Source organism: Lepus europaeus, chromosome 5 (genome assembly GCF_033115175.1).
Source record: "Lepus europaeus isolate LE1 chromosome 5, mLepTim1.pri, whole genome shotgun sequence".
In the NCBI taxonomy this organism is placed as follows: Eukaryota; Metazoa; Chordata; class Mammalia; order Lagomorpha; family Leporidae; genus Lepus; species Lepus europaeus.
In genome coordinates this window covers 25,362,299-25,431,545 of record NC_084831.1, presented here as the reverse complement: position 1 = coordinate 25,431,545, position 69,247 = coordinate 25,362,299, and the positions used below count along the sequence as shown (strand labels likewise).

General features: G+C 55.6%; 2 protein-coding genes across 2 annotated transcripts in view; both read left to right on the top strand.

Moving 5' to 3' along the window:
* Positions 1-11,465: 11,465 nt before the first annotated feature.
* Positions 11,466-64,532, top strand: PHC2 (polyhomeotic homolog 2). The gene is made up of 14 exons (XM_062190916.1): positions 11,466-11,669; positions 13,519-13,677; positions 14,614-14,691; positions 15,391-15,555; positions 17,063-17,149; positions 18,261-18,579; positions 31,352-31,776; positions 32,036-32,201; positions 53,178-53,380; positions 54,807-54,936; positions 55,570-55,684; positions 56,742-56,883; positions 58,626-58,902; positions 61,931-64,532. The coding sequence occupies exons 1-14, from the start codon at positions 11,490-11,492 to the stop codon at positions 62,083-62,085; spliced, it is 2,601 nt and encodes an 866-aa protein (XP_062046900.1). The 5' UTR covers positions 11,466-11,489; the 3' UTR covers positions 62,086-64,532.
* A 3,671-nt stretch (positions 64,533-68,203) lies between these two features.
* A3GALT2 (alpha 1,3-galactosyltransferase 2) overlaps positions 68,204-69,247 on the top strand; it is an 8,921-nt gene continuing 7,877 nt past the window's right edge. The window contains exon 1 of the mRNA XM_062193238.1: positions 68,204-68,226. Within this exon, the coding sequence (XP_062049222.1) occupies positions 68,204-68,226 (23 nt within the window). The remainder of the gene's footprint in view (positions 68,227-69,247) is intronic.

Below are 69,247 nucleotides of genomic sequence, written 5' to 3'. Positions count from 1 at the left end.
AGGGCTGCCGTGACAGCTCCGCAGGTCTGTGGAAGCAGAGGGGCTGCGGGCCAGGCCCCCTCTGAAGTCTCTCCTTGCCTCCTCCTGGTTTCTGGCGGCACCAGGTATTCCTGGCTCGGGGCAGCCTCACTCCTGTCTCCTCCTCCACCTTCTCCTGGCTTTCTTCTCCCCGTGTGTGTGCCTCTCTTCATGTGGCACCCGAGAGTAAGGTCACAACTCCTCCTGGATCAGGGGCCCGTCCAAGATGCAGGCTGTGGGTCACCTGGCCTTAGCAGGTGTGGGCAACCTTTCTGCCAAGGGCCAATCTGGATATTTATGCCATCGTTTCCTGGCCATTTGAAACCACCAGGTTAAAAATGAGCCTGCGTTGGCCGGCGCCGTGGCTTAACAGGCTAATCCTCCACCTTGCGGCTCTGGCACACCGGGTTTTAGTCCCGGTTGGGGTGCTGGATTCTATCCCGGTTGCCCCTCTTCCAGGCCAGCTCTCTGCTATGGCCCATGAAGGCAGTGGAGGATGGCCCAAGTGCTTGGGCCCTGCACCCGCATGGGAGACCAGGAGAAGCACCTGGCTCCTGGCTTCGGATCAGCACAATGCGCCGGCCGCAGCGGCCATTGGAGGGTGAACCAACGGCAAAAAGGAAGACCTTTCTCTCTGTCTCTCTCTCTCTCACTATCCACTCTGCCTGTCAAAAAAAAAAAAAAAAAAAAAAAATTTTTTAAAATGAGCCTGCTGCAGATGTAGTGACTCTCAAAAGTCCTGCCGAGGTTGCCTTGGCAGGGCCACACCTGATGATCTTGAGGCCTTATAGGCCCGCGGGCCAGATGTTCCCCACCCCTGCCTTAGAGCCAGGGGGCTAAAGCTGCCTGCATCTGGACAGACTCACCCTTGGGCCTCAGGGCCCAGACCCTCAGCTCCCGCATGATATGCGGCTTGGACTGCTCATCCCTGCCAAGGGACCGGGTCCTTCTTCCTCACATGCTCCAGTGAGCCAGCGCCGGTGTGTAGTATAAATATGGGAATACTTGAGTCTGCTCTGATAACTGATAAGGAAACAGTAAGGCGTACACTGGTGGTATTTGTTGCACGGTGAAATTCTCTAGTGATGACAAGGATGACATGACCGGCTCTCACTTCTCATCCTGACTTCCGGCCTTGTTGGCCTTCGCTGAGGTACTTCAGTTTCTAGAGACATGGACTGGTGACAGGGAGGGAGAGTGGTGCGGGGTTTGAGCTGAAGTAGAAGGCATCCATGACTTCTGACTGGTGCCGGCACCATCGCCAGGCCCCTGGGTATCATCAGGACCCTTGGGCTCGGGCAGCAGCATGGAGGTAAGGCAGTCTCCCCTAAGGCACCGAGGTCTAGAGTCTGAACCCTCTGCTCTTACAGCCTTAGGCCTGGGACAGAGAGGCACCAAAGAGCCATAGCAAAGGACCCCTTCCCCCGCCTCTGCAAACTCCCTGCGCAAACCACTACAGGCGTGATCATCCCAGCAGCCCTTGTGGGGGTGCCTAGACCTCTCACTTCCCGTCAGGCTCTGATTCTATTAGAGAAAACCTCACCCCACCTCGCCCCAGGGATTCAGGCTAGGTCTGGAGAGCTCTGCTTTCAGTGTCTTTCCCCTCTGCTTCCCTGAAACCTTGGTCACAGCTGTAATCCACAGCAAATGGATTTCCCTGACCCTGGGGACAAAGGCCCAGTGTTGCCGAGACTCGGCGGCTCCTAGGAAGGCAGAGCCATCAGCGTTTCTCCAGCTGCTGGTCTCGGCCTGCGGGCAGCAGGGACCTGTAATAAGATCACCATCCACGCCAGTTACAGTCAGCACATCGCTCAAAGTGGTCCCTTGTGGCTGGGAGGGGAGGATGACTGAAGTAGGAATTGCAGCCCGGCAGAGCTTGGGCTCACACAAAACCACACAGTGCGCTGGAACCCAGCGCTGGATGTCAGCCATTAATGAGATCTGGCTGTGGTTCACAGTGGGAGTCCACAGGGCCGGGAAGCCTCGAGGAAGAAATAAGGAATGAGTTAGGAAAGAGAAGGCAGAAATAAGAGTAGGGATGAAAAGGAAATTGGGTAGAGGTGGGTCAATTGCTGGACGCCCAGACATAGTGGGAGTGTAAGGAATTCAGACTTTCCAGTGGGGAGCACAGAGGACAAGGCATAAAGAAAACCCACAGATACCCCCGGATCCCTCCAGGAACGCCTCCTCCAGGAATGCCTCCTTGACTTCCCAAGTCCAGGGCTTGGAGGCAGAAGGGTGGGAAAGGGGAGATACAAAAGAGTTGGTTCCAAGAGGAAATAGTTTGAAAGCTACTCTATTGATCCATACTTCCTGGCTGATTCTGCTTCTTTCTAACTCAAGTTCTCGCCTTTTTTTTTTAGATTTTATTTATTTATCTGAGAGGCAGGATTATAGACAGAGAGAGGGAGAGACAGAGAGAAAGGTCTCTATCCACTGGTTCACTCTCCAGATGGCTGCAACAACAGCAGGAACAGGGCCAGTTCGAAGCCAGAAACCAGGAGCCAGGAGCTTCTTCTGGGTCTCCCAAGGGTGCAAGGGCCCAAGCACTTGAGCCATCTTCCACTGCTTTTCTAGGCCATTAACAGAGAGCTGGATCAAAAGAGGAGCAGCTGGGACATGAACTGGCACCCGTTCAGGATGCTGGTGCCGCAGGCGGAGGCTTAGCCTGCTAGGCCACAGTGCCAGCCCTCAGGTTTCCTTCTACTTGGAAAACAATGAGCGTGACATATGGTAGGAGCTACCTTCTAAGGGCAGTGTAAGTCCTCACCAGCTCAAGACCACTGGGTGTTCTGGGGGTGCCTTCCCTGGTACCGGATGGGGATTTAAGGGGCCACATCACCTCCAGTAAGTCACTTAATCACTCAAAACTGGGCCTCACTTTTTGCTTAGGAAAAATAAGGGAGATTATGGTAGTAGTGTTCAGTTTCTTAACCTGGTTGATAGGTACATAGTCAGATTATTACCTTTACTTATACATTATATTGAGAGAGAATTTTGTAAGTATAAAATATTTAGGGGGCATTTGTTAATAACTGGCAGATTCAATTCAGTGATCTCAGTTCCTTCCAGTTCTGGAAGTCTAGTATGTTCTGATGTGGATTTTGCCCAGTGTCACTGAAATAGGGGCTCGAGGTGTGATTTTTCGGTGAAATTACAGAAAGGGTAGTGGGAAGAGCACTGACTTTGGAGCTGGCCCTGGTTTTGAATCCCAGTTCTAGAGTGACCTTAGATAAATTACTTAGGTAAGTTTCTCATTGGCAAGACTCAGATAATCATACCTATCCCATAAGGGCGATCGTGAGTATATGTAAAGTGCCTACTATATAGTGCTTGACAAACAGTAGGCACTAAGTAAGTAATCATTTTTACTAATATAGATACCATTGATGGGTGGTACTAGAATTAAATAATAGGTGGTTGATGTTTTATGCTAATTTGGGAAAATTCTTCAGTTGAGGTGTAATTCAGCTTTCAGATGAGGAGGGTGGAAGGTGGTGCATTCAAGGAATCCTGATTAACAGCCGCTTATGGAAGGAAGCACCAGGTACACATGGAAAAACATGACACGATCCCTGTTCTCCAAGAGCTCAGGTCCAGTGGCGAAGGCAGACAGGGCCCCAGGCACAAAGCGTCGTAGGAGCGGTCGGCCAAATGGACGACTGTAAGCCAGAATGTAGGACCTAATGTGAAGGGCATAAGAGGAAAAGAGTTAAATGAGGTACCATTCAGCACATGGTTCACAGCAGAGACTCAAGTTGTTTTGAAGATCTAAGGAGCGAGTTAAGTGAAAAATGGAAGGAAGGCATTTCAGGGGATGGGAACAGCAGGGTAAAACCATAGCTGTGAGTCACAGAGGTGGGGAGAGCAAGGTGTCCACAGATCCAGGTGGTGTGGAGCAGTGCTGATCCCAGTGAGAATATGGTGTGGTTGACATTGGGGAGGCAGAATAAAACCAAGGTGGGCTTTACATACCCCAGTGGATAGCTCAGCAGGGAGTTGTGTCAGCCCAAGAACAGAAATAATTCAACAAATGATCCAGGGTAGTAATCCAAACTGCATGGTGCTGGCATAAGAACAGACACACTGGGGCTGGCGCTGTAGTGCAGCAGGTTAATGTCCTGGCCTGCAGTGCCAGCATCCCATATGGGCGCCAGTTTGAGTCCTGGCTGCTCCACTTCTAATCTAGCTCTCTGCTATGGCCTGGGAAAGCAGTAGAAGATGGCCCAAGTCCTTGGGCCCCTGCACCTGCATGGGAGACCTGGAAGAAGCTCCTGGCTCCTGGCTTTGGATTGGTGCAGCTCCAGCCATAGCGGCCAATTGGAGATTGATGAAAGACCTTTCTCTCTCTGTCCTCTCTTTAGTTCTATTTCTCTCTGTAACTCCTCTTTCAAATAAATAATAAAATAATTCTTTAAAAAAAAATAACAGACACACTGACCAATGAAACAGGATACAGAGCCAACAAATAAACCCATGTTTATTTTGATTTTTGTGTAAGATACAAAACACACAAAGGACAAAGGTCAGTCTCTTTATTAAATGCTATTGGAAACACTGGGTATCCACAAGCAGAAAAGTGCAATTCTTTTTTACAAAATGATTTGTTTTATTTATTTGAAAGGTAGAGTTATAGAGGAAGAGAAAGGGAGAGATCTTCCATCCACTGGTTCAGTCTCCAAATGGCTGCCAAAGCTGGAGCTGGGTCAGTCCAAAGAAAGGAGCCAGGAGCTTCACTAGGTCTCTCTCATGGGTGCAGGGGCCCGAGTGCTTGGGCCATCCTCCACTGCTATCCCAGGCTCATTAACAGGGAGCTGGATTGGAAGTGGAGCAGCTGGGACTCTAACTGGCACCCATATGGGATGCCGGAGTTGGAGGTAGAAGCTTAACCTGCTATGCCACAACACCAGGCCCTGCAACTGAATTATTATCTCACACCATATATAAAAATCAACTCAAAATAGATGAAAGACTTAAGTATAAGACCCGATACTGTGAGCTACAAGAAGGAAATATTCACAAAATAACACTTCGGAGATATACAAGGGTACTTCGGGAAGTTTGTGAGAAAATTGGATTAAAAGATAAGTTCATTTGGATACAAAAAGAAATTTGAGGGGTGGGCACTGTGGTGCAGCAGGTTAAGCCACCACTTGTCACATCACAGTGCTGGTCAGGTCCCGTCTCCACTTCCCGTCCAGCTTCCACTGATGGGCGTCCTGGGAAGCAAGAGATGCTTTGGTCCCTGCCACCCCCATGGAGGACCCAGATGGAGATCCTGACTCCTGGCTTTGGCCTGGCCCAGCCCTGGCTGTTGCAAGGGAATCAACTGAGGGAAGATATCTGTCTCTCACTCTGCCTTTCAAATAAATATAATAAACTTTAAATAATAATTTTTAAAATGAAATCCATGCAGCTTTCCATAATATAGATTTTCCATAGACTTCTTAAAGTGGAATCTAAAAAGAAGAAGAAGTCGTAGAAGTCAAGAGGAGACTGACAGCTGCCCGAGGCGGGCGTGGGGGCAGCAGGGCCACAGTGAGGCTGGTCCGAGGGGCACAGTTGCAGTTAGGCAGAGGCATAGGCTCCAGGGACCTGTCCTTCAGGGGGGTGACTGTGACAAAGAGCAATGCACTATATATCAGAATTGCCGAAAGTAGAGTTTAAATGCTTTCACCACAAAATATAAGTACGTGAAGTGATGGATTCAATCAGCTTGACTTAATCATTCCACCTTGTAATGCTGTATATATCAAACACCACATTGCATACCCTAAGCACATTTAACTGTTGTTTGTCAATTAAAAATAAAATGCAAGCAAAAGCTTAATATATGTGAGATACTTTTTAAAAATGACACGACAACTGGAGTGAGTGTGCAGCCCAGCACCTCCCTGCCAGGCATTTACCCAGCATCGAGCACAGATTCAAACATGGCTGTCCATCGGAACCCACCAAAGCCGAAAGGTAGAAGCAACCCAAGTGTCCCTTGGCAGACAAACAGATAAACAGATGCAGTGTGTGTTACCATTCAGCCATAAAGGGCAAGGAAATTCTGATCCATGCCACCCTGTGGCTGAACCTTGGAAACGAAGCTGAGCGAAATCAGCCAGACCCAGAGGACAAATACTTTATGGGTTGACTCCGATGATAGATCTAGAACACGTGAGTTCACAGAGACAGGGAGATGAGAGGTCACCAGGGGCTGGGCAGGGGGCAGGATGAGCCAATGGGGAGTGCTTGCCTAAGAGTTAATAGCGTTTGTGTTTCAGATGATGACAAAGTTCTAGGACTCCATAGCAGGGATGGTTGCACAACATTGTGAGTGCGGTTAATGTTACTGGATTGCAGATTTTAAAAAGGTTAGTCCAGGAGTGGGTGTTTGCCTCCTGACTAAAGTGCCTACATCCTGTGGCAGCCTGGATTCCATTCCCAGCTCTGGCTCCTGACTCTGCTAATGCAGACCTTGGCTAAGGCAGCAGGCGGTGACTCAAGTAATTGGGTTCCCGCCACCCACACTGGGAGACCTGAATTGAGTTCCTGATTTCCGGCCTCAGCACTGGCCCAACCGCAGCTATTGCAGGCATTTGGGGAGTGAACCCAGTATGTGGGAAGCTTGCTGTCCCTCTGCCTCTCTGATGCCTCTAATCAGAGTCTGTTCCTCCTTCCCTCCCCTGTCCTTTGCATGAGAGAGCAGGCAAGAGAGTGAGGGAGCACACACTGGACAGTTGTGGCTATCAAAAGCCTGAGATGGAAGAGAGGGTGCCAGCCTGCTGGAGAGGAGAGCGAGCGGCAAGTTCATGTGCTGTCTAGGTCCAGGGAGGAGGAGCAAGCTCAAGCAGGGGAGTCCACAGCAAGTGGGAGAACTGGAGCATGTGACAAGGGAGGGAGGCGCAGACAGAGCCAGACAGCCAGGTGCAGGGAGAGGCTGGTCAAGGGCAAGCGAGTGGGGCCAGGAGCGAGCAGAGAGGTCAAGAATAGAGGGAGCTCATTAGAGAGAGCCAGAGCAGCCAGGCACGATCAATTGCAGGAGGCCAAGAGGGCAAGAGCGGAGCGGGAGTGCCGGGAGCCCACAGGGGAACAGCGCGCATGCTGAGTGTTCCGGAGGGGGAGGGCCGCCCAAGGAGCAGCCGGCAAAGACCCATGGAGACAGGGAACCCAGTGAGACCCAAAAGGCAAAGCGGGGAGGAGCAGCAGAAGCCGAGAAGGACGCAGTGGAGAGGGAAGGGCGAGGCATGCTTGTGGTAGCAGGAGGGAGGCAGGTGGGCAGAGTCCAGGCGGCATCTCCCGCCTGGGTCCCCTGGAGGCTAGGGTAGGGTTGGCCCCTGTGGGAAGCAGTGGCTGTCCCCACCCGGGCAGGGACAGTATTTGCTCTATAAAGCAATGCTGTGCCATCCTTAGACTGGGTCTTGCGTTATTTCTCAACAAGGATCCAGTTACACTGTCCACCACATCTGCATTAGACAGAAAAAGAAAGTTAAGGTTGAGGCTTGCTCACTGGGATGTGGCTTATCCTACCTCTGATTTGCTGTGGCTACTACCCTATTTTCCCATTTTATTTTTACTTTATTTTGTTTTTTTAAGATTTATTTATGTGAAAGACATAGTTACAGAGAGAGAAGAGACACACAGAGAGAGCTCTTCCATCTACTGGTTCACTCCCCAAGGAGCCACAAAAAGCCAGGACTGAGCCAGACCAAAGCCAGGAGCCAGGAACCAGGAGCTTCTTCCAGGTCTCCCACATGGGTGCAGGGACCCAGGGCCTTGGGCCATCTTCTGCTGCTTTCCCAGGCCATTAGCAGGCAGCTGAATCAGAAGTGGAACAGCCGGGACTAGAACCAGAGCCCTTGTGGGATGCCGGTGTCGGTGTCACAGGTAGTAGCTTTCCCCGCTACACCACAGTGCCAGCCCCTTCCGTTGTATTTTCTCTGTGAATACTTCCATTGGGAATTCCCATAGTGGCTCAGTGCTTTGGGAAGGGAGGAGAGGAGCTCCGGGGGGTTCCTTGTTTGAACAGAGCTGCCACTTGGTGGCTTGTTGCACGATGATCCTTAAATTTCAGTTGAGGGGGCTGGCACCGTGGCTCACTTGGTCAATCCTCCACCTGTGGTGCCAGCATCCCATATTGGCGCCAGGTTCTGGTCCTGATTGCTCCTCTTCTGGTCCAGCTCTCCGCTGTGGCCTGTGGGGGGCAGTGGAGGATGGCCCAGGTCCTTGGGCCCTGCACCCACATGGGAGACCAGGAGGAAGCACCTGGCTCCTGGCTTCAATCGGCGTAGTTCTGGCCGTGGCAGCCATTTGGGGGCATGAACCAATGGAGGGAAGACTTTTCTGTCTGTCTCTCTCTCTCTCACTGTCTGACTCTATCTGTCAAATTAAAAAAAAAAAAAATCAGTTGAGTCTCATCTACGCAACTAGTTTTTCAGTTTCTGTGAGATCAGAAATTACACGCCAGCCTTCCGTCCCTAGAACAGAACAGAAGGTGGATTTCTGCAGAGCCAAGCCGGGCTGGGCCACACTTGTTGACTTTGCCGTCTCACTGACTCCTGCATCAGCAACTTTGTGAGCAAGCTGAACAAGCCAGTGGCCGGAACTAGGCCCAGAACAGAGAGCGGTACAGGACAAAGGGAATGGGGGACCAGGGGCCTTGGACGGTGCAGGAAGAGCAGGTGTGCAGCACCCGGGGTGGGGGTTCACTGCCTGAGGCCCAGGTCACGAGCTGCCGACTCGCGCTGCTTTGGCAGCTGTAAGCAAGTCGCTGCTGGCTGCCTGGGAGCGGCTCGGCTTCCCAACGCCCAGCACTCCGGTTTGTGAGTCTTCGCCTGCACCTTTTGCAGCCCCCAGTGAAACCCACCTGGACTGAAGAAGGCAGCCTGGGAAGAGGATGACAGGACGCCGACGCCGACTTCTGTCCTTGGCTCTAGGCAGTGCTTTCGTGGATGCAGAAAACCACATTTGTTTCACTCCTGAAATTAGTATAAGCAGCAAGCACAGGGTTGACTGATGGAGTGACGAAGAAATGCTATTTTTACACCTAGGAAAGATTGGCAGAAGGAAAGGCTTCTGCGTAGAAATGAGATTGTGCAGAACAGCCGGAAACACAAGGAACTTGAGCTCAGATCTGGGTGTGCCTCTCCCACCACCCGTCCCCTCTTTCCAGCCCCTCTCTGTCCCCAGCACGGAGCCTCAAGGGGAAATGGAATTTCCAGTTCAGTTTGGAGGCCCCAGGGTGCTCCCTGAAGGAACAGGAGGCTTCCAGAGGCTCTGCCAAGTCCATCCTGGAGCGGCCCCATCTGCTAGAGCCACTCTGCGAGAGCCAGGCTGGACATGGTGCTGATAAACCACCAGGGCAGCAGCACGTGGATGCTTGACCCTCTGCTGTGCACCCTGTTACATGTTGCTCTACGCTCCCGACTGGGACAGATGAAGAGTTAGAAGGTCAGGCAGGTGCCACTTGCAAAGCTTTCCAGCTAGCAAGTTTGAGAGCCAGGTCTCAAAGCCAGGTCTTTCTGACTCCAAAACCTGAGGATTGTTTTTTTTTTTTTTTTTTTTTTTTTAAGATTGATTTCATTGGGGCCAGCACTGTGGTATAGCAGGTAAAGCCACCGCCTGCAGTGCCAGCATCCCTTATGGGTGCTGGTTTGAGTCCCGGCTGCTCCACTTCTGATCCAGCTCTCTGCTATGGCCTGGGAAAGCAGTAGAAGATGGCCTAAGTCCTTGAGCCCCTGTACCCATGTGGGAGACTCAGAAGAGGCTCCTGGCTCCTGGTTTCAGATTGGCTCAGCTCCAGCTGTTGTGGCCATGTCAAGAATGAACAAGCATATGGAAGACTTCATCTCTCTCTCTCTTTTTTTCTCTCTCTCTGCCTCTCTGTAACTCTGCCTTTCAAATAAATAAATAAATCTTTTTTTTAAAAATGGGTTACCTCTTTGTGGCTTTGTGAAAATGATTAAAAACAGATTTATTTTATTTATTTGAAAGGCAGAGTGACAAAGAGAGATCATCCACCTATCTGCTGGTTCACTCTCCAGATGGCCACAACAGCCAGGGCTGAGCCAGGCCGAAAATCCATCCTGGTCTCCCACATAGGGGGCAGGGGTCCTAGTACTTGGGCCTTCTTCCACTGCTATCCCAGGTTTGTTAGCTGGGAGCTGGGTCAGAAGTGGAGCAGCCAGGACTCTGACCAGCACTCCAATATGGGATGTGGGCAGTAGCTCCATCCACTGCACCACAACGCTGGCCCCATCAAAACCTAAGGTTTGAACCCATTGCTCCACTTAGCACCCTGCTCAGCATTCAATCACACAACACTCAGTATGGACTTTGTAAAGAAAACAGAAACTTCTAACCTAAGCGAAGCTCTTCTGGCTTTGAGAACAACCCAAAACAAACACTTCAGTTTATTTTGTTACCTCCTTATCTGCCTCTTTCTCTCCTGTTCTCACCAGATCTGTAATCCTGCCCCTTTCGCTATACATGCGGACAAGTGAGTTCTCTGGAGTTCAGTTCCTTCATCCCAAAGAGAAAGAGTTGAAGGGGCGAGAGATCCTAGCTAAGGTCACTGCCAGGGCGAACGTGATAGGAAATCTGCCCCGCTTTGCCGGTTTGACCACGTTCCTGCAGCACGAACGGATCGTGGGCTCCGGAACCGGGCAGACCTGATTCAGGCCTCACCTGATGAAGGCAGCCTGGCCCCGTCCTGGTCACCAGTGTGTCCCAGTACTTCCCGCCACAAGCCATGTGGGAAGCGGCGTACGCGTATGCAGCCACTCCTCTGTGTTCCTGAGGGGGTGCCTCCAGGACCCCTCACAGACACCAAGGTCTGTAGGTGCTCCAGCTCCTTACCTGGCACAGCCTCACAGACGTCACCTGTGCACACCTCCCCGTGCTTTACGTCATCTCTCCACATCCCCTCAAACACCTCATGCACGAATTGTTGAAATCTTCACTCTATAGAGTTGGTCTTCTGTGTATAAAGTTAACTGAAAATGAATCTGAATGGAGAATGGGACTGGGAATGGGAGAGGGAGGAGGCGGGAGGATGGTGGGTGGGATTGGGGTGGCAGGGCAGGTATGGAGGGAAGAATCACTATATTCCTAAAGTTGTACTTATGACGTTTGTACTCATTAAATTAAAAAAAAGAGTTAAAAAAAAATACCTACTGCACAGTGAATGCCAAGTACATAGTTTGTTGTATTGAGTTGTATAAGGAATGGTGTCAAGAAAAAGCCGTCTGCGTGTATCTAGCACGTATACAGATTTTCCCCCGCTTATTTTCCACTCTCAGTTGGTGGAAGCCACAGATGCCGACCACACAGATACGGAGGGCTGACAAGTGCACGTGCTGGAGGGCTGACCAGAATGCTCGTGCTAGCGCGCGTTTGCCGCACATCGCCCCTCTGCCTCTTCTTTTCTGGCAGCCGCCTGCTCTTCTGCCATCTGAGCGCCCCGACTGTGCCACCCATAGGCCATGGAGAATGAGCCACCAGCCCCGCACACCTCCGGCAGCGCCAGTGTCACCAGCAGCACCAATGGCTCCAGTAGCAGCAATGGCAGCAGCGGCAGCGGCGGCGGCAGCGGAGGAAGCGGCCGTGCCACGGGGCCCCAGATTTCTGTGTACAGTGGCATCCCTGACCGGCAGACCGTGCAGGTAAGATTCTAACCGTGATCCAGGAATTGTCATCCTTAATGATCTACAGGGCTGGCCCGGAGCGGGTCGTGGCATGGTCTGATGGATAACCTACATGAGTGGGTTGGGGGACATAGATTTGTGCGTCATTAGAATAGGAGAGTGAAGCAAGAGGGGCAAGATGACTCAGCCGTGGCCCAAGCCCACCGCGCCCATGGCCATGGCCCTGTGAAGAGCAAGCTGCAGTTTTCCAGACAGAGGACCAGAAAGAAGCAGCCAAGAAACCTCTGTTTGAAGCTTTTTACCCCCCTCCCTGAAGTCTGCCGAGCGGCATCACCAAGGCCTTCCGGGTGCTGCACGCCACTGCAAACACAGCCGTGACCGTGCCCAGCAGTGCACTTGGCGTTCTGCAGACTTGTCCTCTCCTGCGGCTGTGAGATTGGTTGTTATCAGGGACAGTTCTAGAGCTGAGCAAACAGAGGCTCGGGGAAGGCAGTAACTTGCCCGAGGTCGTTCAGATAAAGAACCTCTCTCCCACCCCAAGCTCCTGTTCTTACTCCCTGCCGTGTCTGTTAGAGGCTCCCAGGTGACGCGGGCAGGAAGGAGAGGCTGTGGCTGAGACACGCGTTCTCAGAGTGGCTTTGCCGTTGTGTCCGGATCCACTGGAAAAGTGACCTCACCCTGCCTTGGCTTGAGGCCCGGAGATAGGCAGGAAAGGGAGGAATCCACAGCAGACAGCAAGCGGGCCTGAGAAACCTGATCTAAGAAGACAACAGACACTCTAACCTGCACCCCCCGACACACACACCAGTGCCTCTCCTGCTACTTAATAAACCCGAGTTCCCTGCTCCTGCCCCCGCCCCCGCCCTGCCCACAGCCCCCTTCCGGCCCCTGGTGCATGCACAGTTCAGCTGCTGGACATCAGGATGTGCCTTTCCTATCCCAGCTCAAGACACAGGAGGGGAGTTGATATAAAAGGGGTCCCAGAGAGGCATGCGCTCTGGAAAGGACAGGAATGTGTGGTCCCGGAAGTCCTGCTGGGAGGCTGACCAGACGCTGGCCTGTCCCAGGCAGGGCCCAGCATTGGGAGTGTCCCTGTGGCTGGGAGTCAGAAGAAGCAGCCTTGGCTGGGGCCAGTACAGGACATCCCCGGAAGAGAAGGCAGGAGGGCAGCGGGGGGGGGGGGGTGGTGGTCTCTGGGGCTTGGGAGAAGACCGAGGGTCTCAGGGCTGCCAGGAAGGCCTTCGCTCTTCGTTCTCCCGGGGCCCAGGGGGGATCAGAGGAGCCTTTCCTCCCCTCCTGCAGAAGGCTGCTTGGCCACCCTGGGCAGTAAGGCCCGAGAACGGGAGACAGCGACCAGAAAGAGGGAGTGGGAGGCAGAGAGGAAGAGTTGGGGGTGCTCTGCAGAGCCCAGGAACCTCCTTCTAGGGCTTTGTGTTCAGCTGTGGCTGAGCCTAGGGACCAGCACTGTGCAAGTCTTGGAGCTGCAACCCCCACCCTCACCCCAGGGGACTGTGTCACCTGTGCAGGGAGTTCAAGTTTGGCAGCCATTGTTGAAGCTGGAATAGCACCCCCGGCCCCTGGCGTGGCACTTCTGTCCCCAGAGCTGCTTAGGGCCTGGTGCTGCTTTCCCTCATCTCCCAAGAGGCAGTGGTACAGGAGCAGAGTGCTGGGGAAGCGCTGGGGAGAGGTGCAGGGGAGGCAGGGTGGGCATTTGTAAAGCTGTGCATGTAGCCATCTGCCCCATCCCGCTGCAGAGCTGGCCTTCGTCATGGTCAGGGCACGGGTCCCGCAGGCTCCTCCTCCGAGCGGCTGCGGAGAGCCGGGCCTGCCAGGCCCCTGAGGCTCCCCGCCTCTCCCACCTTCCCAGGTGATCCAGCAGGCCCTGCACAGGCAGCCCAGCACGGCGGCTCAGTACCTGCAGCAGATGTACGCCGCCCAGCAGCAGCACCTCATGCTGCAGACCGCAGCCCTGCAGCAGCAGCACCTGAGCAGCGCCCAGCTCCAGAGCCTGGCGGCCGTGCAGCAGGTGAGAGCCACAGGTGCACCACGCGCTGCCAGGGGTCGCGGCACAGAAGCCAGGCAGGCCCTGCACGGGTGCTTCCCATGCCCGCTCTCCCTGAGGCCACACAACTGTCATCATTGCCTCTGACAGTGACGAGCTGAGCCCGAAGCCGCCCGCCAGCCAGGGAGAGCCCCTTCTCCCCACTTCCCTGCCCCCGGGAGAAGGACCGTGGATTCCACAGGGGCATCCACGGGGAAGGGCTTGTCCGTCTGATGTTCTCCTCCTACTGGCTCAGAGGAAGAGTTCATTCATTCATTCATTCACTCAGCAAAATACTTTGCACACCTACTGTATGCAAAGTCCATGTCAGACTCTGGGTACCCTGGACTCTGTCATCTTAGAGTTTATAGTGGGGATGCAGGAAAAAAAAAAACAACAACAGATTTTAGTGTCTCAGCTGTGATAGGCACTGTGAGAGGACAGAACAGCTTCTTCCCCTTGATGACAAGTCACAAAGATTTGTGACAAAGAGGGCACCTCCCTCGGTGGCAGGCGGCAGGGAAGCTCGCCAAGGGGAGGGGGCAGGCTGGGCAGTCCAAACAGAGCACACTGAGGCCTCAGCCTGGGGGACGCGGGTCGCGGGCGAGGGACCGGCCAGAGCAGGGGGCTGGAGAGAGCTGGGGATGCTCACGCTGGGAATGGCCTGCAGTCCCAGGGCTGTGCCTCGGTGCTCGGTCTCGTTCAGTGCCCTCAGCAAGCCAGCGGCAGCGTGGGACCACGGTAGCCCTGCCCTGTGGAAGAGGGAGCTAGGAAGCTGCATGAGTGCTCAGGGCCACATGGATGGGGCAGGCAGGCGGGGGGCTCCGGGGCTGCCTCTCCCACCACGGGATCCAACGCAAGAGAGACTGGGGGAGGCGTGTGTCGCTGGAGTCCAGTGACCGGAGCTGCTTCTTTGTCTAGGCGAGCCTGGTGGCCAACAGACAGGGGAGCGCTTCCGGCAGCAGTGTGTCCGCGCAGGCCCCAGCGCAGCCATCCTCGGTGAGCAGCATCGGGGAGCCACGGCAGAGGGCCCAGCTCTGGGCCAGCCCCTTCCTCCTTGCCTGAGACACTTTGGCTGTGGTGAATCCTCACCCACGCAGAATTGGGGCTGTTCTCCCGCCAGAAAAAAAGAAGGCAGCGGTGGGGGGTGGGGGGCAGACTTTGGCAGGGGTTAGGACACCACTCGGGGTTCCTGCATCCCAGGAGTGCCTGGTTTGAGTCCCAGCTCCTCCACTTCTGATCCAGCTTCCTGCTAATGCACACCCTGGGAGGCAGCAGGTGATGGCTCACGTGCTGCGTCTTTGCCATCCACATGGGAGACCCAGATGAAGTTCTGGGCTCCTGGCTTTTGCCTGGCCCAGCCCTGGCTATTGTGGGCATTTGACTCTCTCGCTCTCGTTCTCACTCTAGCTCTAGCTCTATCATCTCTCTCTCTCTCTCTCTCTCTCTCTCTCTCTCTCTATTTCTAATCTATCTCTATATCTCTCCGCTCAGGCATCTCTGTGCCTAGGCCAGAGACAGGGCAGCATGGGGGGACAGGGAGCCTGGTGAGGGGGAGCTCCAAAGCCCAATGGCCAGAAAGGGTCACAAAGGAGGCCGAACAAACCAAGGGACAGCAGAAGGGGAGAGGAAGTGGCTGAGGGATCGCCGCTCACAGCAGAACCTCCCGTTTCCCGTCGCTCCTGTCTGTCCCAGCAGATCAACCTGGCAGCGTCCCCAGCCGCAGCCCAGCTCATCAACCGGGCTCAGAGCGTGAACTCGGCGACAGCCTCAGGCATCGCGCAGCAGGCGGTGCTGCTGGGCAACACATCTGCTCCAGCCCTGACGGCCAGCCAAGCCCAGATGTACCTGAGAGCACAGATGGTGAGTCCCAGACAGCCAGGCCGGGGCCCCACGAGCCTGGGGGGACAGGGGACAGAGAGGCGGGGAGCTGGGAGCCCAGGAGGCTTATGGGGTGGGGCAAAGAGGTTGGGCCTGGGGAGAGGGTGGGGGGGAGCTGAGTGACAGCTTTGGTGCAGGCTCAAGACTCAAGCCAGGGTGGGGTTCCAGGCTGAAAGAGGGAAGTTGCCTGTGGCAGCTCCTTTCTCCTCCCCAAGCGAGGCGGAAGTGTCCCCTTCTTATCAGAAAGCACTCCTCAAAATTCACGAGGGTAGGTGATGCAGGAGTCCGTGCCCATGTGGTCCTGCCCACTCGGGCATCCACATGCCCTACAGAAGCAGGGTCTTGCACGGACTGGCTGCCTCCAGCTGCAGGGCCCTTGTCCCAGGCGGGTCAGGGGATCACCAGCACACCTGCAGTCCCCCCTTGCACCTGTCCTGAAGGTGCCCTTTAGAAGCGTAGCAGGCTCTAAAAGAAGCCTGTCCGGGGAAGACAGCAGCCTAGACCCTGGGAGGCAGGAGGAACTCTGCGTTGGGTCCGGTGTGTGTGAGGTGCGAGGCTCCCCCTCAGCCCTGGGACTCACCAGCCTGAAGACAGTGCCATCACACGCACACCCTGCTGTGCTCCTGGGGCCAGAACCTGGCACCCGGGGCTTTTCTGGGCCCACTGCCACACTTCTGTCCTTAGCCCTGAGCTCCTGGCCCGAGGCCCGTCTCCATCCCCAGGGATGTCAGACACCCAGTGTGAAATACACTTCTGTCTCTGTAGAGACCTGCACAGCCACCTGCCGCCACCACCCAAGCTTCAACCCCACATCCCACTCAACTGCCCTGGCTGGTCCCCGTCTCCCCCCAACCCCCGCCGAGCAGGGCACACGGTCACAGAATGCATCCATCCTCCCAAGGTTCCAGGGACAGCACCGCCACCCAGGCGCAAGGGGTGAGGTGTCACAGAGAATGGCACATGAGTGCACCCTTGTGGGTGACAGTCACACACCACCACAGCTCCAGGCCGTCTGCTGGTATAGCCCCGCCCCTTGCCCCACCACATCCTAAGAAAATGACCAAAAGGATGCATCGAATGTGATCCCTTCTAGGGGAGAGTCTTGTTCTGACCCAGCCCCAATGGCAGGAGTGGGTCAGAGCTAGAACGTGGTCCTCTGGCCGGTGTCCCTGCCCAAGGTCCCTGCTCGCCAGGAGGCTGAGCAGATGGCGACTTGGAGGTATTCTGGGAAGGCCCAAGCCCCTCACAGAGGGTGCGGAGGGAGCTGCAAACTTTGCCAGGCATTCAGCTGTCCCTTTGCCCTCCTGGCCTGCACTGCCGTGTCCCTAGCCTGCCCCATGCCTGTTCCCTGGCTAACCTGTTCTGTCCTGTGGCTGAGCCCACCTTGGGCAGGTAAACGGCGCCTCGTTTCCTGTGATTCCAGGCCCAGCCAGGTAACCTGGTGCAGGTAGCTAGGAGCCTAGGCGGCACTGTTCCTTTGTCCCCTCAGCTCATCTTCACGCCCACGGCCACCGTCGCTACTGTGCAGCCTGAGCTCGGCACTGGCGCCCCCGCCCGGCCCCCCACCCCCGCCCAGGTGAGGACTCCACACTACGGGAGGGCCGGGGGTGGGCAGCTGCAGACGGGGACTGAGGCCGGGGAGGGGCACCCGCCCTGGAGGAGCTCTGAGCCTTTGCTAAGGCTTGGGGGGGGGGGGGGGTTCTTCCAGGAAAGCAGGTAGGAGACCGGGCTCCCCAGGACTCCCAGACTCGGGCGGCCTTGGCCCCTCTCAACTCTGTTCTGTTCCCTCTGGCGCGGGTCAGCAGTCAGAAGGCAGCATACTGAGGCTTTCGTGCCTCCCACCCTCCCAGGGTGACTTGTTTTGTTGTCACTGCTTCCTAACTGGGACCTTCCACCCGAGTCATGCCCGCTGGCACTGCTAGGATCCAGGCAAACGGCATGGGAGAGGGTGTGAGGGCGCATCCCAGGCCCCTGCCTTCCACTGGGATGCCTGTGGACGTGAGGTTCCGTGGGTGGTGGAGAAGGGTGCTCTCCCACTAGTGTCTCCAACCCGGTCTATGAAAGGGCCTGGGCAGAGGGTTTGCAAGCAAGGTGTCCGGCACAGCCTCCATGTGTCCAGCAGAGGGCGCCAGGGACCGAGTTGAATAAGTGTGCCGGCCGCCTGGGAAAGGGCCGAGTTCACCTTAGGCTGAGGACAGGACAATCCTGTCCTCCTTTGCCTGGTGGTGGTCCTGCTCAGTTAACTTTCACCTGTGCCCAGGCCTTCTGCACTGCGGGAAGCCCCCTGCTCTGCCGTGTCTGGGAATTGTTTCTGGGCCATGTGCCTCCAATCCTGGTGATCTGGGGGAGGAGGGAGGGTGACAGAAGGGAGAGTCCTTGGCCTCCAGCCCCAGCCTGGGCAGCGGCACCCCCTCCGAATCTAGTTCCTTTTGCTGATGGATCCATTCACTAACACGACCTTGCTTGTGCTCTAACCTGTTCTCGTGTTCATCCTCTCTCTCTCCCTTTCCCTCTCCCTCTCCCTCTCCCTCTCCCTCTCCCTCTCCCTCTCCCTCTCTCTCTCATTTTCCAACCCACTGTCCTGTTGAGCCACTGCTGGGCCCACCCGAGCTCCTCCGGTCTCTCGGGCCTGTGTGGCTTTGTTTTTGCCCACATTGTCTAGACTCCCATGGACCCCTGTTTTCCAGGTGCAGAACCTGACCCTCCGAACACAGCAGACTCCAGCTGCAGCCAGCTCGGGCCCTACCCCCACTCAGCCTGTGCTGCCCAACTTGGCCCTGAAACCCTCGTCTGGGGGCAGCCAGCCCGTGCCTACCCCTTCACAGGGCAGAAACACTGCTCAGGGGTCCCCTGCAGGTGCCAAGCCTGGTGTCACGGACAGTGTGACAGAGCCGCTCAAGAAGGGAGACGGCAGCAGCAGCAGCAGCGTGCCCGGGAGCACGGAGGGCCGGGCTGGGCCGGGCCGGGCGGTGCCCGCTGTGGCCGCCCATCCCCTCATTGCACCAGGTAAGAGCTCCAGGAAGAAGGCATCCCAGAGCTTTCAGACATCCCGTGGGTGTTGGTGTGCCGCGTCCACTCTTCTCTCCCCCGGTCCGGAGGTATTCGCCAGCCCCTGACCCCACTTCATGCTTCTGCCTGGCTTTAAGGAAGGGAAGCCACATCCCTTGGCATAAGCCAGTGCTCCCTTGCTATGATTCTTGGGTGCATACTCATGGCTCTGAGCCTGGAGTGCGTGGAGGCTGGCGGTAGACCATTCTGAAATTCCTATGGCTCAGGGAAAAGGACACAGGACAGGGCCAGCCAGAAGTAGGTGAGAGCCACTCTGGGAGGTGAGGAAGGGCGACCTTCATCTTCTCATTGTACTTCAGACATTTGTCCTCTGATATGGAGATGCAGGGACCAGTGGGCAGCCCCCGGCCAGCTCAGGATGTGCAAGGACCAGTGAGCCCCGCGCCCCACCCCCCGCCCCCAGCCAGCTCTGGAGATGCAGGGACCTGTGAGCCCCACCCCCTGCCCCCAGCCAGCTCTGGAGATGCAGAGACCTGTGAGCCCCAGGCCCTGCCCCCGGCCACCTCTGGAGATGTAGAGACCAGTGAGCCCTGCCCCCGCCCCCGGCCAGCTCTGGAGATACGGGGACCAGTGATCCGTGGTCCAGGACCACCTGCTGTGAGCTAGGCCTCAGTGAGAAGGCAGCCAGCTGGTAGGGTGTGATTGGTGCCGTGCTGCGCTGCGCTCTGAGTGCTAGAGGAGCATGATGGAGCCCCTGGCCTGGGGGCCAGCAGAACGTGGGAGGCAAGTTCTGTGTCAGGACCAATCAGTGTTCCTTGGCTAGCTTCCCTTCTCTGCCTGCAGAAATCCTCCCAGCACTGCCTATTAAAGGAAATCTGTGATGGAAAAACCTGGCAAGAGCCCTAGAAGCCAGCCTTATCAGCCCGGAGAACAAGAGCAAGCTGTCAGGGCACAGAGCTAAGCATCACAGGGAGCCCGAGGCTCTGCTCCCTAGGCGGCCGCCAACCCCTGTGTCCTCAGCCAGGCCGCGTGCAGCCAGTCTAACCTGCACTCTTGCCCTTGAGAACCTGCTACATCCTTGTCCCTAGATTAAAACGAAGATGATCAAAATAGGGTTGCTTTCTCTTTTTTAGAAATTTATTGCTGCTGTGGTGCAATAGGTTAATCCTCGGCCTGCAGTGCCAGCATCCTATATGGGCGCCGGATCAAATTCCAGCTGCTCCACTTCTGATCCAGCTCTCTGCTGTCGCCTGGGAAAGCAGTGGAACATGGCCCAAGTGCTTTGGCCCCTGGACCCCCATGGGAGACCGGGAGGAAGCACCTGGCTTCAGATCGGCGCGGCTCCGGCCGTTGTGGCCATCTGGGGAGTGAACCAACGGAAGGAAGACCTTTCTCTGTCTCTCCCTCTCACTGTCTATAACTCTACCTCTCAAATAAATAAAATATTTTTTAAAAAAATATTTATTTACTTATTTGAAAGGCAGAGTGACAGAGAGGAAGAGACACAGACAGAGATCTTCTATGTGCTGGTTCACTCCCTTAATAGCTAGACCAGGTTGAAGCCAGGAGCTTGGAACCCCATCCAGGTCTCCCATGTGGGTTCAGGGGCCTAAGCACTGAGGCCATCTTCCTCTGCTTTCCTAGGCGCATTAGCAGGGAGCTAGATGGGAAGCAGAGCAGCCAGGACTCAAATTCACTCAGATAATGAGATGCCGGTGTGCAGGCAGCAGTTTAACTGTCTGTACCACCACGCTGGCCCCCGAATATTGTCTCTTTCCTAAAGGAATGCGCAGTCAGAAGGAGGGGCAGATGTATAAGCCAGTCCCACCAACACCAACGTCGGAGGAGTAAGTACAGGGTGGACACAGAGGGTCAGAGGGATGGCACGTGTGTCTCACACAGACGGCCAGAGGAAAGCACAGGGAGAGCACGTGGCACTGAGTTGGGGAAACTGAGCCGAGGCTCTCCGTTCGCCTTGTTGAGATTTCCGAAGCCATCCAGGGCTGAAGGTCAGCCGCTGCCTTCCGGTGGCCCCTGCAGAGTGGAGGAAGGCGCCTCCCTGCCAAGGCTCCCTGACCTGTGTTCTAGATATTTCCCCAGAGACAGGGCTAGGCTTTCCTCTCATGGATAAAGAAACCATTGACAGCAGCTTGGACTAGAGCTAGGGCGCAAGGCAGTGTTTCTGGAATGTTCTCATTCAGCCCACAAGCCTTGGAGCAACCTTGGGGCTTCAGGGCTTCCTGAGAGCCTTGGGCCATGCAGCCTCTCTCCAAACCTCAGGCAGACCCTGAAATCCTAACGGCGGTTCTGGAGGGAGTGCAGGCTCCTCCTGAGGCTGTGTGGTAGCACTGAGGCCCCGGGCGGGCGCCAGTGCTAACCAACTCCACCTCGTGCCAGCCGAGGTGCTGGGCGGTCCTGTGTACACCACTTCCCCCACCTTCAAAAGAACTCTGTGTGCTAGGAACATTTATCCATTTCACAGATGAGAAAACTAAGGCTCAGAGAAGTCTCCCAGGAACGTGCTCGAGGTCACCTAGTCGGAGTGGCAGAACTGGGGTCCAGCTCCATGTCTGCCCGGGTCAGGGCCAGATGGCCAGGTCAGCTCTCACAGGCACTTCCCGGGCCTCCTTGGCCTTAGGGCTCTAAGAGCCTGGGGGGCGTCCGGCTGGTTGAGGCTTGTGGAGCGGACAGAGGCTGTCTGCTCTTGCACCGGGCAAAGATAAACACCAGTGAGGTCCAGGCCGCTGTGGCCTGAGGGTATGGCTGTCTTGCAGGGCAGAGACCAGCAGCTCCCAGAACATTCTGAGGGAGCAGCTGTGCCCTGCAGGACTGCGGGACGCTCTGCCCAGAGACACAGGTCAGCCGGCTTCATTGTCCCTCCCTCCCAGGCCCTCCTGCTCTTCCCTTCTCGCCAACCCCCCTTCTTCGCCCCCACTCTCACCCCCACCCCCACAAAGGAAAGGCAGCTGGGAGAGGTTTAGGAGGGGCAGAGCCTCTCTGGGAGCAAGTTCTTACGTTCTGAGTAGCGGCAGCGGGGCGCTGGGCACCGCACCTGTCTTGGTCTGCACAGCTCCCAGAGGGGACTTCCGGCCTCCTGCCCAGCCAGCCCAGTGGGAGACCTGGGAGCTGGAGCCAGCATGCTTGAGCCTGTGCCAGCGAAAGGGAGAGAGAGAGAGAGAGAGAGAGAGAGAGAGAGAGAGAGAGTTTTGTTTGTTATTGGAGGCTTTAAAGTGGGCGGGCTGCTGCCCCCAGGGAGTTACTAGGGGGGAGCTGCTGCAGTTGGGGGTGGGGGCACAGAGCAGAGGGGAGCCTCTCCTGGGGATGTTTCCTCCGAAGCAGCAAACCCTCCAGTCCCAGCTGGGGCCGCTCCCACTGACAGCTGTTTGGGGGCAAAGCCCCTCCCCCCATGGCCAGCTCCCTGCTGTTCCTGCTCCTGTCACCTTGGCAACCAGTTTCTTTAGGCTCTGCAAATAGAAAAGGTCCCTTAAGCCCTGGAAGGGGGGAGGGGGCGGATGTAGAGGAGGGAGCAGGGCATAGGAGGTTGGGCTTTGGTGGGGAAGGGGGAAGGTCTGGCAGTGCCCTGCTCGCTTGGGGAGGACCGAATCACAGAGGGCAGCCAGGGGCCCAGGGCCTGACCTCAGGGAGGCCAAGTCCCAAGGGAGCTGCCCCCATCTTGCCCCCAGCTTTCCGCTCTAGACAGGAGGCCTGGTTCATGGAGTCCTCATTTTGGAGGATAAGATTGGGGCTGGGGTTCATGCCGGGGCCCAAAGGTGAGGAGAAAGTGACTCATCAAGTGGGCGGGGGGGCGTGGCGTGGCACTGAGAGTTCCTTGGAAATCCTGGCCCTGTCCCACCAGTTGCGCCCCCAGATGCTGGCGAGCACCCAGCCACATGGCTGCTGTGTGTCTTCCCAGAAGGGTTTGTGTCCAAGAGCGGTGGTGTCTGAGGTGGGCCAGACCCTGTGCTGCGGGCCGACTCAGGGTTTGTGGGTGCTAGATTTCCCTCTGAAAGCAGCCACAGAGCTGTGGGGTGGCCACACTTGCTGGCTTAGGAAACCCAGTAGAAACCCGAGCGGACAGGTGGGCACGTGACCCCACTGAACTCAGCGCTGATGGGCAGAGCGTGGAGCCAGCCACAAAGGCCACCTTAGCTACCCACTGTACGGGCAAGCTGAGATCACGACAGGCCCCTTAGACAGGGCTACAGTGGAGGAGCTGTGTATTTCGCTTAGCGTGTGCGTGTGTGTGTGTGTGTGCCTGAGAGAGCGTGCCAGCCAACTGTGCGTTGTGGACATTTCTTCTTTTCTGAAATCCTTCACCCCAAGCTTCTCTCTCTCTCTCTCTCTTTTTTTTTTTTTTTTTTTTTTTGACAGGCAGAGTTAGACAGTGAGAGACAGAGAGAAAGGTCTTCCTTTTTCCGTTGGTTCACCCCCCAAGTGGCCGCTATGGCAGGCGCGTTGCAACCGGCACATTGCACCAATCCAAAGCCAGGAGCCAGATGCTTCTCCTGGTCTCCCATGGGGTGCAGGGCCCAAGCACTTGGGCCATCCTCCACTGCCTTCCCGGGCCACAGCAGAGAGCTGGACTGGAAGAGAAGCAACCGGGACAAAATCCGGCACCCCAACCGGGACTAGAACCTGGGTGCCGGTGCTGCAGGCGGAGGATTAGCCTAGTGAGCCGCGGCGCCGGCCATCCAAGCTTCTCTTATACTGCTTCCCAGGCTGCTACCAGCTAATAATTAATGATAATAATAGTAATTAATAGTAAGAATTCCCAGTAAACCACATTCCCCTGATGTCCTAAAGGCTTTACCTCCACTTCTTAATCATCCTGACAGCCATGATTCCATTTCACGAATGAAGAAGATACGGGAACTGCCACCGCAGCTTTTCTCAGTCTCCTTAATTGTTCAGCTCAGTTCCCCAAACGCTCCGTTAGCATCTACTATCTAAGCACCTCGGCTGCTGCAGAGGGGAGCAAGGGTTTGCACTCTGCTGGGAGTTGTGCTTTGAAGAGTGAGTCAGTTTCGAGACTAGCACAGAAGGAGGATGGTTTCAGCAGGGACCAAGAAACACTGAGACCCGGCCAGGCCCTCTGTGTCTGCCAGTGGCACGTGTCCCGCCTCCCACTCTGTCCTCTGACCCCTGGGTTTCACTCCGAGAGGAACTGGCCTACACATTCCCGCCCCTGTCTGCAGATACCTTCCCAGTCCATTCTGGCCTTGTCCTTAGTCTTAGCCTTAGCCTTAACCCCTGTCCCACAGACGCCCAGCTGCCTGTAGGATATTCCTACCTGGACATTACCCCACTGGCCTGCACATTTTGTGTAAATAGTGAAGTCTTCCTGGGTGGAAAGAGCCCTCTGTCCACAGTATCCTCCCAGGCTCAGGGGCTTTGCTCAAGGCCAGCTGACCATATGAAGCTTAGCGTGTCTCCAAGACACGCCACTCACAGCTGCTAGAAGTGTTGTGCTCAGAGACTGCGTCACTACTTCTCTCTGGCTTAGAAGCCGTCACCAGGTCTGGACACCCTGTGTGATCACCTGCGGTGCCTGGCACGCAGCATGAGGAACTGACGCTGATCCTGGTGGGGACCTCCAGCACCCTCCCGTGGTGCCCATGGCTCATGGCTTCCTCACACGGACCCTGGGTTACAGACCAGCAAGCATGCTCTTGTCTCCTCTTCCCTGCTCCTCCCCTCTGGGACTTCCTTGTCATCCACCTGTGACCTCCCTGCCTTGTGGCATAACACGCCCTGTCCCTTGTCCATCTCTCCAAGATTACCCAGAAAGTTCTTGGCAACCGCAGCGGCTACCAGGCCTGCCGTGCTAAGTTGTGCTTGCAGGCGTGCTGTTCGCTCAGCTGTGGGCAGTCTCTGAGCGTTCGCCACGTGTGGGGCCCCATGCCTCATCTGTCACATGTCGCACATGAAGTCAGCTCTCCCTTCACCGTCTACACTGTGGGAATTGCTTTGGAAACGACTCCCGGTTCCTACTTACAAGATGGGAACGGTGCTCCATGGCTTCTCCTTGGGAGGTGAAGCTGTTTCTCTAAGGCTGCATACCTCTACGTGGCAAAACCAAAATCCAAACCCAGAGCTGTTGCATTCTCAAACCTTTGCCTTTGGCCACTGAGGCTGTGCCACCAGAGGTGCGGGCACCAGTTTCTTTGTTACTATCCCAAGCTGCGGGGCGAGGGGTCCTGCACATAGAGGGCACTGGGTGGTTTTGCCATGTGGCCAAGAGCAGGCCTAAGACATTCAGGCACGTCAAGGCCACCACAGAGTGGCCCTGCAACAACACTTCCCTTAGCTCTCCTTCCCCTCTCAAGCACCTCCTGCCCCTAACCCCCAGGGAACGCATCATGGAAAATTTGCGTGGCTGCCTTTCCAAAAAGGGCTTCCTCGTCTATCCATGTGCATGTGAGGCCCTGACCTTGCTTCCTAAAGCCCAATCACGCGACACCTTTGGAGATGAGCGGCCTCTCGATGGTGTGACCCTAATTCAGACCCCGTCTAAAGGCCGCCCCCTCCTGTGCTCGCTTCGGCAGCTCAAATACTAAAAGTGGCACAATCAAGTCGCCTTCTCTTCTGGCTCGTCACCTGCAGACACCCTGGGCCTCCTCTGCACAGGCTGCTCCGCAGGGCCCTGGCTGTACCACGGCACCTTCTGCTTCTGCCCCTCCCCGCGAGAGGCGCGTTTTGTCACCTTCCTACCTCCGAATCCTGTTAAACACCCACTTCCTCTGGGAAGCCTTCCCTGCTCTGCTTCCAAACCCGACCGCTGTTTCTTTGTTCTTGGTATCCCGTGCTGATCTCCTAGCATAACATTGACCAAATTATGCTGAGGGTGTCTGTCTACCATCTGTCTCTTTCACTAGACTGTGATCCGTTCTATGAACTGGGTTTGAGCCAGCACCACGCGTAGTACTCAGTCTAGAGTAGATGCTTAGTAAAAATTTTTAAAAGGATTTTATTTATTTATTTATTTATTTGAAAGGCAGAGTTAGAGAAAGAGAGAGAGAACCATCCACTGGTTCACTCTCCAAATGGCTGCCAGCCAGGGCTGGCCTGAGCCAAGCCAAAGCCAGGATCTTCTTCCGGGTCTCGCTGGCATTCCAGATCTCTACACCATAAACTTTCATCACTTCTTTGACCCACACAGTCTCGACTGCTTGCTGCGCCCTGTACAGTTCGTGCCCGGGCTCGTTCAGTCTGGGGTGCCACAGATCAACTCCGAGTCTCCCTTCTGGGACCCTTACAGCCGACAGGCAGAGGCTTAACCACTATTCCACCACACTGGCCCTAGGAAATGTTTGTTGAGTGCATGAATGGTGAAAAGTATGAAAGTATATCTTCACTTAACTTTCTAAATCTTAAAGTGATATGCCATTCCTCTCCCTAGGTACCCTCCTTCATACTCACAGGCCAAGTAATTCGAGTCAATTGTAGTGGACTCCTAGAAAACTAAGAGCACAAAGGTACCCTGTGACCTATGCCTGCAGCTCCCATCCACCTGGGGCAAGAGTGAGTCCTAGCACTTCTGGGATGGTGAGGTGTTTCCTACAAGCTGGAAGTCTTGAGAGCAATAGATCCGTTATTGATCAATCCTAGCAGTGGATGCAGGGCCCAGGGGCTGGGGAGGGAGTGCATCAGGGAGCCCTCACAGCCCTCCTGCAGGGGACGAAGGGCAGGGAGACCTCATCCTCTTGTTGCTAACCAACAACTGTTTTGGAAACAGCCAAGTTGCTTCTTCAGATTCTAAGGAGGTGACTCAAGGTTAGAGCACCAGCCAGGAAGCTGCCTTGCCTGGAGTCTCTCTGAAAGAGGCCTTAATCCACAGTGGCCCTGGGCCCTGCCCTTCCCTGCTGTGTAACAGAAAGGGTTGATCAGATTCTCCGGAAGCTGCCATTGAGGTCCCATGGAACCAACCCATTTCCTTCATTTCTTAGAAGCAGCTAGGGAGCCAAAATGAGTGCAGGGGATAGATGAAGCTACAGGACCTTAGGAAGAAGTGAGAAGAAAGTTCCAGAGAGGTTTCTGTGCCTTGACATTTCACAAACTGACATGCCCCATCCTGGCTCCAGTGGAAATGCCCTCCTCTACCACCCCAAGACTGAGTTCGGAGGGCCCAGGAGAGTTAGAGGCACCAACCGATCTCACTGTGGTCGGCAGCAGGTGTAGCCATGCACCTGCACACGTGGAGTGTTATTATGTAGGGCGGTGCGGAGGGTGAAACAGTACAAACTCCTGCCAGCTAAAGCGTGTCCTTTAAATGAAGAAGAATAGCAGTAAAATGCACATTTGACTCAGAAGGATCCAGCCTAGAGAGAAAGGCAGGACATAGACACACAAAAGAATAAAAGCAGCCCCATTTCACTTCGTCTAAGTCACTTCTGATTGTAAGCGGTGCTGTTATTTTACTAAATCTAAGAAAGAAGTTAAGCTGACTGTCCCCTGGCTGTAATAGCGCCCAGTTCCAAAGATGCGCCGTGTGGAGAATAACCGGTGTTCGTGACTCATGGCAGTATGTCTGTAGGAGATGCTAAGTCACCAATGAATCAAAAAGAGCACGCCACAACCCTGAGGAAAACCAGTAATGGAGGGTTAACGCACACCGGGAGAAAACAGGAACTGAACCCAGGCCAAAGGATTAAGCTAGAAATCATCGAAGCGAAAGGAGGACATTCCTGAAAGTGGAAGCCCTGAACCTGAAGCCAAAAAGGCACACAGACACATGAGGTCACGCAGAACGGCAGGGAGATCAGCAAGGCGGAGCTGACACCGGTGCGGGGAGGGGGTGGTGGTGGTGAGCAGGGCTTGGCCAGGTGTGGGGTCTTCAGCAATCCAGAATGTTAGCGAGATCATCGCAGCCTGTGGGATGATCCCCATCTCACCTGTGGGACCAATGAATCCCCCGAGGGGAGTCCCACTGCATGGTCATCCATTCGTTGAGCAACACTGGCACCTTGGAGGGAACAAATGACAAAACTTGCTTTCTAAAGAAAACAAATGATTTTCCGAAATAATGGTGAGATAGGGATCATCCCTACCCCCAACCTAAATGATGGCACAGGAGCAGAGACATCAAGTCCCTCCCCCAGGCCACACAGCCAGCAAGCGACAGTACTAGGATTCGGATTGAAGCATTGTGACCCCCGGGCTCTGCTGCTGGGAGCACTACACATCCAAGGGCAGGGCAGGGCAGGGCAGCCTGGGACAGGGACAAGTCCTGTTGGCTGTAAGGGTCCCAGAAGGGAGACTCGGAGTTAATCTGTGTGGCACCCCAGACAGAAGGAGCCCAGGCACAAACTGTACAGGGCGCAGCAAGCAGTCGAGGCTGTGTGGGTCAGAGAAGTGATGAAAGTGAAAAGGGAGTTTATGCTGTAAAGAGATCAGGAATGCCAGCGGCTGTGGGCTGCGCTAAGCGAAGGAGAGGCCCTGAGTGTTCTTGGTCAGAGGTCCGATCTGTGCACTGCGTCTGCAGGATGGATTAGAGCGAGAAGTCGGGGAGCCCAGACGGAAAGTTACCGCAGTACTCGGAGCAAGTGGATTATGTGGCCCCCAAATAATACTGCAATTCAATCATACTCCTTCCTTTTTGTTAACCTCAAATGGTTAATGGGGTACATTCCCCAACATGTCTTGAGGTTTTGATCTATGGACTTCCTTAAGCCTCTAGCTTTGTCTCTAGGCAGGGTATGTCCTAGTGGTGGCATTGCCCTAAGGCGCTGGCTTTCAGTGTCCCATGAGCAGCACAGGGCGAGGGAGAGACGGGCGAGTAGGGCAGCACAGGAACAGAGGGCCCCGGGGGCCGGCAGCTCCCCTTCCCAGACCAATGCTCACACAAGCCCTGTTGTCCCTGACCGCACTCCTGTGCTGTAACTTCAGAAGCTTTTCCCTCTCCAACCTGCTCACATTATAAATCCTGGGTCTGAACCATTCTCCTACTCCAGCAGCCCTTCAACTCATAGCATGTGTGGAGGCGTGTGTGCCCCGTGCCTCACATGTCAGTCGCAGAAGCTTTGTCTCGGGCCACCCAGCTGGTCATCCTCTCAGCTTCCCTGACCCGGCCACCTCCAGCTCTCCCCATAAGCAGGCAACCCCCAGAATGACTCTGCGTCCCATGGGCTGGACTTCATGATTTTGTATTGAGGGAGGAAGTTGGAGTTGTGCCCTCCATGTCAACACCCATCACCAGCTGACCATTTCGGTTGTCACAGCGTGGCACGTGCACTCTCAGGGCTCTATCAGCAGTTGTCTTCAAAATGCCTGGTGGCCATGTGTGCCTGGCTCTTAAGTTCTGAGCTATTTGGCATGGGATTAGGAGACAGGGCTTCTGTCAGGGTCAGGGACAACTCCAAATCACTGAATTCCTGCTGGCAGTTTCCATGGGGCTCGCCCCAGCACCTCAAACCCAACACATCTTCCCCAGAGCCACACGATGTCCTCATTGTCCAGCTCCCTCCATCACTGTTATGTGGACTACACCACATGAGCCACCCACGCACCTCCTCTCGCTGCAGCATCCAGTGGCTAAGGCCTGTTTTGCTTTGTCTTTGCAATGCCTCTTGTCTCTCTGCCTTTTCCTTCCCAGTCCTGTGGGAATTTGGCTTGGAACTCCACAGTGGGCTGTGATGCCATAGTTAGAAATTTGCATGTAAACTGATAAAATTCAAGAAGGAAGGTACTTCCCCTAATTCCACTGCTTCCTGTGCACCTATGGCAGCCCAGGGTCCCTGTAAAATGTTAGAATTCGCCTTGGCCGGCACCGTGGCTTAACAGGCTAATCCTCTGCCTTGTGGCGCCAGCACACCGGGTTCTAGTCCTGGTTGGGGCGCCGGATTCTATCCCGGTTGCCCCTCTTCCAGGCCAGCTCTCTGCTATGGCCCTGGAAGGCAACGGAGGATGGCCCAAGTGCTTGGGCCCTGCACCCGCATGGGAGACCAAGAGAAGCACCTGGCTCCTGGCTTCGGATCAGCACGATGCGCCGGCCGCAGCGGCCATTGGAGGGTGAACCAACGGCACAAAGGAAGACCTTTCTCTCTGTCTCTCTCTCTCACTATCCACTCTGCCTGTCAAATATATATATATATATATATATATATATATATATATATATAATTTGCCTTTAACCATGTTGGCTGTGAACCTTTGCTTGTAAAAACCCAGGTGTGTGTGAGCATCCAGATGTGACCTTCCGGGGCACAACCTGTTCCCCTGGCTCTGCAGCGGCCAGAGGTTCTGCAGGGGCAGCTGCAGGCAGGAAAGATTGTGCAGCGCTGGCCTCATCCTCAGCTGACCTGGATGCCGCCAGACACGGTGACCTGCCTGAGGACAAGCGATGGCTGAGCTGAACGCCCTGCATCTTACTGTATTCAAGATGTGAGCCAGAGGCTGAAGGGATGCCTAAAAATATATACGAATCCTCACCTCAGGGAGTCAGCTGGGTTAGAAATGGAAGAACAAACTAGCAGCACATGACAGCCAATAAGTTCCACATCAGGACAGTTTGCAATGAGTAAAAGCATTTGCTAGCAGGCAGTGAAGTAGGCTCTGGGAAGAGAGATCCATGGTCATTTTTGACTGTGAGGACTCATGGGCTGGAAAAGGAGACTGATAAGAAAGTATCCCCCAGTGTGATGAACACTCACAAAACAGGTGCACCCAGGAGACTTTGGGCAGCTAAGCCAAGACTGAAATAATGGTTGTAATTCTAGCTGGAAATGACTAAGCACGGTGTGCTGTGCATGGTGTATCAGTGCCTCTTGTTTCATCCTCACAGTCTGGCCTCCTTTCATCTCCACAACAGCTTTCTAGGCAGAAACTCCCTTTCTTTTCAGTGTTCCGTTTCCAGAAGCTGAGGCCCAGAGAGGTTAAATAGCAAGGACCTGGTTCCACCGTTTGTAGCAAAAAGAAACAGTCGTGCAGCTCTAGTCTGCCTGATACCGGGGACTGGGGGCTGCTGTGTCTGCTGGCTCTGCCCGCAGGAGCCCGGCCTAGCAGAGCCAGAAGGTGGACAGGGACCAGCCACACAGCACTGGTGGGGAGCATCAGATTCTGCAGGCACAGGGACAGCAGTGAAAGCTGGGGGAGTGCGGGGGGGGGGGGGGACACTCACGCGTAGAATCCAGTGTGAGGCCGGCGCCGAAGCTCACTAGGCTAATCCTCCACCTGCGGCACCAGCACTCCACGTTCTAGTCCTGGTCGGGGTGCTGATTCTGTTCCAGTTGCTCCTCTCCCAATCCAGCTCTCTGCTGTGGCCTGGGAGGGCAGTGGAGGATGGCCCAAGTGCTTGGGCCCTGCACCGCGTGGGAGACCAGGATAAGCACCTGGCTCCTGGCTTCAGATCGGCGCAGCGTGCCTGCCATAGTGGCCATTTGGGGAGTGAACCAATGGAAGGAAGACCTTTCTCTCTCTCTCTCTCTCTCTCTCTCTCTCTCTCTCTCTCTCAGTGTCTAACTCTGCCTGTCAAAAAAAAAGAAAAAAATCCATTGTGTCCCTAACAGCCAGAACGGTCAACAGTGGCTTCTGGGGAGGTGGGCTTTGAGCTGGGTTTTGAGGAGCAGCCCGGAGAGCCCAGTGTTTCGGCAGGGGTGAAAAGCAAGAAGAGAGTAGGCCCAGCTCGTGGTGCAAGAGGAAAGGGATGAGAGCCGACACAATGGGTTCAGGAGGTCGCTTTTAGTTTTTAATCCGGTTGTGGGAGGGGGACAGCTGGGGGCACAGCAGAGCAAGGGTCCAGCCGTGTTGTCTAACCCCATCTTTCTCCTTTCAGCTTATGCCCAACTCCAGCCCCACCAGATCCTCCCACAGTCATCTTCTAAGCACCTACAGCCCCAGTTTGTGACCCAGCAGCAGCCGCAGCAGCCGTCCCCGCCACAGCAGCCACAGCACAGCCAGCAAGCACGGCCTGTGCTCCAAGCCCAGGCCCAACCCCAGCTCGCCTCGGTCCCGCCAAGCTTGGCCCTGCAGCCCAGCTCTGAAGCCCATGCTGTGCCGCTAGGGCCCGTGACCCCTACCCTGCCACTCCAGTGCCCCACTGCCAACCTGCACAAGGCTGGCAGCAGTCAGCAATGCCACCCTCCCACAGCGGATGCCGGGCCTCAGAATGGACATCCTGAGGGCGTGTCGCACGCCCCTCAGCGCAGGTTCCAGCACACGTCAGCTGTCATCCTGCAACTGCAGCCCGCTTCACCAGTGGTGAGTAAGCAGGCCCAGGGGTCCAGGAACAGACGGGGAGGCCCTGGCCCAGGCAGTCCCACAGCCCCTGATGCTGGAGTGCCTGGGCAGGCCAAGTGTGGGAAGCCATCCCTGGACATTCTAAGGAAGATGAGAAGTGCTCCCCAGTTTGGGGGCGACTGAATCTCCCGGACTTCCACCCAAGCTCCCCAGAAAGAGGAGACAGACCCAAGGGCATTGAGGCAGTGTGTGGGAAGACCATCTCTCTCTGTCCCCACAGCCCCAGCAGTGCGCCCCTGATGCCTGGAAAGACGTGGCGCCTGGGGAGAAGAGTGGGCCTGAGTCGCGGCCTGACCTCTCCCCGCATCAGCAAGCCATTGTCACTGCCGTGCCTGGTGGCCCGCCTGTACCCAAGAGCCCTAACGTCCAGCAGTCCCCAGTTCACGGTAGGAAGCAGAGCGGGGCCCTGGGGAGAGGGGAGGAAGTCAGCCTTCCTTGCCAACCCCTGGCACATTTTCTTGGGGCATCTAGAATGGGAGGGTCAGCCATTGCAAGCCCAAGGAAGCCAGAAGGAAGCCTGGAAACTGATGGGAATGAGGTGAGCAGGGGTGAGCAGGGAGGACCCGAAGACACACGAGTCAAAGGGCAGAGAGGAACAGCAGAGTTGACGGCAGAGGCGGACTCGGAGGCCCACGGTCATTGGCATCAGATGGGTATCCACTGGGCACTCGGGGAGTGGAGGCGGGCGTGCGGTTGCCACGATGCCCTGCTTCACTCAGTGTCAGAGGGAGTCCTAGCCGTGGGAAATACGACAAGAGGGCTCCCAAATCTCGAGGATGAGGGAATGCCCAGGGGAAGCCAAAAGAGGATTCAGAGTGAGTTCAGCTCACAGAAGGTACCTTTGATGGGACTGTGTTCCACCCTGGGATGCTAGGTTACCTGCCTGGGAGGGCCCGGTTCCAGGTGGACCCTCTGCAGGGCCCAGGTTTCCGGAGACTCTGCTGGCTCCCTCCACCCTGCTGGGAGAGTCACGGCGGTAGCCCCGCCTTCTGCAGCCACCCATTTGCCTTCCTTCCCCTCTCTGCCAGTGTGCACAGCGGTCCTGGCCCAGATCTCGTTGACATTCTGCGCCGTGGACAGCCAGCAGCTCCGGGGGCGGGGGGGGGGGAGGAAGGGGGGAGGAAGAGCCAAGACAGAAACAGTGTGGAAACTGAAGATGGAAAAACGCATAGAAAACACTTTGGAAAATGGTAGGGCAACAAGGGTAGACAGGTCCGATAAAGAGGAGGGGGTGGGATCAAGAAAAAGGAAAGCAAACAAATATGGAGAAAAGATGCTCGAAAAATTAAAGGACGGGCTGAAGGCCATCCGTGGCCTCTCTGCATGCGGGCAGTGCCAAGCGGGCTGAGCTTGGGAAGCAGCCTTCTGTGCTGGGCACTGCTCTGATTGTCAGAAAGCTGCTCTTCGGATTCCACCGAAACCTGCTCTCCTGGAACTTGCCCCCGCTGGTCGTGATTCTGTCCTTCCAGTTGTAGCAGTGTGTGCCTCAGAGTGCTTATACACAGTTAGCAGGTCTCTTGCTCACCCATTCAGAGAGGGAGGGGAAAGGGAGAGAGAGAGAGAGAGAGAGAGGCATCAAGCTAAAGATCCTCCAGTTTTCATTTTTTACCAACATCCGTCAGGACCACCATCCTGGTCATGATTGGCTGTTCATTAATTCTCTCTAAGTGTGATCCCCAAATTAAGCAAACCGATGTCAACTATAAAAAGCCACTTGTCTTTATTGCCTATTTAAGGCATAGGCAGGACTGTTCCTGAAATCCCTCTGTTAGAGTAGGAAGGAATTAGACTTTGTTGAACACCTACTATGTACTGGGCACCATCCTGAGACTTGGACTCACTCGTAATGCCCCTGAGAGGCAAATGTTCTAGTGCCCACTCTTCTGAGGACAAAACCGCGAAGGGGCCCTGGGCCACCCCGTGTGAAAGGGCAGCACTTCCCCTCCCTTGCCCAAGTGCTGCCCCAGTGGCTCCACATCAACTCCTCTGACCCCATGGGGGTGACACTGGGTCGGGTGCTGTGTCATCTGAATTCCAGCGGCCTGGGTTCAGTTTGTTTTTGAGGTTTCCTTCTAGATGAACTCTTATGCCAAGTCTCCTCAGTCTCAGATTTATACTTAGAACCAAACTATAATTAATTATAATCTGTTAAATGTTATCTTCTGAATTTAGCCCAAAGTTCTAGCCTAGAAAATAGAATAACTAACAGTTACTGAGCCCTCTCTGCCAGGATTTACATATTTTCCCCCCCATGTTTTAAATATCTTATTTATTTGAGAGGCAGAGTTACAGAGAGAGGGAGCAACAGAGAGAGAGGTCTGCCATCCGATGGTTCACTCCCCAGATGGCCGCAATGGCCAGAGCTGTGCCAATATGAAGCCAGGAGCCAGCTCTTCTATGCGGGTGCAGGGGCCCAAGGACTTGGGCCATCTTCTACTGCTTTCCCAGGCCATAGCAGAGAGCTGGATCAGAAAAGGAGCAGCTGGGACTCAAACCGGCACCCATATAGGATGCCAGTGCCACAGGTAGAGGCTTAGCCCGCTACGCCACATTGCTGCTCTCCATACATTTTTTTCATTCTTGAGAATAATATGCATTAGTTCTGAGGACGGAACTTTTATTATCACCATTTTAAAAATTTTTTAGATTTATTCATTTGAAAGGCAGAGTTAGAGAGAGACCATCCGTTGGTTCACTCCCCAAGTGGCCACCCAGGTCTCCTACAAGCACTTGGGCCATCTCCCCTGCTTTCCCAGGAGCATTAGCAGGGAGTTGGATCAGAAGTGAAGTAGCCAGAACTCTTTTGGTGCTCATTTGGAATGCCAGCATACCACGTGATGGCTTAACCGGATGCACCAGAACCCCAGCCCCTTTTTAGCCCCATCTTAAGAAAGTGGTGAGGCAGGGATCTTCCACATCTGGATCCTGTTCTCCAGACTCCTCTGCTTAACTCTGCCCCCTCCAACGTCCCTCCTCCACCGATTTGGTGACAGACGTTTCCTCCAGGACCCAGGCGAGGACACACGTTGTGTCCACGCTGGTGGAGAGCAGCACTGGGGTTGAAGTATCTGTCACCCAACACGCCCTGAGTGGCTGCCAACTGCCCGCCTTTCTCCATCGTGTCCAGGGGCCCTCAGCCCCTCTTTCTCTGAAATCAGTTGCGCTCCCAAGGGCCCAGATCTTGGACCGGTCAGTGCCTGGCAGCAGAGGCCGCTGCAAAGGGCTCCGCGGCCCACTCTGCGCACGTGCGATCGCCCGCCGCAGACAGAGCGCCGTGGACGCCAGGCGGTTCCCCGGGAAGCGGGGTCTGTCCCCTGCCTGCCTCCGCGGGAAGCTGAGAAATGCACAGGGGCAAGTGACCACCCAAACTGAAATGTGGGGCGTCCCGGAAGGGCTCGAGGTACACGCGTCGGAGGACGAAGAGCAAGAGCCGCGGCCGACAGCTGACGTTCGTCTACTGCCTGGAGGAAGCGGTGGGCTGCGGCCGCATCCATCCCTTGGCCGGGTCTGCACCGTCTGCAGCCGAGAGTCTCTGAAACGTCTTTCCCAAGTTACAAGAACACCGTTTCGTGAGCTGTGAAAAGTAGGTGAAATTCCAGCTGTCCACAGAGTTCCATTGGGCCACGGCCACACTCGCACACGTCCACACCGCGTGCAGCGGCTCAGCTGAGCGCCTGCGTGGCGTGCAGAGGCCACAGCGCTTCCCGTCTGTCCCCATCTGGGCGACGCTGCCCGCTGCTCTTGTGAGTCTGGACCTTGAGGTGGGGGGGAGCTTTCCCAGAAGGGCTGGGGAAGGTAAGGTGGGCAGGCCGTGAAGTGGGGTGCGCAGGGCACAGGGGGATGTGGAGGACCCCATTCCCTGCTGCCTGAGTTTATGAACCAGACGTGAGCCTCAATTGCAGGCGGGGAGAGGATGTGCACATTAATGAAAAGGGGGCTTGCAAAACAGTGGAGAGGAAAGAAAGGCATGGGGAAAAGAGAGAGAAATAAGCAGTCCGTGAGTATCAAGTAGTGTGGGGCAGGCAACTGGCCTCCAGGTTAAGGGACTGGTTAGGACGCCTACATCCCGCCTAGCAGTGCCTGGGTTAGGTTCCCAGGTTAGGACGCCTGCATCCTGCCTAGCATGCCTGGGTTAGGTTCCCAGGTTAGGACACCTGCAAGTGCCCGGGTTAGGTTCCCAGGTTAGGACACCTTCAAGTGCCTGGGTTAGGGTCCCAGGTTAGGACACCTGCGAGCACCCGGGTTAGGTTCCCAGGTTAGGTCGCCTGCATCCCGCCTAGCAGCGCCCGGCTTAGGTTTCCATCCCTGGCTCTTGGCTCCACCTTCCTTTAGTGTGGCCCTTGGAAGGTGGCCCTGACAGCTAGCAGGTGCGTTCCTGCCACCCCCGTGGGCGACCCTGGATTGTCTTCCCAGCTCCTGCCTTTTTGTGCATGCATTTGTGGAGCAGTCGAGAGCTGTCTCTCAAATAAATAAATGTCAAAAACATTTTTTTAAAGTAATGTAAAGCCGGGAAACAAAAGAGGAAGAGGACGAGGCCTTGCAAAGGAAAAGGAGCGACAGAGAAGGAAGTTGGGACGGTAGAAAAGTCCAGAGAGCAGAGACGCTGGCAAAGGAGAGGTCAAGAAGGGCCAGCGAGCCCTGTGTGCCAGCCGGCCCCGCGCAGCAGGCCCTGGCGCCCACAGCCCAGCGCGCTCCCTGACGAGCCCTGAGCCCGGTGCGTTGCCGGACGAGCGCTGAGGCTTCCCGGGCTCGGGCTGCGTTTGCGGGCAGCACTTCCTCGGGTAACCTTCGCGGCGGCCGCGGGGCCGACCAGCTGTCCGGAGCTGTGGCCGGGGCCCTCAGTCCCCGGCGGGGAGAATTACGGTGAACAGCCAGGGAGGCTGCGTGCGCACCGCACAGGCCCTTCACGCCTGGTGGTCTCTATCACCATTACCCCCCACCCAGCCCCTACACACTCGACGGTCGTGGCGGGACTCGCAGGCCGCCCCGCCACTGGGGCGCTTCGCAGGCCGGTCACGGCGGCCGTGCTCGCGGCCCACCGCCGGCCTCCCTGAAACCGAAACCCCGGCGGTCGCGCCCCGGGCCGGGCAGAGCCCCGGCGACGGCGCGGGCGGGGCTCGGCGGCACAAAGGAAGCGCGCGGACCCGCGTCCACGCCGGCCCCGCCCCGCGCCCTGGCCCCGCCCCGCGCGCCGGCCCCGCCCCGCGCGCCGGCCCCGCCCCCGGCGGAGGCGGCCGCGGGAGCCGTCCCGGACGCGTCGCATTGTCTCCGCGGCGGCTGCAGCCCTCGAGCGCCCGCCGCGCGCGCGCAATCCCAGCCGCCGCCCGCGCCCCCGCCCCGGCCTCGCGTCCCCGCCGCCCTTTGTTGACGCCGGCCCGGCCGGTGCGTTCGGATGCGCCGCGGCAGCCCCTGGCCCCGGCTCGGAGGCTCCCGGCGGAGAGGAGGCGGCCCGCCCGGGCCCGGGACCCCGCGCGAGGCGGCGCCCGGCCGAGGGGCTGCGTAGGCCCCGCCCGGCCAGGCCCAGCCGGGCCCTGGACAGGTCAGTGTCGGGGCGGGGGAGGGTTCTCGGCAGGAGGGCATCGGGGCCCGCGCTCGTCGGCGCTGGGCGTCGGGCACCGCCCTCCGGTGCCACTCGCGGCCGGGCCTACTCGGCCACCAGGCCGTGCCAGCCGCGCCGCTCGCCCTCCCGGCGCCTGGGAGGTGCCCGCGCGTCGCCGGCTTCGCCTGCGGGGCCGCGCGAGGCGCCGGCTGCCCCTCGGCCCGCCAGAGCTTCCGCGTGTCCCAGGCCCGCACACCCCCGCCTCGCACGTCGCGGCCTCCGGGGAGGGCGACTTCCCGGGCCCTCCGGCCGGGAGGGCGGGCTGGGCTTCGCTGCGGGGTCCGGTGCTTCGTCTCGCCGCGTCTCCAGGGTTTTTGTTGGCTGGAGAAGGACAAGCCGTGCCTTGCCGTCCGCTCTTCCATGTTCATTTGCCGTGTGCCACTTGTCGTCGTCGGGTCTCTCCGTTAACCTCGGCGCCCACCGAGGTCAGGCTGCAGACCGGTGGGGCAGCTGCCGTGTTCCCAGGGGGCGGCCGGACGCCGGTTGGTGCCAGCGCCACCCCAGCCCAGCCCCGCTGCACTGGCGGAGCGGATTTGGCTCACTTGCTTTCACTTCTGGTCAACTTTCCTTTGCTTCGTACTTCGCACCTAGTGGGTGACAGCTCTACCCCCAGACACCGCCCAAGGTCTCATCCTTAATTCCTCTCCCCATTAGCATGCGGGCCCCAAGGATCCCCTGGTGGGAAAGCCACCGACCTACATCCACCCCGTGGCCCCAATTTTTCTAGGACAGCTCCAGTTCAGGCTGTCCCATCCCATTGTCTAACAGCCTGCGTGTCTGGATTAGTAGTTTGCAAGAGTGTCACTTTCGCTGTACCAGACCCTGATGTCCTGGCCTTTCCCAGCCATTTGGCTCTGGGGCATAACTGGGTAATCCAATTATCACTCACCTGGGAGCTTTCCTTCCCCTCCTGAGTCAACCCAAATGTTGTCACTGCCGGGATTTCGAGGTCAGCGTGAATGTTACAGGCTAATGAGGAAGTTCCACCTCCCGCCCCCTCCCCACCCCAGCCTTCCATTCTGGCACAGGTCAGGAGATTGGGGTTCAAGCTTGGGTCGGAAGGGATGTAGGGATTCCCATCGTTTTGACTCTAGAACACATCAAGAAAGGGTCTTGCTGGGTTAGGTTTTAGAACAGGAGCTCTGTCTTAACTCTTGAGATACCTTGCCAGGGAAGCAAAGTAGTTTTGGTTTCATTGTGTCGGACTGAGCAGGACTTCCTTAGGCTCCTGCCTCCTGTGCCATGCTGCCCCAGGCACTGGAGAGAACACACAGGTGACCTTAGCACACAGCCCACACCCAGCACCTGCATCTGTGCTGGGGGAGACGGGGGGGGGGGGGGGGCGGGGGGGATTCACACTTTTGAGTCAGCACCTAAGTCGCAGCCCCTGCCAGGGAACCAGAGCTTCTGGGCTTGGCGCGATCACAAGGGCGGGCTTGTTTCGCAGAGGGTCTGGCAGCTGGGGAGTGGTGCTCTTTGGGAACCTGCCCCTTCCAGGCCCTCTGGGTCACGTGAGCCCTGCCTCTCAGCCCACCCGAAGTCTGTTTCCAGGCCTCACCATGTCCCCGGGGAAGAATAGATGCCTGTTTGCTCTCCAGCCTTGGTCCTGAGAAAGTGGGTCGTTCCTTGGTTCACTTTTCTGCGTCCCGGGCTGGCTTCTCTGTTGTCCTGCCGCGTTGTCGGGAGCAGTCTCTCCGCCGGCCCCGGGCCCTGCGGGGCCTGGCCCGTGAGTGTGGGTGTTAGATCACACCCCTCCCAGCCCTGTCTGCCTCTCTTCAAGGTCTCGGCTTAATTTTTAATTTTGCTCTGTGGAGCCCAAGTAAAGAGGAAACCCCAGCCCCTCTCCTCTTCCCCAGTGACGGCTCCGGCCATTGTCTGGGCTCGCTGAGCCCTGCTGTGGAGGATTCCTCTGAGGAGGGTGGTGTTTTGCTGCTCCAGACAGAGACTCTGCCAGTCCCGGCTGATGGCCCCTGAGATCCCTCTTCCTGCCACCGGGACCCCTTCCCCCAGCTGTGACCCTGCTCCTGTTACTCGCTCTGGCTCAGCCCCAGAATCCACTCCTTTTCAGACCACATCCTTTTTCCTGCCTTACTCATTTCCTGTCTCAGATACTTTGGATCCCTTGGTTCTGATCTTCCAGAGGGGAAGGGAGTGGAGAGATGATGGTGTAAAACCAGCTGGTCTCCCCCAGGCCGTGCCCTCCCTTGGTGGTCTCATGTAAGGACGCACCCAGACAACTAGGAGTTTCTCCCCATGTGCTGGGGTCCGTCTGTACTGGGACGTGGCTGCCTGGGAGGACTGCCCTCTGGCCATGGGCCTCACTCCCGCCGCCGTTCAGCAACCATTTGCCTAATAAAGATCACCCACCTCCCGGCAGAGTCCACTTTGATCTGGTATTGGGACAGCAGCCAAAACAAAACGAAAAACTAGGCTCTAGGATGGTGGTGCTGGTGCTGGTGCTGCCGCCGCGTGTTTGATAATTACCAAGTATGAGCTGACCGTGGGTTTGTTCCCGCTTCTTGAGTCATTCTGAGTTTACGGTCCAAGTTCTCTTCAGCTGTTCCATATTTAATCTTCCGACATTTGGTCCCACCCACATAAAGATTCCCTTCTGAACAGAGACCACGTGGAGAGATGAGAGTAAGCAGTCTTCCTAAGTGGTGCTTTCTCTTTTATTTCCTTTGTTTTGTGCCATTTTGCAACTGGAAGAAGAAGAGGATGTTTTTCTGTGGTCAGGAGGAATCTCACAGAAGGGGATGTAGAGGGACTTTGTACACCCTTGGGAGACTGTCTCACAGTGAGGTCCTGTGCCCGAGCCTGCCGGCCCTGACTGCCTTATGCAACCTGCTGTGACGGGGCCTCCGTGCTGACAACAGGAAGCTCTTTCCGGGGATCGCACACCTTCCTGGGGGAGCTCAGAGCTGCATTAAAGGTTTCAACATATAGAAATCTATGCTTAAATGTCTTTATGGCATGGTTTTTTTTTTTTAAAGGTTTATTCATTAATTTGAAAGGCAGAGTTAGAGAAGGAGAGACACAGAGAGATCTTGGATCCACTGGTTCACTCTCCCACATGGCTGCAATGGCCAGGACTGAAGCCAGGAACTTCATCCAGGTCTTCCTCATGGATGGCTGGGGCCCAAACACTTGAGCCATCTTCCACTGCTTTGCTTAGGCCATTAGCAGGGAGCTGGATCAGAAGTGGAGCAGCCGGGACTCGAACTAACACCCATATGGTTTGCCAGCATCACGGTTGGCAGATTTACCTTTTATGCCACAATACTGGCACCGTATGGCATGGTTTAAACTACAGCATGACTCACTAGTTAAAAGGACTTTGAGTAAGTGTAAGATAGTTTGTTTTAAGTTTTATTTATCTATTAGTTTTAAAGATTTATTTTTTATTTATTTGAAAGGCAGAGGAACGTGGTAGGGAGAGACAGAGAGGGGGAAAGAGAAAGGGAGGTGCGCTCCCCAGATGGCCAGGCTGAAGCCAGGAGCCTGGAGCTTTTTCCAGGTTTCCCATGTGGGTACAGGGCCCAGGTACCTGGACCATCTTTCACTGCTTTCCCAGGCCATTAGCAGGGAGCTGGATGGGAAATGGAGCTGCTGCTGGGTCTCAAACAGGTGTCCATGTGGGGTACCACCATCCCAGGCAGCAGCCTGCTAAGCCACATGGAGGCCCTTTATTTATTTGAGAGCCAGATAGAGGGTGTTACCATCTACTTGTTCACTCCCCAAATGCCTGCAACAACCAGAACTGGCCTGGACCAAAACTGGGGCTGGAAACAAGCCGGATCTCCTGGGGCCGGTGCTGTGGCATATCAGCTAAACCGGCTGTCTGCAGTGTCGGCATCCCATATGGGTGCCAGTTCGAGTCCCGGCTACTCCACTTCCAATCCAGCTCTCTGCTAATGCACTTGGGAAAGCAGTAGAAGATGGCCCAAGTCCTTGGGCACCTGCACCCATGTGGGAGACCTAGAAGAAGCTCCTGGCTCCTGACTTTGGATCGGCCCAGCTCTGGCCATTGTGGCCATTTGGGGAGTGAATCAGCAGATGGAAGATCTCTCTCTGCTTCTGCCTCTCAGCAACTCTGCCTTTCAAATAAATAAATCTTTTTTAAAAAATTTTAAAAATCTGAATCTCCCATGGGAGTGACAGAACCCCAACGACTTGAGGCATTAACATTGCCTGTTGGGGTCTGCATTAGCAGGAGGCCGGAGTCAGCAGCCTGAGCCGGGAACAAACCCAGATACTCTGATGTGGGACGTGGGTGTCCTGACTGCTTGCTTGGTCGCTTGCTTTTTTTTTTTTTTTTTTTTTTTTTTATTTGACAGAGTTATAGACAGTGAGAGAGAGACAGAGAAAGGTCTCCCTTCCGTTGGTTCACTCCCCACATGGCTGCTATGGACGGTGCTGCGCTGATCCGAAGCCAGGAGCCAGGTGCTTCTCCTGGTCTCCCATGCGGGTGCAAGGGCCCAAGCACTTGGGCCATCCTCCACTGCCTTCCCGGGCCACAGCAGAGAGCTGGACTGGAAGAGGAGCAACTGGGACTAGAACCATCACCCATATGGGATGCCAGCGCCACAGGCAGAGGATTAACCTAGTGCGCCACAGCACCGGCCCCCTGACTGCTTTCTTAACCACTAGGCCAAATGCCTTCCCATGAGATAACTATAATTATTCACAACTAAGATGGATCTGGGTTTATTTTATGCATTACTTTATTTAAATTTTTAATTTCTAGCCACATCAGGACACTGATTTGATATTTGTAAAGACATTCAGAAACACTATGTTTGATTCTACTTTATATTAAGGGCATTTGGGAGTTTGTTAGGAAAATAACCACATGCTTATCAACCACAGCATTCTTACAGATTCTAGAGTTTTTCCCTCGTCAGTAACGGAAGTAGAATGCAACTGGGCTATGTTAGAGTCATTCCAGAGTTGTACAGTTAAGAATGATTAGTTCTGGAGCCAGCACTGTGGCATAGCAGATAAAGCCACCACCTGTGATGCCAGCATCCCGTATGGACACTGGTTCAAGTCCTGGCTGCTCCACTTTCAGTCAAACTCCTTACCGGTGGCTGGGGAAAAGCATCAGAAAATGGCCCAACTGTTTGGGGTCCTGCTACTCACATAGGAGACCCGGATGAAACTCCTGGCTTGTGCCTTCAGCCTGGCTTAGCCTTGGCCTTTGCAGCCATTTACAGGGTGAACCAGTGGGTAGAAAACCTCTCTATAACTATGACTTTCAAAATAAATAAATAAATAATATTTTAAGTTTTTAGTTCTGAAGAAAAGAGCATAATCAGAGCACAGCATATCATTTAAAGAATAGACAAAAATAAGCCAGTCCCAGAAAGACAAATATCATGTTTTCCCTGATATGTGGTAGTTAATATAGAATACAAAAAAAATTTAAGAGTAAAACTGGCATCTTATGATTTGCTTACTGGTTTTAGCCCTTGTCTATATCGCTGTGGAATACTGGTCTTTCTACTTTTTAGTTGTTGAACTTTATGGCTAGTGGTGCATTAAGCATGTGATTATACAGTAAATTGAAAGTATGTTACTGTAAAAATTAAAAGAACAATAGAAGGAACGAAAGAGGGGGATTGAGGAAGGGAAGAAAGTATAGTTATCTTAGAATTGCACCCAAAAATACATGAATTCTCTATAGTAATAAATTTTTGAAAAAGGGGGAAGAAAAAAGAATAGTTACTGGGGTCCCTGAAGACCATCCAGGCTGGCAGAGTAAATGTCTTAGTTCTCTCCCTCCCCTTCCCAGTTATTTGTAGTTGGTGAGAAAGGACATGCTTCTCTGTGCTTTGTTTCCGAGAGGTATTTTAGTTCCGATAAGTCCAAAAGCAAGAAACCTGCTTTCTACATCTGCTAAAGAGATGGCTGCTGGCAGCCGGGATGCCAGAGAGCCACGATGACCCAGAGGTTGCAGAGTCCCAGTTCCCTATTGTGACTTTCCTTTTTCGTGTTTAAAGATTATTTATTTATTTGAAAGGCATAGTAACAGAGAAAGGAAGGCAGGGCAGGGGTGGGAGACATCTTTTCATCTGCAGGTTAACTCCCCAAATGTCTACAACAGTCAGGGCCGGGCTGGGCTGAAGCCAGGAGCCTGGAACTCCATCCTGTTCTCCCACGTGGGTGGCGGGGCACAGAGTACTTTGCCCATCTTCTGCTGCCGTCCCAAGCGCATAAGCAGGGAGCTGGATCAGAAGCAGAGCAGCTAGGACTTGATCAAGCAGCAGCTCAACCTGCTGGACCACAAAGCCAGCCCCGTTAGCACTTTCTTCAAAGCATAAGCAAATGTCTGCTTCATGTATGCTTTTCTTCTTAGCAATGAAATGTACTATTTCTGTTAAGAAGAGGTGGCATTCTTGCCCTTTCAAAGCCAGCTCTTTAGGAGATGTGGAGGACCACCCTGATAGTGAACACTGAAACTGTTGGCAAGAAATGCCAGTTCATGACTGCTGCGAGCTATTTTTAAAATTCTACTTGCATGGCTCTTACGACACAAAGGCTGTATAATTATCCCTCATCACTGATATCTTTAGAATATTCAAAACCATACATATGTGGCCTGCAGCCACACAGCTATATTAAGACATTTTTGTAGAAAACAAATGACACTTTAAAAGAAAACAAAGTCAATATGAAACAAACACATTTTTTTAAGTATTTTGATTAAATCTATGTTTCTAGGCTTCCTATGATCATTATCTGTTCTGTGCGTTGACAGTGGCAGAGGAGGGTGATTGAAAGCTTAGTGGTTACCAGAAGATGATAATGTTTTCCAAGAGCAGAAGTTAGCAGTAGGATTAATTTCCAAAATTAGTATTAATTATGCATTGCATTATACAAGGGCACTTCAACATGTTCATGGAAAAATGAAATTAAAGAATGAGATTTTTGATGCAGAACAGTTCTTTCTCATAATATGTGCGAACAATTATGCTTGGATTTCATAATTGTTTCTGTAGCAAAATAAGCTCACATTTAAAAAGTTTTCATTTATTTTATTATTGGAAAGGCAGAGGGAGATGCACTCCGCAAATGCGCACAACAGCCAGAGCTAGGCCAGGCACACCCAGGAGCCTGGAAGTCTCTGGATCTCCCCCTAGAGTGGCAGCATCAACTGCTGTCTCCCAGGGTGTGCGTTAGCAGGAAGCTGGAATCAGGAGTGGAGCTGGCACTTAAACTCGGACATTGCAATTTGTGATGCAACTGACTCAAGCTGTGCCAAATGTCTGCCCCTAAACTCAAACTTTAATTCCATTTTTCCATGAACTTTTTGAAGTACCCCCATATAGTCAAGAAAAGTGAGGCTTAGCACTCCCTCCTACACTCTCCTCCCACCCCCACATATATGAGATTATTAGTGGTCCTACAGTTAGTAACCAAAAATTAGTTATCAAGTTAGGGAAAGTGGTTACGTGCCCTTGTTACCAGCCTAAAAATAATGAGATGGCTGCCTACAGGTTTCTAGATTTCTTTTGTAAACCCATAGAAATCCTTGTTCCTTGCGATTGTCTTCAGCCTTTTATATGGATTCCCTTTCATAGGCCAAGGCATCGCAGGCTTCTTCAGTTTACTGTTTTCCAGGTGTAGCAGTTCTTCTGTTTGTCTCAAAGTTAACCTCTGGTTTCTGAGGTTCTTCTGCACAGTACTCTGGGACTCTGAACTGTGTGGAGAGGAGTCTGGTGTTCTCTCTTCCCGTTCTGTGGGTTAGTGGCCGTTGATGGGGAGTTGACACTTGGTCTGCCCCGAAGGCACGAGCAGTTGTTCTGTTCCATCATTGTCAGAGTGGAGGTAGTGGGGGTGGAGTCTGGCCTTGCAGCTGAGCGGTTGGTTAGGAGTGGCCAGCCCCCCATCAGAATACCTGGCTTCTGACTCCAGCCTCCTGCTAGTGCAGACCCTGGGAGGCTCGAGCAGTTAGGTCCTGCCACCCACTAGGAGGCCTGGATCCAGTTCCCAGCTCCCTGCTTGGGCCCAGCCTAGTTCTGGCCATTGCAGGTATTTGGGGTGTGAACCAGCAGATGGGAGCTCTCCCTCTCTCTCATCTCTCAATAAATAAATAAAAATTAAGAAGAAGAAGAGGGAAAAACATGAAGTCTGACTTCAGGAGAGTAAGGACAAGACAGCACGAGTAGATCGGACATCTGTGGAACATGAGTGTTGCCTCAGTTTGGGCCAAGGAAAGACCAGCTCTGCCTCCAGTGTGCAAGAGGCCAGGCTCAGGGAGAGAGGGATGTGGATGGTTCCCTGCTTCTCTGAGGTCTCGGTGACGTGGGTGCTCCTGTGGCCAGGCCAGGCCTGTCCCACTGAGTGATACCCGCATCACCTCCTGTCATCCCTACCCCTCCGCATAAGGCAGACAAAACGTCCCATGCCGTGGATGAGAAGACTGAGGCCTACAACCTGCTTGGCGTCACAAGCTAGGATTTAATCCTGGATCTTTAATTCTGAAGTTTTCATTGCGGTGCAGCACGGCTTTGCCCTGCGTTCAGTGCCAAGTGTGTTCCACGTAGAAGCTGATACTGTACCTTGCACACCAGGCAGCGTGATCCTCCCCTTTGCAGTAGGAGAAACCCAGTCTCAGAGCAGACAGCAAATGCTTGAAGCCCCGCAGAGAATGAGATGAAACTGGAACATGAGCCTAGGTCTGAGCCCAGGGCCAGGGCTGCTCCCGCTCTTGCTTCCATCTCCTGTGATCTGAATGGGGACTGCAGAGCCTCTCCCAGTAGTTCCTGACGTTTTGCCTTTTGAAATTGTAACATGTGTCAGAGCCCTGGGATGTGACACTGTGGGAGCCCCTGACCTTGCCAGCGGATGTCACAGGACCCACCCTGGTTGTCAGTGTTCAGGAGGATGCTGAGTCTCCCTGGCTGCTTGTGGTCCTGCAGGTGCGGCTGTGTGTGATCCAGCCCCTCCCGTGTCCTCAGTCGTGGGCCAGGAGTCGGTGCCGCAGCTGTTTGGAAATCCCCCCTGGCTCCCAGTGTCCTGACCGCATGGGGGAGGGGTGGCTGTTTGTGCCATTGATTCCTTCCTTCTTAGCTGGGGGTGGCAGCTTGGAAAACATTCAGCTGTTGACAATTCAGCTTATGTACACTTTAGCTGGGGCTTGTGGGTGAGTCAGAAGGGCCCGCTCTCCGCCTGTGTCCTGGGAGACAGCAGGGAAGTCAGCTGTATGGTAATGGCTGCCAGCGCGGGAGGAGCCACCCTCCCAACAGATGCCCAAGCCAGATGCTGAGGAGCCGGGGCGCAGGTCTGCCCTCCAGTCCTGTAACCCAGGCTCCGCCAGGTCACCGGGCAGCGACACCGCAGCCTCTGCAGGGACCCCCGGTGGACTCGGCCTCACCCTCCAGTGACGACAGAGCTCACCGCTCTCCCAGCAACATGGGCCCCAAGGGATCCTCTGCACTGCTGTTTGCTCCTGGGGAGGCTGGGCTGCGGGGCAGGGGCAATGGCATCCCCAGGAGAGCCACAGCCGGCCGTGCGTCCTCTGGGCCAGGAGTCTTGCGTGTCCGAGCCGTGTCCTTGCAGGACTGGAAAATTACAAGCATTTGGCACTGGTTGGCCCTGCCTTCTGGTGCACAGAGGCCTCCCGGGGCGGGAAGCCGCCTACGGCTCGCCCACCTTCAAGAGCGCCCTTTGTGCGTGTTGTAGAGGCTCTTGTCTGGATTCTAAAGCACACATGCGTGTGGGAACTGTAAAATTCAGGCGCGATCGATGTGTGACTTCAGTGTCAAAGTCCTGTGGGGGAAACGAGCCACATTAAAAGTGGAAGCATTTCAGAACTGGGGAAACATGGTGTCAGCTGCATGGTTAGCGCTGTCAGGGAAGTGCTCCGAAGTTCTGATGAGCCAGATTCAGGGGCCCTTCCTGAATAGCTCAGCAGTCCCCTTTTGGAAACCAGTCACTGGGGTCATCTCACCTTTCCCACCTCAGCCGCTCCCCCCACGTGTGCCGTCCGGCCTCTGGTTTCAAACGTCCCAGGATGCGGTTTCCGTTCCCTATCCTCTGTCCTGGATCCCAGCATGGCCCTTCCTCCCCTGAGCAGCCCACCCAGGGGGACCTGAGGCCCTGAGTTCTGCCACCAGTGTGACCTTGGGTGAGTCGCCAGGTGGCTTCATCTGGAAAATTGAGCTGTTCACAGTCCTCTGTGAACGGAGTGCCCGGCACACTTGACCTCCCGAAATTTGGGAGGAGAGCAGTGCTTATCTGAGGCAGGTGATTCACAGGAAGGTGTGAATGACTGCAAGTGTGTTTTAGAGAGGGTTGTTAACCAAATGAGCCTCTAATTAGTGGGCTCTGTCAGTCCCAGGGTAGAGCTGGACTGGCCAGCCCCCTCCTGCCCTCCCCTGTGGAGCCAGTGGGGGAAGGTGTCAGCAGTTGGCGCTCATGATATCTCTTGCCCACCCCTCAGTTTTCAGGTGGCACTAATTTCTTTGGGGTCCCAAGTGGCCCCCAGACCTCCCACAGGGGCTGGGCATTCTGCCCTCAGTCCAGCCTGCTGCTTCCGCTAGGTGCGCTCTGCCACCTGGGCCTGCTGCTGTTGGTGTCCTGGGTACGGTTTCACCGGCATCACTTGCTGGTGCTCGCTCAGGCTGTCTTCAGAGCAAGCAGTTCTTCACCCTCCCTGCCCACAAGGCGGGGCCTGCTCAGTGGAGGCACCGTGAGGTGACTTCAGGCTCTGTGTTCTTTTTTTTTTTAAGATTTATTTATTTATTTGAAAGAGTTACAGAGAGGTGGCAGTGTGGGGGTGGTGCTCCATTTGCCAGCTCACTCCTCTAATGGCCACAACAGCCAGAGCTGGGCTGATCCGAAGCCTAGAGGCGGGAGCCTCTTCTGAGTCTCCCATGTAGGCTTGGGCCATCCTCTGCTGCCTTCCCAGGTCATAGCAGAGCTGGGCCAGAAGTGGAGCAGCCAGACTCGAACCGGTGTCCATATGGAATGCCGGCGCTGTAGGAGGTGGCTTTACCCACTACACCACAGCGCTGGCCCCCGCTCTGTTCTTAGGTGGCCTTGTTTGCCCATTTGTTGAGTGGAAGTTGCCACAAGAGAATGATCCATGGTGGCGCCTACTCTGCTTCCTCAAATTCACTGCCTTCACCAGCTGTGCTTTGCTCCCACTGCCGTCCGCAGAGCTGGGTAGAAGATTCCTGTCCAGAGAACACAGAATGCAGCGCCCGTCCGACCCAGGTCTTCAAGGCTTTGTCAGGGGCAGATGGGAGTGAGTGCCACGCCATCAGAAATGGCCATTTCAGATGTGGTGAGAAACCGTGTCCCAGCAAACCTGGTGGTCTTTGTCCTCAGACATGGTTTGGAGTGGCCAGATTTTGCATTGCCAGGACTGGCGTGCCCCCTGACTTCAGTGCTGCCTCACTCACGTTCCACCTGCTCCTGAGGGCAGGACTGTTGTTCTAGAAGCCTCTTTGCCTCTGCCCTGCCACGCTGTCTGCTTCTAGCACCGCTGTTTGAGAGGACACAGGGCATCTGCTCAGCTCCCGGCTTCCATGGCAGACTTAGTGCCGTGTGTCCGCTCTGTTAAGGAAATCCCCACTGAAACTGAGAGCGGTGGCCTAAGAATATCTTATTCCTTTTTTATGGACAGGTATCCAGAAGCGTCCCTCCTGTAGGCAGGCACCAGCCTGGCTGCTCTCAAATCATCATAGCCTTAGAAAGCAATTTGCAAATCTCAGCTGGTGCCAAGTTGCTTGTTTTGATACCAGGGAGACGTGCAGTTTCTCTGTTGACAGGAAAGGCTGAGACCAGGGGTTCCGTACACTCCAGCCGAACAGACCTCAGGCATCACTGTCACCATGTCTTGGATATTGGATTAGTTCCTAAAGATACAGAACCGGGGGCAGGCGTTTGGCACTGCAGCTGAGCCACTGCTGGGGATGCTGGCATCCTGTATCAGAGTGCCTTGGTTGGAGTCTTGGCTCCACTTTCTACTCCAGCTTGCTGCTAGTGTGCTCCCTGGGAGGCAGCAGCAGATGGCTCAAGTACCTGGGTCCCTGCCACCCATGTGGGAGACCCAGATTGAGTTCCAGGCTCCTGGCTTCGGCCTGGCCCAGCCCCAGCCCTGGCTGTTGCAGGTGTCTGGGGAGTGAACCAGCAGATAGATCTCTGCCTTTCAGGTAAATGAAATACATTGTTTAAGAATCAGAAAGGTATAGAGGTGAGTTATAGCCTCCTTGCCCAGAGGAATCTGCTGTGCTCATCAGAGTGACCAGTCCCAAAGCAGATAATTTCACGAACAGGAGCTTGGAGAGGGGCCACTGGCTGGTCTTTTCAGTTTGTTCTGAGTAAGGGAAGTTTGCCGGAGGCTGTGAATGAGCCTGGACTGAGAAGCCTGGAGGAGGACACGTGGATGCCCCAGCACACGCTGGCTTGTTCACTCGGATCCGAATGCTTGGCCCTTGCAGCTTCGGTTAAAGGCAAGATCCTGCTCCCCACCCTCAGAAACTCGGCCTCAGTTCCCTCCCCCAGTCTGCACTCCCAGCACCCAGCCTGTGCGCCTCTGGTTCAGGTAACGACTGTCTGACTGTCTGGAGGCATTTGAGACCTGTGGGAATCCCTGGCAGCACTCAGAGCCTGCAGACTGGTGGAGGGAACTGAGCAAAGAACTGAATTCCAAAGATAGGGGCTTTCTTTGTCTCTTTGATCTGGCCTCAACCAGCAGGGCAGGTTTCTGCAAGTTCACTGTTAAGCTGCTTTCCCCCAAGCAGGCCGCAAAGCAGTCTGGGAGAGCGGGAAGCAGATTAAATTAATCTCAGCGTCTGAGCGTGGCAGGGGGTGGGATTGTGTTTGGTTGCTCCAGAAATAGCCCAAACTCCTTTGTTACTAAAGCAGATGATGAGCTCTCGCCTACGCGATGAGTGCAGAGCAGAGAGGCTGCGAACGCGGTACAGTCACCAGACAGACGCCCTCCGCCCTTCCCCGCGTCGTGTCTCCTGAGGTTACGGAAAGCGGCTGTTTCCAGTGTCGTGGCGAAAGGTTTATTTGTGTTCTCTCTCTCTGATCCTTTTTGAAAAACTCTGCCTCTGAAGGCTTTGCTCCCCAGTGTCAGGCTTGGCTCTGGAGCCTCTGGCTGGTGAATCTGTGCGTCCTCTCGAGCGCTTGGCACAAGGAAGGAATCCGTCCTCAAGAGTGACCCCCGTCTGGCAGTGTGCGTTAATAGGCACCGATCTGAGAGGGGGAAGGAAGAGGCGGGGAGCCAGCACAGAGCCCATAAAAGGCGACGAGGTATCTGCAGCTGTTGGGTGATGAGTGCTGGTGGAAGGTGGCAGGTGGGGGTGGGCCCAGAGTTTCGTGGAGGAATTAGGACCTGAGGACGGCGCTCACTTCCCTCTGCCTATGTTTTCAGGGGTGTTTGAAAACAAAAGCCTTCCAACCAGATCTCTTTAAAAAAAAAACAACAACTATATTTGGTATTTTTTTTTTAGTATTGTCTGGGTACCAGATGTTAAAAGATGCAGGCGGGGAAGACCTAGGATGATGATGAACTTGCTACTTTGTATCTAATACATAGTTGAAAGAGCAAGAGGGGTTTGGCTGGAAGGAGAGCGCTGGTATGAGGTCACGAGTGGCTTTCCTGCCGTTCCTCATCTCACTTGGTGCCCGCAGTGATGCTGTGAGGTAGGTACTAGCATCCTTATTTTATAGCCTGCGACGCTGTGGCTCAGCGAGAGACGATGATTTGCCCATAATTCACTCAGTGATGGAGACCAGCGTCTAGGCCAGGTCTAAGCCTGTGTTTTTGCCCATTATACAAATCCAGTTGGCCTTGTTCTCTATGATCTTAAGGAACAGAACCAAGATAATTGGGTAGAAATTAACAGGAAGACAGATTTTTGGCTCAAAGGAAGAACTTTCTAATTGGGCTGCCCAAGGTGGGAGCAAACTACTAAAGACGCAGTGGGTTCCTTTGTCACTTGGAGGTATTCAAACAGATGCCAGAAAATCGCTGGATGGGTTCAGTGCACCCGGCTTTCCAGTCCCGTGGTCCTGCTGTCTGTAGTTCATTAAATTATCAGGGCACGTTTTCACTCGGTCCTAATGAGAAGGATATAGCCACCATCTAAAAATAAAATTTTTAGCTTTCATACTATACTAAGCTTTGTATTTTAATGACAGTTATTCATGTACATAAACTATATTTGTCTTTGCATATTTAAAATACTTTAGGTAGCAGAGGAAAATATAATTATGCAAATGCATACTTAAAATTTTTAAATATTAAAATAGAGAAATCTGATTTGATTGTGTCATTAACTCAGTCCTCCTAGCTATTTATAGATTATAAAGGAAAGATTTCCCTTTTTCAGTTTTGAAACACCTTTGCAGTTTAGAAAGACTGATTCCAAAAAAAGGAGAACTTTTTCCAACTCTGCAGAAAAGACGAAGCTGTTAAAAAATTGTTTTTTCAAGCGAATATAGACATCTCAGCTTTCCTAACTTGCTGGTGTGACAAGCAAACACAAAACACCTCATCAGTGCCATCTCTTGGCTGGCGGCTGCTTAGCTCAGAGGCGTTATTGTGCTGATGGCCTGCTGGAGCAGCCCTTTATCTCATTAGACAGTTTATTCCACTTTACTGAGCCCCAGCACTTCTAGTGAGAAAATGAGCCTAAGGGACCGAGACCTGTTGTGACCCAGTCATAAACCTTCCATGTTTTGATTTCTCCCTGCTACACAACCAAGCACTGTGGATTCTTGTTCCCTGGTGGTAGTTCCAATCTTTAACATGAACTAAGAGCATCTTCATAGAAAGCTTTGTGCAAAAATTACTTCAGTAGTCAATGTACTGAAATCAAAGTGCATATTCCACACACACACACACACACACACGCTGGGTTAGGCTCAGTAACAAGGCTTGTTGCAGCACAAACATGGCCACTGCTTTGTTTGCTCCCTCCTCCCTCCTGCCTTCCTGAACTGGCACCCTGGCCACAGGCAGGCAGCTCTCGCCATGCTGGGGGGCTGTGTGGGCCGGGGCCGTGTCCAGGCGGCTCACCACACCTCCTGGAGCGTGCTTTCCTGTCTTGCAGGGGAAAGCTAGCAGACTCCTAGGGGAGAGCTCAGGAAAGGGCCACAGAGAAGTGAGGGGGAGAGGGTCTGTGATATGGGCGGGGCTGAGAACAGCGGGCAGCAGGAGCAGCATGGAAACTCGCAGCCCTGCCTGGCAGCTCCCCGTGCAGAACTGGGATACGCCCAGGTGCAGGTCTGGATGAGTGACCCCGGGTAATCAGCCCCTGGACAGTCAGATCTACACACCAAGCTCCCTTGCATCGACGTCTGGGGTTCAGTGCTTTGATAATGCCCAGGGCTCTAAAGTCTGATCCTCCTCCCAGGAGCCTCCCAGGATGCCCTAGGCCCTAAACAGAGGTCAGCCCCTTGTGCTGGTTGTAGGGACATCACCTTGAGTGCGTGCTTCTCCCTATAGCTGACCATTACCTTATTTGTCCAAATTGATGCTGCCCAGGGTCTGAACTCCTCAGAGACACGGCTCTGGTTGCCTGTGTCACGGTCCTCAGCACAGACTGCTGGCTGCCTGGCTGCACCGTGGCAGGAAGGGCGACACTCACACTTCGTGGTGCAGCCGTGGAATGGTGCCTCCTGCAGATGGGTCGTTGGGGGAGGGGCCTGCCTGGTTGGCATTGCCGTGTGGGCAGTCCTGCCAGGGCCTGGCCCCTGGTTCTGACGGCGCGTGCTTTGTTCTGCTCTCCTCCTGCAGAGACAGGGCAGGGCATTGTTCATGCACTGACCGACCTCAGCAGCCCCGGCATGACCTCAGGGAACGGAAACTCTGCCTCCAGCATCGCCGGCACTGCCCCCCAGAATGGTGAGAATAAACCACCACAGGCCATTGTGAAACCCCAAATCCTGACGCATGTTATCGAAGGGTTTGTGATCCAGGAGGGGGCGGAGCCTTTCCCGGTACGGACTACTTCTTTTCCCCTCTTTTTTTTTTTTTTTTAAAGTATATTTTGGATGTGTATTAGAATATTTTTACATTTCCATGTAACATTTCTGAAAATGTAGACAATTTGCTCTTTCTTTGCTAATTCCCTCCCCCCCCAAAAGAATGTCAGAGCCATTTCTTTCTAGAATTGTGTATGTTTGCAAGGTCATGACGGGGTCAGGGATCAGTAATAACTGGCAGGGTCCCCAGGTGAGAGGTTTCCACACTCAGCTGTGTCCCTGGCTGGTGGCCTGTGACTCCTCGGTTAGAAGGAGTTCACTTTGGGTATCTGATGAGAGACGGGAGACTCTGAAATTAGGCCACATCGAGTTGTGAGTGCCAGAGCTTTGGCCAGTTAGGGAGCAGAAAGCCCCAGCACAGAACAGACTTCTTAGGGAAACCAGGAATGGGGTGGGGCTCGGGGTCGCTGCCGGAAGCTTGTGCTGCAGGCACAGCCTTGCAAGGGGAGTCAGTGTGCCCAGGGAGCGCTCTGGCCAGGGCGTAGTCCATTGTCTGCAGCAGAAACCGGAGCCTGCAGGGAAGCAAGGAGAACCCGGGGCTGGCTGGGGACAGCGGGAGCCGGAGGCCAGGCGGTCCTGCTCTGCAGGTGTTGCGAGCCCAGAGCCAGGTGTACAGGAGCTCTCTTCTGACAGTTCCCTGGCTGCCAGAGCCGCTGCCTGCCCGCGATGCCATCTGCCCTGAGAGGCTTGATGAGTCAGCAGAGGGCTATGAGCTTGTGGCTGAACCGCCCCTCTGAATGCCAATGACAAGTCGCCTCTTGTCTGCTTTGCCCCCGGAGGCTGTGCGCCATAGCTGTACACAGCTCCAGCTCCTGCTTTGGCCCCACTCTCCTGCAGTAAGGCTGAGGCGCCAGCATATTGAAGAGCACCCCAGACAGGCTGCCTGGACAGAGATAACAAAGGGAGCGCGAAAATGAGGATGCGCGGGGCCGCATTTCCCCAGGGGGCTCAGAGTCAGCTCTCCTAGCTGCCTGTGCCCCTGGCCTGGGCAGGGCAGTGGTGATGTGGGCAAGAGTAGGAAGCCAGCAGAGGGTGTTCATTTCCCCAGCCCCAGCTTTGGGCCCACCTGGCCAGTGTGTGAGCACAAAACCTGGCGCTTGCTCTGTGCTGTGGCACACCTGATCTGTGCCCTTAGACACCTGGAAGAATAGGTAACTTCCTAGCCCCTGAGCCCTCAGGGCCCGGGGCGGAATCCATGCCTGTACTTGGGTGCCTCATGAGCTAGACAGCAGAGTAGGGCACGCTCGGATGGTGATGTGGGGGCGGCAGGAGGGGGGCTGGCATCTGCCTGGGTACTTGGTTCATGTGACTGTGATGCGGCTGCGCGGTGAGGGAGCCTCTCCCCCTGACCCTCACGGCCCCTGTGTCGCCTGTCCTCTAGGTGGGACGCTCGTCCCTGCTGGTGGGGAATCTCAAGAAGAAGTATGCCCAGGGGTTCTTGCCTGAGAAGCTTCCCCAGCAGGATCACACCACCACCACAGACTCGGAGATGGAGGAGCCCTATCTGCAAGGTACGCGTCTCTGACCCGGAGCTGGTGCCGGGCGAACCCTTCCCTCTGTCCCCAGGCAGCAGGGACAGGAGACGTCCAGGGAACGCTCTGTCCCCTGCTCCCCAGCCCTGCGGCAGCCACAGGAGTTCAGGAGCCGCACTCCCTAGGGAAGTCACCGGCGAGTTGTGGGAGTGACTGGAGGCTCCTCCTCTTGCCCCAGGAGCCTGCACCAGGAACCGGGGGCCAGCTCTGAGGCACCACGGTGGCCAGGCAAGGGCCTGTAGCTGTGCAGGGCCCAGCGGCATAGGCTCTGGGGTCTGCAACCCTGGGCAGCAGCCAGCGAGGTGGGTCACAGTCATGGGCACAGTTCTAGAAGGTGCACTGGGACAGCCTGCAGCACAGCCCCTTTGAGCCTCTGCTTCCTCCCAGGGTCAGAAAGGGAAGTCCTCTTCCAGGTGTGCAAGGGGCGTCACTGCACATGCGTGGGCACTTTGGGAGACAGACAGCCCTTCAGAAACAGGAAAATACCTTGGCCTCGCCCAGGCCGGACCGTTCCTGCCTGTCATGTGGACGGGAACACAGGGAGAGGCAGGGGGCCCTGCGGAGCTGTCACAGACCTCTTTCTCCATGCTCACCCGTCTCCATCCTTTTCAGAATCCAAAGAGGAAGGTACTCCCCTCAAGCTCAAGTGTGAGCTCTGTGGCCGGGTGGACTTTGCCTACAAATTCAAGCGTTCCAAGCGCTTCTGCTCCATGGCTTGTGCAAAGAGGTGAGTGACCTTGGCCTCGCTGCCACCCCTCCTTTCCCTTCCCTACTGCATCTGTGTCCTGCCTTTACAGCCCACCTCCTCCCAGCAGTCACTTCCTGCAGGAGGCCAGAGACAGGGCGCAGCCAGCCCCCGGTTTCCTTCTGCAGCCTGGAGCGGCAGCAAGCCTGAGAAACCTGAACCCCTGAGTGCGGGTCAGAGAGAAGCAGAGGGTCCAGGAAAGGACACGTGCTGGCCTCCACGGTCCCTGTGGCACCCATTCTCTGTCCTGCCCTTGGCAGTGTCACCCCTTGGGGTGGGCCTTCCTCTGGAAGCTTAGCCCAGAACCCTGCAGCCCAGTGACCCGTTGCAAGCTTTCCCAACACTTAGCAGACTGGTGATCAGAGTAAAACCCTGTCATGTATTGGGGCGTGCCAGGTGCTCTGCACTGTCTTGTCCTCAAAGGCAATCTGCCAGGCAGCTGTTGCTGCTGTCCCCTCTGCCCAAGCCAGGACACTAGGGTACAAAGAGACCCAGCTAGTCAGTCACAGATTGGGGGTTGGGGCCATCCAACTCTGAAGCCCTGCATGATTTTTGTGCAATGGCGGAGACCCCGGGCGCCCAGGAGAGAAGGGTGGCCCAGGACTAGGCAGAAGCACTCACTGTACGAGCTAGAGCTCAGCTGCGTGCATGCCTCATGCCCCTCTGGCTGTGCTGGAGGTGGCCAGGGCGCCTCTGTCAGGCTTCGCCAAGCTGCTGTCCGGCAGGACAAGGGACAGCAATGTTGTGGCGCGGGCCTTGTTTGCAGCAGAGTGTGTCAGCCCCGAGTGCTCACTGCGATCCAGGCTGGGTCAGGCATTTTCCAGGTGTCCCCTCATGTCGTGAGACCAGTGGGAGAAAGGGACTGGTTCTCAGCCCCAGGTCCCGAGTAGCATGCTGTGGCTCTGCCTGTGACCTGCCCAGAGCACGCAGCCCATAGTACCTGTGGAGCCAGGTCAGACAGTGCCAGACAGGGTGACTGCTCTCGTCCTGCCTGGGACAGCACCTCCTGGGACCGTGCTCACTGCCTCGTCTCCCACAGGTACAACGTGGGGTGCACCAAACGTGTGGGGCTTTTCCACTCGGACCGAAGCAAGCTGCAGAAGGCTGGGACCACGGCCCACAGCCGCCGTCGAGCCAGCAAGGCCAGTCTGCCCACACTCACCAAGGACACCAAGAAGCAGGTGAGCACCCCATTTGCAGCACCTTCCCCTCTGGCCGACTCCTATACACTCTGCCAGGGTCACTTCTCACGGCCTAGCAGCCAGGCCTCCCTTGGGCCCCTTAACGGGTCCCTGCATTTACACCCAGTTCTGAGGAGGTGCCTCACTCTGCAGTGGCCTTGCCCTGGCGTCACCTTGACTCCTTGGGCCCTGGGAGTGGAGTCTCCCCTGGCTGGCTGTGTGCAAGACACCCCAAGGTTCTGGGCTCTCTTAGCTGCAAGGCTAGGGTAGAAGGCAGCTGCCATCCTTCACCGTGTCACCTTTCTGCCTCCTTGAACATCAAGGCATTGAGTTCTTGAAAGTCTCTATTGGATCAAGCATGCTCGCTCACGAAGCTCCATGTGGCACCAGCCGTTTGCCAGGAACTCTTGTATGCCGAGGACAGCAATGCCCTGCAGGAACTCATGGCCTTGGTGAGGCTTCACAGCCATGTATGCACCAGGCTTCTCGTTGGGATCGGTGTTTCCTCCTAAACGCTTTTACGAATCTAGCTCAGAACATGTGTACACACAGTTTTACTTACATGCTGTCCAAGGGGTTCACAGACCCCTCCTGAAACACATGGAGCCCTGATTCAAAGCCCCCACATGTGGGGTGGCACCGCAGGTTAAGCTGCCTGCATCTCACATCAGGGTGCCTGGGATCCAGTCCCACTACTGCTTCCAGTCCAGCTTCCTGCTAGTGCTCCTGGGAGGCAGCAGGTGATGGCTCAAGTCCTCGGGTTCCTGCCATCCACAAGGGAGACCTGTATGGAGTTGCAGGCTTCTGGCTTTGGCCTAGCCCAGCCCAGGCTGTTGTGGACATTTGGGAAGTAAACCCGTGAATGGAAGATAATCTCCTCCCCTTCGACTCTGCCTTTCAAACACATGAAAATATATTTTAAAGCTTAAAAAAAAAACTCACTCCAGGACACATGCTTGGTTAAAAGGTAGGTGTTGTGGCACAGCAGGTTAGGCCACAGCTTGGGGCACCTGCATCCCGTGTCAGAGTGCTGCCAGTGTCCTTGGGAAGGCAGATGATGGCCCAAGCGCTTGGGTCCCTGTGCTCACACAGGAGACCTGATGGATTTCCAGGCTCTTGGATTCAGACTGGCCCAACCCTGGCTTTTGCAGCATTTGGGGAGTGAACCAATGAATAGAAAGAAGATCTCTGTGTGTCTCTCCCTTTCTCCGTGTTACTGTGTGTTTCTAATTTATAAGTGAATCTGAAAGGGAAAGCAAAAGACACTGGTTAAGATACTTGTGTCCCCTATCAGAGGTCCTGGGTTCAATACTTGCCTCTGGCTCCTGACTCCAGCTTCCTGCCAATATGTGGCGATGGCTCAGATAATTGGGGTTCCTGCCACCCATCTGAGAGACCTGGATTGCACTCTTGTTTCCCACCTGGCCCAGCCCAAGCCATTGCAGGCATTTAGGGAGTCAGTGGGAGCATACTGTCTCTCTCTCTCAAACAATTAAAAATTAAAAAAAAAAAAACCTTAAAAATACATCTACAAGAATCGTAGTTGCAGCACAGTGTGGTAGGTCCTGCAGGGCTGGGAGGGAGTGCCTCTGCTTAGGGTCTGAGAGAACAGCACAAAGACGCCATTGTCTAGGAACTCACAGGTGGCAGTCAACTGGGCCAGAAGGGGCAGCCACCTGCCTTAGCCCCTCATGCTGCTACAGACGCTGTCCACTTCTTGAAGCCACTGTTTCTGCTCCCAGCCAACAGGCACCGTACCCCTCTCCGTCACTGCCGCTTTGCAGCTAACACACAGCCAGGAGGACTCCAGCCGTTGCTCAGATAACTCAAGCTATGAGGAACCCTTGTCGCCCATCTCAGCCAGCTCTTCCACCTCCCGCCGGCGACAAGGCCAGCGGGACCTGGAGCTCCCTGACATGCACATGCGGGACCTGGTGGGGATGGGACACCACTTCCTCCCCAGCGAGCCCACCAAATGGAACGTAGAAGATGTCTACGAATTCATCCGCTCTCTGCCAGGTAAGGCCCTGGGCGTTCCCTGATGGCCTGCCTCCACCAAGGAGGAGAAGGGGTGAGGGACCTGAGCCCCACACCGGGAAGGCCTCGGGTTGTGAGCTGGGGTGCAGAGAAGAGTAAGCTGAGATTGCGACCTGGGAGACCGTCAGGTGTCTCAGCACAGACGCAGACGGCAGAGAGCGTTCCGTAGCTGTTGGCACGCTGCCCGACACGAGAAAGCAGAGCTGAGGACGCCATTACCTCGTCTCCCTCCTGGCGCAGGCTGGGAACGGAGTTTGGCGGGAACATAGGAAATCTGCCCTGGAGAACATCAAAATGAAGAAGTTAGAAGTGAACGACACTCGGGCCTGTGCCAGCTGGGGAGACTGCCACTTGTGCAGAGGCAGGAGACCCAGAAGGTTGGGGTGCAGGGGGTGCAGCTGGGCACCACGCTAAGCCCTGTGCAGCAAATGCACGTGGCTTGGAGGGCTGGAGTCTTGAGCTAAGGCGGGAAAGGCACACCTCATGTCATTCCCAGATACTTCCAGGGGGACCCAAAGCCTGCACATGGTTGGCCTGCTGGTCTCACCCACCCGGTGAGCAGGCCAGGTGTGGGTGGCGCCCGGCAGCCTGAGTTCCTCACACCCTGGAGAGTGGTGTTGTGGTTGACAGCACGGACTTGGGAGTTGAACGGAACTGGGTTTAGCTGCTGACTGTCACTGAAGCCACTGCGTTGGTTAGTGGTTTTTTCCCGACTTGTGACAGCGCAGTTTTGGAGAGGGAGGGATTTGGGAGAGGCAGCTCTGCCTCGAAGTCTCCTGTGAGGTTGTAGCTGAGGTGCTGGCCAAGGCTGAGGCCACCTGACAGCTTTCCTGGGGTTGTAGGGTCTTCTCCCAAGGCGCCTCCCTCGTGTGGTTCCAAGTAGGGGCCGGCCTTTGGAGGCCTCAGTGGTCTCACGTGGGCTCCTGCAGTGCCTGGTGACAGGGCAGCAGGTGCTCCCCGCAGCTGCTGATCCCGCGAGCGTGGCAGAAGCCGTGTGCCCTCTGTGATCCAGCCTAAAGCCACACGCCGTTACCTCTGCACAGGTCACCCCAAGGCCGTGGTTTGAGGACACTCACGAGGTCACGACCACCAGGAGCTGGGTGGGAGGTGGGCTGCCCTAGTACCATTAGCCCCCAGTGATTGGTGTGCCTCCCCTCGCCTGTCACAGTGTCAGTTCCAAGCCTAGGGCCGCATCCTATCCTTGAGGCCTGGGCAGAGGTGGGGCTCCATGGGGCCAGCTCCCCAGGCATGGCTCCTTTCAGTCTGAAGCCCTGAGAACTGGTGCCCTCCCAGGCCCAGGGTGTAGTGGGTAGACACAGGATAACCCTTGTAGCTGCACCCACTGAGAAAGGGAAGAACTAGGGAGCGCGTGAGAGGCCCCGATCCACACCGGGCGTGACGCTGCCCGGGAGGGCACATGTCAGCCTCTGCAGGACTCAATGCTGGGAACAATCCCGAGTTGTCGGTCCTTTGCTGTGACAGGTGTGCCTGGGTCTTCAGCCTGCTTTGCGTAGTTTCCGTCCCCTCTGCCCCGAGGTCCCAGCTCGCGCTGTTTCTGCCAGCACTGCTCATGTACATCTTGTACATCGGGTCATGTACTGGATCCGTTCATTAGCCAGAGGCCCACCCCGAGTTGGCTTTGCGATGAGCCTTTCTCTGCCTGGGCTGCTTCTCACACCAAGGACCGTGCTCTCGTTGCTCTTGACCACCGCTCCAGAGAGATGGTCCATGAGCCTCAGCCACAAGCCAAGGGGCGGGTACTGCAGTGAAGGTGCTGCTGGGATGCCTGGGGTCGAGTCCTGGCCTCTGCTCCCCCTTCCAGTTTCCTGCTGATGTGCACCCTGGGAGCAGTGGGTCCCTGCCACTCATGTGGGAGACCAGCTTGAGTTCCCAGCTCCTAGCTTTGACTTGGCCCAGCCCTAGCTATTGAAGGCATTTGGTAAGTGAACCAACAGATGGAAGATCTCCCTCCCAAAAAAAAATTTTTTTTAAAAAGGAGCAGTTCTCCAAGGTGTCCCCTGAGATCTTTCTGAGTTTCCAGCAGATTTCAGTCACTCCCTCAGTTTCATCTACAGCCTGATTTCCTGACTCTGCCTTGGACCTGCTCTTTGGTTAGAGCCACCCCTTGGTGTTAGCAGCGTGTGCCATCTGGAGAGGCTGGGATTTCCCAGACTCCTTGATGTTGGACAGTTTTCCTGTTACCTTCCCTTTCTCCTCTCTCATTTTGCTTCCAAGTAGCCGCAAGCAGCCAGGCAATACCTTCAGCATCCTGCCTGGAAACCTCCCAGGCTGGCTCACTGCACTCAGTAGGTGTATTAAACTTGGCACATAACCCGCAGCAGGGTTACTGGACCTCGTTGTCGCGTGAGAACGTCTTCCTACCTCCAGTGGCGGTTCCCTCACCTCCCTCATCTCCTCCAAGCCTCCCGGGTGGTGTCCTGGGCTGTGAGACCGCTCAGAGCACCGTGGATGCTAACAACCACTTCCAGTGCTGTGCCCTTACGTGTAGTTTTTTGCTTTTTTTTAAACAGTAGCACCCCTCTTCGAGGTACCAGAACCTAGGTTAGTTACCTATTGCTCTGATAGAAATTACTCCAGAACCTTGTGGCTTTAAATGGCCATCACTTGCCACCGCAAGAGTTCTGTGCAACAGGAATTTGGTGGCTGAGGTCAGCCAAGACAGCAGCCAGGGCTGTGTGGTGTGAGGTTGGGAGCTGGAGGCATGGCTAGGCAGCCTCTCCGGAGGGCTCAGTGTCCTCACGCCCATGCGGCCAGCCGTCTCCAACATAACCTTGGAAACCCCATGCTGTCACTTCCCCAGCCCATGTAGTCCCCTGGGCCTACCCTGGTCGTGGAGGGGGCTCCGCACCAGAGCACCCTGGGTCGCTCAGGCCCTCTCGCACTGCAGCCCAACTACAGCAGTGCTGTCCTCAAGGGGCGGGTCCAGGACTGAACCAGATAAGCTCTCTGCCCACGCTAACTGGCCCCGTCTTTGGTGCTGCCCGCTCAGGCTGCCAGGAGATAGCAGAGGAGTTCCGGGCCCAGGAGATCGACGGGCAGGCGCTGCTGCTGCTCAAGGAGGACCACCTGATGAGCGCCATGAACATCAAGCTGGGGCCTGCACTCAAGATCTACGCGCGCATCAGCATGCTCAAGGACTCGTAGGGCGCGGCCCCCCGTGGCCCATGCGGCCAGGGCTCCTCCCGCCCGAGCCCAGCCCAGCCAGACAGACAGACATTCCTGAGGGGCCCAGGAAGGGGGCCAGGTGGAGGAAGGGCTCTCCCTAGGGGCGTGGCTGGTGAGGGGGTCTGGGCACCCCCTCCGTGGCTCTCAGGGGCCTTCATTTCTGTGGGAGGGGCAGAGAGGTAGGTGGCGCAGAAGACGGGGCTTACGCTTGTAAATACTGATGGCACTGGCTTCCTCCAAAGTCCCAGTCTCTAGCCCCGCCCTCTTCCCCTCTCCCTGCCCCCATTTTCCAGGGGGCATATGGTCAGGGCTCCCCAACCGGAGTTGGGGCCTGGACAGAGGCCTTGAAAGCCCTTGCCTGTCTTATCCCACTTCCTTCTCCATTGCCAGCTTCTCCCTTTCAGCCTGCGGCCACGGCGACCGGGGGTTCTCCCTCATGCCCTCTGCAGGGGGACAGGGAGCAGCGGGCCCGGTTTGGCCACGCCTGCTGGCACAGACGCCTTAACGCTGTGTGTGTGACTGTGTGACTGTGGGAGCCTGGACTGAGAGAGAGGCCAGAGCCGCCCTCTGGCGCCTCCAGGTGTTTTGTAGCAAACAGCCGCTTAGTGCTTTGTCCTGGACTCCACCCAGCCTCAGGATGGGGACAGAGGAGGAGGGCAGCCCTGCTGCAGAGGCCAGAGCAGGAGCTGGAGGCCCCCGGAGCCCCTCCCCACACTGTGATGTCCCTGCACTGCCCTGCTGTCACAAACAGCATTAAGGAGGCTGCCGGTGGCCTGGCCTCGTGCCCAGAGGCTGAGCCTCCCAGGCTGCCCGCTGCCCACCCGCGAGTGAGGGGAGGGCGAGCGGCAGCCACTGCTGACGGGAAGCAGGCGGCCTCTGCCCTCCTGCTCCCACACGTCCTCGCTTGGAAACTTCTAGCAGCAGTTTGAGCTACCTAAGGAGGAGGCGGGCGGGAAGGGCATGTCCCGTCCCCACGGAAGGCTCCTGGGGGCAGAGGGGGCCTCTCCCAGCAGGGGTGGGCGCCCTCCTCAGCCTGTTCTCTTCCCACCCACACCCCCAGGCAGGGTTGGAAATGAAGGACTTTTTTAACCTTTGTTTTTGTTTTTTAAAAATAAATCTGTAAAATCACATCTCTTCTGCCTTTCACCTGTCAGGGCGGAGGGGCAGGTCCCTGGGTTGGGGGCGTCCAGTCCGACTGCCTGACCAGATGGCGGCTCCCGTGCTCTCTACTGGGGCCCAGGTTCCATGGGGGAGCCCATGCCACCTCTGCTCATCACACTGCCTCTCAGAGGGAGCATCCAGGAGCCCGCTCCGTGCCATTCCCACCTGGAAGGCACGCTGGGCCAGGCTCTCCCATCCGCCCTCGAGCACCCAGGTCCAGACAGCCCTTGGGCCTGAGCTGCTTCATTCAGCCTTTCCCACGCGTGTTTCAGGTGCCGCCACAGAAAATCACTACAACCAAGAAGGCGGCCGCTAGCATTGAATAAAGGAGAAAGGACATTCCAGGCCAAGGCTAAGACATCTGTGAGGTACACGGGGCACAGCAGGCCAGCAGGGCTGGTGTTGACCGTGTGCCTCTCTGAGCCAAGGCCTGGCTAGAACCCAGCAGGTGTGCCCACCCTGTACCTGCCACAGGGAAGGGCGTGTTCCTTCCCTTCCCCTAGGTTTTTTCCTCCAGGCACTGTTCAGAACCCCAGACCCCACCCATATGGATTCAGAATCTCTAAAGGAATGTTTGGCATGGCAACTTCAGAACCACAATGCCTGTGTCTTGTAGCTCCCCTCTGAAAAGCCTGTTAAAATGGAGCTACAAGCCAGAGGAGAGAGCTTGACTTTATGTTTTATGTGCACAGTGGAAAAGAGACCAAAACACAGAGAATCGAGAGACCTGGCTTGCACAGATGGAGGCCGTCTATGTGCAGTGGATGACAGGCCTCAGCCCCTGCACCTTTGAGGACTGCTTCCTTCAATCTGTACTTGCTCTTGTTGCTTACATTTCACACAGAATTTCGCAAGTTCAGTCATGGCCCACAGTTTAAAAAAATATTTCCTGGGGGCCAGCACCGTGGTCAGTAGGTTAAGCATCCACCTGTGGCGTCAACATCCCACATGGGTGCCAAGAAGCAGGCAGCCTCTGCCCTCCCACGCTTCCTCACTGTCCTGGCTGCTCCTCTTCCCATCCAGCTCTCTGCTATGGCCTGGGAAAGCAGTAGAAGATGGCCCAAGTCCTTGGGCCCCGGCACCCATATGGGAGACCTGGGTGAAGTTCCTGGCTCCTAGCTTTGGGTTGGCCCAGCTCAGGCCCTTGCAGCCATTTGAGGAGTGAACCAGTGGATGGAAGACCTTTTGCTCTGTCTGTAACTCTGCCTTTCAAATAAGTAAGTCTCAAAAAGTACTTTGGTGCCAAAAAAAAAAAAAAATAGAAATCCACACATAGCTTTCATGATACACATTTTCCATGAACTTTTTGAAGACCTCTCTTTACTTGTGTGTCTGAAAAATGTTTCATAAAACAATACCCTTGACATGCAGGCCACTCCAAGCCTGTCTCCCTTTCTCTTGGTGCTTTTAAAGTCGTGGTCATCATCCACTGAACTGGTATCACAGCCCCCACATGGTTTCTAGTGAGCACCATTTTAGTTAGCATTCGGATGAGGCAGCGTCACCAGTGGTGAGAGAGCTCACCAGAGCAGTGAGCAAGGGAGCAGCCTAGCATAGCAGACAGAAACTGACAATGCCCTACCAGGAGCCAGAGGTTGCACACTTAAACAGCTGCAAACTAGGAGGCATACATTTATCTGCAGTGTCTTCCCAGTTAGGGTGAGTTTTCCCATGATCCAACAGGTTTTCCCAGCTAGGTGATTTCCATATCTGGGCCCTGGGGCAACCCTTCGCATTCCCAGCATTCCCAGCAGGTCAGCAATGACAAATCTTTGGCACTTGGAAGGTCGTCTTCTGTAACTGCTTCGTGCTGAACAGGGGTGTTGTGTCCCGCCCTAGAACAGGTGTGTCCCAGTGTCCCGGCTGTGGGGATCCAGCAGTGGCAGAGCCTCAAGGAGGAGGGGGTGATGCTCCAGAAATGTCATGTTACCCAGGGGCCTGTAGGTGCCCTCACCTGGAGGAGTCTGGTGTTGAAAGAGTTGCGTTTCCGTTCAGAAGTGGGTTTGCGTGTTCTGGAGGAGACACGCTGGGTTACTCTCAGGCAGTCACACCTAAGAACCCTTCCTTTGCAACCTCTCGGCTTTTTCTGATTTTGTTTAGGGTTGACACCAGTGATTCCGTCTTGATTTTTATCCCCTCCATGTGATGACAGAATTTTTCGGCGCACACCACTGATCAGTCGCCCTGTAGCCAGGGTCTGTTTGTCCCTTCTAGCCAGGCTGGCTGTGACCTGGTTGTTGGTCCCGTCCCACGCTGGGAGGGAATATCTGACCCCTAGGAGACAGTGTCAGAAACACTTTCAGCCACATCTGAGCACCCAAGAGGTTTCAGGAGTGGCTCTTAGACTAACTTTACCTGGGTCCACTGCTAAGCTTTAGGTTTAGCTGTTTCGTAGGCGTGAGTCGTCACCTCAAAGGGGCAGGCCAGCATTAGCTTGGTGGGGACTGAACTTCTGGAGCACAGAGCCCAGAAACGAGCAGAACTACACGTGCTTCAAGCACAGTAAGGACGTCCTGTTACCACCAGTGCTGAAGGGAAGGGCAAGCGGCCAGGCCGGGCTTGGCTGGCTGTGCTGGTGGGAGGAGCGGGGACTGCAAGGTGGGTCCAGAGAAAGCAGTAAGGGCAGAGTGTGAGGTCTCTGTCTATGAAGAACCCTCTTTCGTTACCTGCCACGCCCAAGGTGACCCAAACCCAGACTCAGAGATGGAAAATGCAGGAGCTGGCATGGACTCTGGGCTCTTCTCAAGATCACAATCTTAACTCTTTGAAGACAGCTTCTGCACAGGCCAGCGTTCTGGTGTAGCGGGTTAAGCCGCCAGCATACCAGATGGGCACCAATTCTAGTCCCATTGCTCCACTTCCAGTCCTGCTCCCGGCTTATGGCCTGGAAAAAGTAGTGTAAATGGCCCAAGTGCTCGGGCCCTGCACCCATGTGGGAGACCCAGATGAAGGTCCTGGCTCCCAGTGTCGGCCTTGCCCAGCCCCATCCGTTGTGGCTATTTGGGGTGTGAACCAGCAGATGGAAGATTCTCTCTCTGTGTGTAACTCTGATATTCAAATAAATAAAATAAATCTTTAAAAAGAAAAGCTTTAAAAGGGGGGAGGGGTGCTGGCGCTGTGGCATGGCGAGCCCCGGTTCATGTCCCTGCTGCTCCGTTTCTATCCAGCTCCCTGCTAACGCACCTGGGAAGGCAGCAGAGGATGGCCCACGTGCTTGGGGCCCTGCACCCACGTGGGAGACCCGAATGGAGTTCCTGGTCCTGGCTTCAGCCTGGCCCAGCCTCCCAGCCGTTGTGGCCATCTAGGGAGTGAACCAGTGGATGGAAGATAGATCTCTGTCTCTCTCTGCCTCTCCCAAACTGACCTTCAAAATAAATGGACAAATCTTTAAACATAAATAAGTTAAGAAGGACAGCTCTCCTAAGCAGTCAGCCTCACAAAGACAACAGATGATCTTACAGACAGCGACCAGAGATCACGCTGAGGACAGCATCGTAACTAAGAGTTCTGCTCGAGGACTGGCCGCCCGTTCTGGAAGTCTGCTGGGTCCAGGCAACATTACAAAAGAAAACTTCACGCCTGCTTTTTGGGGTCAGAGGGCCAAACTGATCCCAATTAAGGAGATCGTCCCGTTCTTCAGAACCACCACACAGAGGGGCAAGAAGGGAAAATGCCCCACCTGAGGGACAACCGTGCAAAGCTTTGCCAGGGCGTCCATAAGGGAGAGCCTGGTTCCAATGGGAGTCGGCTTCAGCAGGGCGCCCCGCCCACTGGAGGGCCCGACAGCGCCTTCTCAGCAAGGAGAGTGGCACCACAAGTCTTTCAGGCCAGCGTGGTCTCAAGAGGGGTGGTCAGTTGAGAAGCAGGGAGAGAGGGAGCCCCCCAAGATGGAATGGAAGGGATCCTCTGCTCCCAGGGCGAGCACAGGGCCTCCTCATGTCACGAGAGTGACCCACATATGGGCAAGCTCCTGGGCCAGAGATGGGGGGAAGGGCTGGGAGTGACCAGGAGGCCAACAGCAGGCATGGATTCTCCCGGAGGAGCTGCTGCCACCTATGGCGCCACATGTGGGAGGTTGGTTCCCGGCGATCAGAGGAGCTACCAAAACGTCTCAGGAAACGAGCAGCTGAGGCCAGTGTCCCCAGTGAGGAGAGAATTCAGCAGGGCAGTCGGAGAGCAGGGTTAGGCTTACTGAGCACACTGCAGGGGAGCATGGGCAGCCTGGCCAGAGGCCATCTAAGGCGCGAACCTGTGACCACACTATCTTCATGATCCAGTGGCTCTCCCAGGCAAGGGACTGGCGGTTTGAAGTGGAGCTGGGGAGTGGGCACCGCCCTTAGCTTCGGGACTTGCCCTGTGCCCCTGGGGGAGCCTCCACACTATGTATCTATGGGATAGTGTGACACGTATACGTCGTGTGCTGACCACAACGGGGTCATCACAGAGCTGACACTACCCAGCGTCCACTTCGACAGAACCGTCACCTTGGTTTCCATGCCATCCTGGGTGACTGGTGCACGCGCCCCATTTCACTGCGGAGCTAAAAGCGCTCCACAGAGTGAACCAAATGGCCTGGTGTCACAAGAGCCTCCAGCTTAGGCTCTGTGCAGAACAGGCAAACACCATCCCCCGGCCCCCATTCCCAGGAATGGAACAGTCCTGGGGGAGGGGCTCGAGGGCCCCTGGGGAGGGAAGAGGAGTAACAGCAAAATGAGTCTCCACCGGCCAGGGCTGGCCTTCCTCAGAGCCACTTTCTTCCAGGTGACTGGCCCCACCCAACGCGGGGCCAACTTCCTCCAGCAGGCCCCACCCCCAAGCAGGTCCCTCTCAGTGCACCCGAGACTGCCCCTGTGAGTGTGGCTCCTAAGGCAGAGGGGCAGGCGCACTTGGGCTCTGCGCTGGGAGCTCTGGCAGTCTGTCCCTCCAGCTTCCACACATGGCTTTCAAGGAAGGACTCAGGTGAGTGGGGACACTGTCACAGGGGAGGGGGAGGAACAGCTGACCTGAGAGGGGTCCAGGCTGGCTGCCAGCAGCCCCGGGAGCCTAGGGGAGGTGCCTGAGCCAGCCAGCTGGTACCGGCTGAGCCCCAGGCCCTGGGCAGAGGCGACTCAGACACCATACGCAGAGGGACAGCGGGGCAGGGGGCTGCATCCAGGGGCCCTCATGGCCCGTGAATGGTTGGGCAGCCCCTCTTGCTTCCCTCAACTCTGAGCCCCTGGTGAGCCAGAGAGCCCAGGCCAGGGCTACCATCACCTCAAGCCAGGCAAGCGCCCCATCCCCTGGGGCTCCGCGGATTGGGAAGTCTTCTCCCTGGAGGGGAGAATGGCTGAGCTGTGGTTCTCTTCTGGAAGCAGGGAGTGGGGAGCAGGGCTGGGGTGGGGCTTTTGGGACACCTTCTGCAGGCAGAGCCCGGGTGGTTGGTTCCTTTGTAAACACGGAACCAAAGGTGAGACGCGCGGCTCAGGCAGGGCACCCAGGACCCAGGGCTCCCAGACTGGAGTATGGGAGAGGGCAGGAGGAGCCGATGGGTCCTGGCACCCCCCTAGATCTGACTGTGTGAGTTCAACTAGTCCACTTGGGCCGACTATCTGGCTGCCCTGGCTGAGATCCAGTGTCCGAGATAAGCACTGGTTTGTCCTACCCCAATGGGGGAGTTGGGGCCGGCCGAGGCCTGGGAGGCCGGCTGCCGCCTTTTCCTGCCCCTGCCGCAGGCTGTTACCTCCCAGAGCGGGTGCACTGCCTGCCGCATTGTTGCTGGCTGCCTGGACAGCGTCTGCCCCAGGCTCCTGGTAGCCAGAGCGGCCCAGCCGCAGCCAGTTCTGCCCGGGCTGCTCCAGACAGAGTGAGGGGGGCACAGCTTCATGCACCAGAGAAGCCCAACCTACAGGGAAAGTAACAGGGTCCAGGACACTGGGGAGAGGAGCAGCAGGGCTGGGCTGCAGCCAGGACACGAGCCCAAAGCCATGCTGGAGGTCAGACA

Bases quoted from the DNA above. Each gene is read 5' to 3' on its own strand.
- PHC2 (XM_062190916.1), top strand. From the start codon at position 11,490: ATGGAGAATGAGCCACCAGCCCCGCACACCTCCGGCAGCGCCAGTGTC. The intron at 14,692-15,390 runs GTGAGCAGCATC...CTGTCCCAGCAG, and splicing joins CCCCAGCGCAGCCATCCTCG to ATCAACCTGGCAGCGTCCCC. The intron at 56,884-58,625 runs GTGAGCACCCCA...TTCTGCTCCCAG, and splicing joins CCAAGGACACCAAGAAGCAG to CCAACAGGCACCGTACCCCT.